Source organism: Bombina bombina, chromosome 6, assembly GCF_027579735.1.
Source record: "Bombina bombina isolate aBomBom1 chromosome 6, aBomBom1.pri, whole genome shotgun sequence".
NCBI lineage: Eukaryota > Metazoa > Chordata > Amphibia > Anura > Bombinatoridae > Bombina > Bombina bombina.
This window is the reverse complement of record NC_069504.1, coordinates 700357335-700429423: the sequence shown is the minus strand read 5'-3', so window position 1 is coordinate 700429423 and position 72089 is coordinate 700357335.

Sequence of the window (72089 nt, the reverse complement as noted above, 5' to 3'; positions counted from 1 at the left end):
AATTAACTCTTATTAAATAAATTATTCCTATTTAAAGCTAAATACTTACCTGTAAAATAAATCCTAATATAGCTACAACATAAATTATAATTATATTATAGCTATTTTAGGATTAATATTTATTTTACAGGTAACTTTGTATTTATTTTAACCAGGTACAATAGCTATTAAACAGTTAAGAACTATTTAATAGCTAAAATAGTTAAAATAATTACAAATTTACCTGTAAAATAAATCCTAACCTAAGTTACAATTAAACCTAACACTACACTATCAATAAATTAATTAAATAAAATACCTACAATTACCTACAATTAAACCTAACACTACACTATCAATAAATACATTAAATACAATACCTACAAATAACTACAATGAAATAAACTAACTAAAGTACAAAAAATAAAAAAGAACTAAGTTACAAAAAATAAAAAAATATTTACAAACATAAGAAAAATATTACAACAATTTTAAACTAATTACACCTACTCTAAACCCCCGAATAAAATAACAAAGCCCCCCAAAATAAAAAAATGCCCTACCCTATTCTAAATTACTAAAGTTCAAAGCTCTTTTACCTTACCAGCCCTGAACAGGGCCCTTTGCGGGGCATGCCCCAAGAAGTTCAGCTCTTTTGCCTGTAAAAAAAAAATACAATACCCCCCCCCCAACATTACAACCCACCACCCACATACCCCTAATCTAACCCAAACCCCCCTTAAATAAACCTAACACTAAGCCCCTGAAGATCATCCTACCTTGTCTTCACCATACCAGGTTCACCGATCCTTCCTGGCTCCAAAATCTTCATCCAACCCAAGCTGGGGCTGGCGATCCATCTTCCGGCGGCTGAAGAGGTCCAGAAGAGGCTCCAAAGTCTTCATCCTATCCGGGAAGAAGAGTAGATCCGGACCGGCAACCATCATCTTCCAAGCGGCATCTTCTATCTTCATCCGATGAGGACCGGCTCCATCCTGAAGACCTCCACCGCGGACCCATCTTCATCCGGCGACGTCCAACTGAAGAATGACGGTTCCTTTAAGGGACGTCATCCAAGATGGCGTCCCTCGAATTCCGATTGGCTGATAGGATTCTATCAGCCAATCGGAATTAAGGTAGGAATATTCTGATTGGCTGATGGAATCAGCCAATCAGAATCAAGATCAATCCGATTGGCTGATCTAATCAGCCAATCAGATTGAGCTTGCATTCTATTGGCTGATCGGAACAGCCAATAGAATGCGAGCTCAATCTGATTGGCTGATTGGATCAGCCAATCGGATTGAACTTGATTCTGATTGGCTGATTCCATCAGCCAATCAGAATATTCCTACCTTAATTCCGATTGGCTGATAGAATCCTATCAGCCAATCGGAATTCGAGGGACGCCATCTTGGATGACGTCCCTTAAAGGAACCGTCATTCTTCAGTTGGACGTCGCCGGATGAAGATGGGTCTGTGGTGGAGGTCTTCAGGATGGAGCCGGTCCTCATCGGATGAAGATAGAAGATGCCGCTTGGAAGATGATGGTTGTCGGTCCGGATCTACTCTTCTTCCCGGATAGGATGAAGACTTTGGACCCTCTTCTGGACTTCTTCAGTGGATGTCTAGCCCCCGCTTGGGTTGGATGAAGATATCGGAGCCAGGACGGATCGGTGTGATACCCGGTGAGGTGAAGACAAGGTAGGATGATCTTCAGGGGCTTAGTGTTAGGTTTATTTAAGGGGGGTTTGGGTTAGATTAGGGGTATGTGGGTGGTGGGTTGTAATGTTGGGGGGGGGTATTGTATGGTTTTTTTTACAGGCAAAAGAGCTGAACTTCTTGGGGCATGCCCCGCAAAGGGCCCTGTTCAGGGCTGGTAAGGTAAAAGAGCTTTGAACTTTAGTAATTTAGAATAGGGTAGGGCATTTTTTTATTTTGGGGGGCTTTGTTATTTTATTAGGGGGCTTAGAGTAGGTGTAATTAGTTTAAAATTGTTGTAAGATTTTCCTTATATTTGTAAATATTTTTTTATTTTTTGTAACTTAGTTCTTTTTTATTTTTTGTACTTTAGTTAGTTTATTTCATTGTAGTTATTTGTAGATATTGTATTTAATTAATGTATTGATAGTGTAGTGTTAAGTTTAATTGTAGGTAATTGTAGATATTTTATTTAATTAATTTAATGATAGTGTAGTGTTAGGTTTAATTGTAACTTAGGTTAGGATTTATTTTACAGGTAATTTTGTTATTATTTTAACTAGGTAACTATTAAATAGTTCTTAACTATTTAATAGCTATTGTACCTGGTTAAAATAATTACAAAGTTACCTGTAAAATAAATATTAATCCTAAAATAGCTATAATATAATTATAATTTATGGTGTAGCTATATTAGGATTTATTTTACAGGTAAGTATTTAGCTTTAAATAGGAATAATTTATTTAATAAGAGATAATTAATTTCGTTAGATGTAAATTATATTTAACTTAGGGGGGTGTTAGTGTTAGGGTTAGACTTAGCTTTAGGGGTTAATACATTTATTAGAATAGCGGTGAGCTCCAGTCGGCAGATTAGGGGTTAATAATTGAAGTTAGGTGTCGGCGATGTTAGGGAGGGCAGATTAGGGGTTAATACTATTTATTATAGGGTTAGTGAGGCGGATTAGGGGTTAATAACTTTATTATAGAAACGCTCAGGTCCGCTCGGCAGATTAGGGGTTAATAAGTGTAGGCAGGTGGAGGCGACGTTGTGGGGGGCAGATTAGGGGTTAATAAATATAATATAGGGGTCGGCGATGTTAGGGCAGCAGATTAGGGGTACATAGGGATAATGTAAGTAGCGGCGGTTTACGGAGCGGCAGATTAGGGGTTAATAATAATATGCAGGGGTCAGCAATAGCGGGGGCGGCAGATTAGGGGTTAATAAGTGTAAGGCTAGGGGTGTTTAGACTCGGGGTACATGTTAGAGTGTTAGGTGCAGACGTAGGAAGTGTTTCCGCATAGCAAACAATGGGGCTGCGTTAGGAGCTGAACGCGGCTTTTTTGCAGGTGTTAGGTTTTTTTTCAGCTCAAACAGCCCCATTGTTTCCTATGGGGGAATCGTGCACAAGCACGTTTTTGAGGCTGGCCGCGTCCGTAAGCAACTCTGGTATCGAGAGTTGAAGCTGCATTAAATATGCTCTACGCTCCTTTTTTGGAGCCTAACGCAGCCTTTATGTGGACTCTCAATACCAGAGTTATTTTTATGGTGCGGCCAGAAAAAAGCCAGCGTTAGCTTTTCGGGTCGTTACCGACAAAACTCTAAATCTAGCCGTAAGATTACAAAAAATAAACGAAATTATCAAAAATAAAAATAATTACACCTAATCTAATAGCCCTATAAAAATAAAAAGCCCCCCCCAAATAAAAACACCCCATAGCATACAATAAACTACCAATAGCCCTTAAAAGGGTCTTTTGTAGGGCATTGCCCTAAAGAAATCAGCTCTTTTACCTGTAAAAAATACAAAGTCCCCCCAACAGTAAAACCCACCACCCAACCAACCCCCTCTAAAAAAAACCTAAGCTACCCATTGCCCCTAATGGGGCATTTGCATGGGCATTGTCCTTAAAAGGGCATTTAGCTCTTTTGTATTGCCCTTAAAGGGCATTTAGCTCTTATTCAAAGCCCAAACCCTAATCTAAAAAAAAACCCACCCATCCCAGGGGCGTCTTCTATCTTCATCCCGGCGGCGTGGACCATCCTGGAAGCCGATCCCATCCTGCGCGGAGCGTCCTCTTCATACGGTTGCCGCCGTACACTGAAGTTGAATGCAAGGTAGCTGTTTCAAAATGGTGTACCTTGCATTCCTATTGGCTGATTTGATTCTTCAAATTCAAATCAGCCAACAGGATGAGAGCTTCTGAAATCCTATTGGCTGTTCAAAACAGCCAATAGGATGAGAGCTACTGAAATCCTATTGGCTGATTTGAACAGGCTACAAAATAGGTTTATTTAGTGGCGGAGATGTGGGAGACTGGAGGTTTAGGGGTTAATAACTTTATTATAGTGGCGGCGATGTTGGGGAGTAGCGGAATAGGGGTTAATTACTTTTTTTAGTGGTGGCGATGTCGGGAGCGGCAGATTAGGGGTTAATAACTTTATTTAGGTGTCGGCAATGTCGGGATAGGTGGTATAGGGGTTAATAACTTTATTTAGGTGTCGGCGATGTCGGGGGCGGCAGATTAGGGGTGTTTAGACTTGGGGTTTATGTTAGGGTGTTAGGTTTAAATATAACTTTTTTTCCCCATAGACATCAATGGGGTTGTGTTACGGAAAATTTTCATTCCGCGCTTCAGGTGTTTGTTTTTTCCAGGTTTTTTTCTGACACTCTTTCTACATTGATGTCTATGGGGGAAAGCGTGCACAAGCACGTCAAAGCAGCCCTTGGCTTTTGTGCGGTATGAAGCTTTACGCCACCATATCCCACGTACAAGGAGGCTTTTCAGAAACTCGTAATGGCATCGGTATGGAGAGAGAAATAACACAACTTTTGTTGTGTTCGTTTTGCACCCTGTTTAGCGCAAAACTCGTAATCTAGGTGATTGAAATGTACAGTTACACTCATACAAACACTGTCTGATAAAAAATTGTCATATAAATAGATATATTTTAAAAAAAAAGATATATGAGCTCATAGCTAAATGTTGACTGCAAAGGGCCATATTGTGTATATCCATACATATACATGTCTAAATATGTGTATGTGTGTATATAAATCTACATATGTGTGTGTGTACAAATGTATATACTGTATATGTTTTTACTGTGTATATACTTTACATATTTAATACAATGTTTTTCACATACAGGAAAATGTTTTTATTGAAAATACATATTTCTACTTATATATCTGTATATACCTATATAACATTTTTCTGTATGTGAAGAACATTGGAATGTGAACTATTAATAATGTAAATAATGTGTTGGGTTAACGTGCAAGAGATTTTTTTTCTTCTGCGCTCTCCATTGAAGTCTATGGGTAGAATAAGTTAACAAGGTCACGATATTCAAAGTCCTTTGGTTTGCGGGTATCGGGTTTCGCGTGCACACAAACTTTTTACTTTAAACTCGTAATACGCGCAGTACCCGACACGTACAAACAGCTTACTTCTAGTAAAGTTTACACTCGAGCGGATGTGCTAAATGCCGTTCCACTTGTAATCTAGCCCTAAATAAATTATAGGCAGAATGATGTTTTCAGAGCAAAGTTGAGCCTGAGCATAACATGCATTTCTTTAAAAAATTATATAAGATGTTTAAATATTAAAAAATAAGTTTTTATGACCATGAAGCAGCCATCTTTTAACCTAAGTTTCCTTCTCTGCTAAGGCTAATTGGGGACAACTGTAAATGGGTTAAGTAGAGCTGGCAACCAATGGCTACTTGGATTACAGCAGTGTTGACTCTGCATGTCTCTTTAAGGTTTTGATAAAGTATGCTGGAAAATATTTTTCACCATGGAATAACAGAAAGATCATATGGCTAGAATAATGCAGATTAAATAATGTTTTCTAAATAATTACATGCCTAGGAATAGTTTTCTTCCTCACCTCACCCTAGATTTTACTTATTTGCAGTATGTAGTGAAAGTACATGGGTGTTTATTGACTATTGAGCACATTTAAATGGTATTCTTATATCTTAAAGGGATATGAAACCCAAAACATTTATTTTCTGAACAAACACAAACTGCGCTTTTTACCGTGTGTATAAGTGACTATGCGGAAATATAATAAATAGATCAATTTCATGTAGCCAAGTATTTAAAAGTCATAAACACATAGCTCAATAAATCATATGTACATACTCAGTGAATCATGCGTGAATGTGGTATAAACACCAAATGTACCATATACATATATACTGATAGTATTAAATACAACCACTTGTGCTGTTTATCACCCCAAAGTGTTAAAGTGAGTATAATATATTATTAAATACTATACTTCCCAAGTGGTGTTGGGACCTGTGGGTGCTGCTCTCATGTAGCGATCAGGGCTGTGCTCCTGATTCTCAAAGATGCTGTGAAAAGGAAAAAGACAGAGAGCGCAACCCACTCTAAGAGTAATACAGCTTTAATAGACCAACATACAACGTTGAAGTGAATACACGTACAATGTTAAAAATATAATTAAGCACAATCACCACTCCTCCGTTTCAGTCACCGGCATCTGTTGTGTCAAGATGGTAGTCAGACTTCCACGCTCCTTCATCCGGCTTCCGGAAAGCCTCAGGACGTCGTGTAAGAGAGAAAGAGTCCACTGCAGTATGTCCGGGTGTCGTCGGGCTTGTGGTGTGCAAGGAACTGACAACCTCTACGCATTTCGTCAGGCTCTGGCCTGACTTTCTCAAGAGTTAGTATAATGTTCTTTTAGTGAAGCAGTCTTGTTTAAAAAACCCAGGGTTGGTGCGCCTCTGTAATCTCAGTCTCTGATTGGGTGGCACGCCCCCTGGTTCTCAGGTTATGATTGGCTTATTGGCCGTAGTGTTTCCCATTAAAGGAATAGACCTACGTAGTTTGTATTGCTGCAGCACACATTACTTGCTACCAAAAACGGGCAAAACAAAAATTTGCGCTGTATTTATGAGATCACGTGGGCTCATCAAAACTTCAGAAAATTGGATATCATTAGGTCTATTCCTTTAATGGGAAACACTACGGCCAATAAGCCAATCATAACCTGAGAACCAGGGGGCGTGACACCCAATCAGAGACTGAGATTACAGAGGCGCGCCAACCCTGGGTTTTTTAAACAAGACTGCTTCACTAAAAGAACATTATACTAACTCTTGAGAAAGTCAGGCCGGAGCCTGACGAAACGCGTAGAGGTTGTCAGTTCCTTGCACACCACAAGCCCGACGACACCCGGACATACTGCAGTGGACTCTTTCTCTCTTACACGACGTCCTGAGGCTTTCCGGAAGCCGGATGAAGGAGCATGGAAGTCTGACTACCATTTTGACACAACAGATGCCGGTGACTGAAACGGAGGAGTGGTGATTGTGCTTAATTATATTTTTAACATTGTACGTGTATTCACTTCAACATTGTATGTTGGTCTATTAAAGCTGTATTACTCTTAGAGTGGGTTGCGCTCTCTGTCTTTTTCCTTTTCACATTTATTTTCTGAATCAGACAGCGCATACAATTAAAAAAAAAAAAATCCAATTTACTTCTATTATCAAATTTGCTTCCCTCACATGATATTCTGTTTTGATAAATACCTAGGTAGGTCTCGGGAGCACTACATGGCAGGAAATAGTGCTGCCATATATTGTTCTTGCTAATGGATAACATTCTTTCAAAACTGCTGCCATATAGTGCTTCAGACACGTGCACTCTCCTTAGCTTACGTCCCTGCTTTTCAACAAAAGATACCATGAGAACGAAAAAAGTTTGGTAATAAAAGTAAATTAGAAAGTTGTTTAAAACTGCATGCTCTATCTGAATCAGGAAAGAAACATTTTGGGTTTATGCCCCTTTAAATAGACAATTGGAACATATATCCATATGTGGTGGGAGTGTCCTAAGGTACAACAAATATGGGTTAAAATATCTAAGTTGCTAAGTGAGGTGCTTTCAGAAAACATCTCCCTAACCGCGACACAAGCTTTATTAAACGAACACATAAAACCCTTCAATTCAGCCACTAACACATTTATACGCATTCTATGCACAGCTACTAGGATATGTGTGGCTCGTTATTGGAAGGTAGGGACACCCACATGGGGAGAGGTTATGGAGAAGATAAAGACAATATACAAACTATCTGAAACAGCCTCATTCATTCAAGCTAATCACGACCAATTCTTAAAGATTTGGAATTATTGGATTTTAAGCGGACACTAACCTGATATAAGAAAGGAAGATAGATACAGTACCAATTTAGAACTAAGGTAGGGTTTGCACTGTAGAGGGGTTTGGGAACTGACAACTGACTGCAGATAATTATGTTGAATCAAAGAAGGTGGGGCTCCCACCCCGGATCGTCAACAGGAGAAATGATGAAACAACCAGGTTGAGGTTTGGAAATACATTGAGTGAGGGGGGGGGGGGGTGTTGTTTTTGGTTTATTGTTTTTTGTTTATTGCTTACTGTTATTGTAGTTTAATAAATGGGAGGATTGAGTGGAAAAGTTTTAAGAAAATACAATAAAGCGGCATGGAGGGAAAGGGGACGCCACGGAAACTTTCATGTCTTCTGGTAGCGATCTGCTGCACCCCTTAATCCATGGTGCTATTAACAAACGTATGAATAATCACACAGACAGTTGGAATTCATTGATCCATATGTACAGTCATCGTCTGCCCTACTAGCAGTCCTTGCTACTTCTGACTGCGGAAACACAATATCTGTTATAGACTCTTAATTGATGGACGTATAGCAGAAAGAGGGGGGGGGGGGGGAAAGATGATGATATTTGTAAGACAAATGTATGATGTGTGACATACTCTGTATATGCTTTGTAATAAAAAATTATTTCAACTAAATAGACAATTGGTTCATTATGATGCTATGTTGAATATATAAACTGTTCTTTTATCAGCCAGAAATAATGCAAAAAGATAATGATGGATTATACAGGGCAGTTGCAATTTGCACTAAAAATCCTACTACCCAGCATCATTGTAGTGTTATATCCTTGATTTTAATGCTAGAGCCCCTGTGACAGCACCTTTAATTTAAAGGGACACTCAAGTCAAAATTAAACTTTCATGATTCAGATAGACCAGCAATTTAAACAACTTTCCAATTTACTTCCATTAACAAAATGTGCACAGTCTTTTTGTATTTACACTTTTTGAGTCACCAGCTCCTACTGAGCATGTGCAAGAGTTCACAGAATATTGGTATATGCAATTGTGATTGGCTGATGTCTGTCACATGATACAGTGGGAGTGGAAATAGACATAACTGAAATTTGTCAGAAAAAAATCTAATACTCATTTGAAGTTCAGACTAAGTGCTATCGCATTGTCTATTTATCATGCATTTGTTGATTATGCAAATCTACTGTATTGACTGGTCCTTTAATTGTAAATTTAAAGGGACAGTAAAGTCATAATTAGGCATTCATGATTCAGACTGAGCATACAATTTTAAACAACTTTCCAATTTACTTCTATTATTTAATTTGCTTCCTTCTTTTGTTATGCTTTGTTAAAGGTTTCATGCTCCTTTATGTTTTAGTGAAGCACTTTATTGAAATAATCTCTTGCATAGCTTGACACAGAGTATAATGACCAGAGGTAGTGCACAAATAGCTCTCTGCTCTTACATGTATCTACTGGCAGAGGAAGGAAATAAACCTGCTAGAATTCTAAAGGTATCAAAGATAATTTTATCCTGGAGGCCCTGCCCATATAATTATATTACCCCCGGTAACACCCTTAATGTTCATTCTGGTTTGGGAGTCAAGAATGCTGGGATGCTTAAATGTAAATTATAATGTCAAGAGAAGAGTGTTACCCAACTTATTTTGGTTTCACTAAAAAACAAAGGGATTTCAGCACTCTTTTAATTAATCAGATTTAAATTCTGTTTATTGTCGTGACTTCACACACCATCCCCAAACAGATTAAAATAGAAAAAGGAAACATCCCACTAAGCTTAGGGACAGTATACACTCATTTTCATATAAATGCATGTAATAGACACTACTATAAAGAATAAGATGCACAGATACTAATATAAAAATCCAGTATAAAACTGTTTAAAAACTTACTTAGAAGCTGTCAGTTTAGCTCTGTTGAAAAGGCAGTTGAAAAGCCCACTGCAAGTGGGAAATAAGAAACTCCCCCCCTCCCCCTTCTTTTGCATATGAAAAGACCCTTTACACAAACAGGAGCAAGCTGGAGAAGGTATCTGACGGTATTCTCATAAAACTTTGGGGCTTGGTTAGGAGTCTGAAAATCAGAGCAATGTTATTTAAAAATAAGCAAAACTATACATTTTTTTTTAAAAAAAAATTATGGGCTATATAAATAGATCTACAAAACATTTATGCAAAGAAAAAAATGAGTGTATAATATCCCTTTAAATAGCTAATATCTCTAATCTGTTTGTTATCAGAGAATGTTTAAAAGTTCATGCATGAAAGTCCACACTGCAGTGTTAGTCCAGCAGCTAAGCAAGCATTATTAGTAGGAGCTGATCATTAGGCAAAAGGCAGTCTTTTCAGACAAACGCAGTTAAGCCATGACATACTTCAAATGGAAAACAAATGCCACATGTTTCCAATCTGTATATAGAAAGTAGCTTTGTACAATTATAATCCCTTTTCTTTCCCATAGGTTGTAGCAGGGTTTCACAAGTATTTTCAATAGAAGCGATAAAAGCAGGTATAACACATACAGGTTTTTTCTGTTACCTTTACCTTTCCTCTGCTTATCTGACGCTTTCTTTCTGCAGCTTCAGATTACCTTATGTCCTCTTTGCTATCATTTAGACGCATCACAGGGAGGGATGAATGACGGTTTTACCCGCCCTCAAGGTCCGGTTTGTATTTGCCACTTAAGTCTATCCATTTGTCATGTTTCTTGTTGCTGTTTTGTCCGGTACCGGTCACTTTCTCAAAAGAGTAGTAGGCTGCCTACGCGCGTTTCACCTATAATGACTTGCGTTATTGGGCTTCGTCAGGGCTGCCTTTAATTGGAGCTTCCATCCTTTTAAACTCCATGCTCCTCCTCTTATTAAAAATGTTTTCACTTAAGGTGGTTTCTTCTTTTATGTACCTTCAGATTACTTTAAATGTGGAATACATCTTACTATATACAACCAAATCTATTAATCCATTATGAGCATTGTATCTGTATATATGGCGTTTTCCCCACCCTTGATTCTATTTTAGAACCATTATCATTTTTTATATACATTTGTAAAAAGATTCCTATGTTATTAGTCTTTTTAATCTTAAATCCATATATAAAACACCAAAATGTTTCCTTTACTGAAATTCATTTTGTAATTTCTTTTCAAATTACATTTTTTAATTTTGTTACATTTATTAAATTTTTACATTTTCTGCACAGAGGAATTCTTTAAATTAGCCCTCATTCTTTACTTTTTATAGGGACACCACTCACATATATACAGGTATATATATATATATGTGTATATATATATATATATATATATATATATATATATATATATATATATATACACACGCGCACATGCACACACACACATATATATATATATACAGTATCTCACAAAAGTGAGTATCACACAAAATATCAACACTTTGGACCCAATTTGGACATTTCCACTTAGGGGTGTACTCACTTTTGTTGCCAACAGTTTAGACATTAATGGCTGTGTATTGAGTTATTTTGAGGGGAAAGCAAATTTACATTGTTATACAGGCTGTACACTCACTACTTTACATTGTAGCAAAGTGTCATTTCTTCAGTGTTGTCACATGAAAAGATATAAAAAAATATTTACACAAATGTGAGGGGTGTACTCACTTTTGTGAGATACTGTACATACACATGTACCTACACATACATATACACGTCTATACACACACATACACATATATATGTGTACCACCTATGTTCATATATTTATTTACAAGAAACTTGCAAATTCCAGCTTTTCATTTAGACCTCTTGGGAATAATGTTTTTAAAATATACATCCATCTTGTTTTTTTTTGTAACAGACATTTATCTTGATGTCCACCTCTTCCTGATGTGATTCCTTTATCTATTCCTATAATTTTAAGGGAATCTGGCATAGCTCCATGATAATTAAATACTAAAGTGTCTAGCTACACTAGTATCTCTTTCATTAGTTATATTGTCCCTATGCTCTCTACTCCTATCTTTTTTTTTTTTTTTTAACTTTTCTTTATTATGGTCTGCAAAGAAATACAATGAACAGATATGTTACATATTTCAAAGAACAGACTTTTTAAACAATTACAGTGAAATCAAAACATATAACAAATTGCAAAAGACAGTTTTTTGTATCACAAATACAAGGACACATCTAAATATATTGCGTAATTTAGGAAATACAAAGAAGGAATTGTCATTGTATCATTCATTCATGTAGTAAATTATAGTAAACAGGTAGGTGTAAATTTAAGGATGGTCTAAGTATGGTGAGCATGTCATGGGGTAACAATAAATTGATAGGGTCGAGACTATGAGTTCACATATTCCTCCCATAAGAAGCATATGGAGTGATAATCATCCACTCGTTTAGTGTTTACAAAATGATATTTTTCCCTCTGAAGTGTATGAGAGACGGAATTTCTCCAGACAGAAACAGGAGGACGTTTAGATTTCTTCCAGTTGAGGGGTATTATTTTTTTTGCAGAATTAATCATTATTGTTAGTAACGCCAGCCTCAGTTTGCATTTAACTTTAGGGAAAAAATAGGAGGTCCAAATGTTAAAAGGTAGGGGGATATTTAAGATTTTCTCAATTTCAACTTTGATAATTTCCCAGTATGCTTTGGCAGATGGGCAAGATCACCAAATGTGGGTAGGAGTTCCAGAGTCAGAGCATCCGCTCCAACACTAAGTTGGCGTGTTTGGGAATAATTGATGAAGACGTGATGGGGTATAGTAGCATCTACTCATCAGTTTCATGTTCATTTCCAGAAGAGGAAGATTTGCACATGAGCTGAAAAATGTTTAGCCAATCTTTTTTAGGAAGGGAGCAGTTAGTCTCAGATTCCCATTTGGTAACGTAAGAGGGGAGTGTTGTGGTGTAGCATGTTAAAAGTTGTTTATATGTGAGCGATAGTATGCCTCTATTGGGTAGAGGTTGGAAACACAGACCCTCAAAACAAGTGAGAGGACGATTCATGGATGATTTGAAAGGGTGCGTGGAGAGGTAATGTGTGAGTTGTAAGTAGGTGTACCAACTCTGAAACTTGGTTCCCAAATAGGCAGTGAGTTCAGTATGGGCCTTTAGCTTGCCGTCCCGGTATAGAACATACACTGGGATAGCGGACAGATAGCTCAGCATGCTAAGGCACTGTGGCTGAGCTCTGTAGCAGCCCAAGGGTTGCAGGATCGATCCCCGGCGAGGTTCACTCAGCCTTTCATCCTTCTGAGGTCGATAAAATGAGCAGCGCCTTGAGACCCTTACGGGTGATTACCCGCGCTTTACAAGTACCCAATACATACATAAATACACTAAAAATATGTGGGTGTTTTTTGATGTGACGGTCCCAGTTTCGGAACGTTTCGGTTGTGGTGGTGGAGGTGTTGGGAGGAAGATGCCTGTGGGTGGGTGAGAGCCAGCAACTACCTCCAAGACAAGTCGTATGGGCTAAATTGTGTTCTAGCGAAACCCATTATTTGCTAGTGGAGTGTTTACACCAATCCACTATTCTTGAGAAAAAACTTGCTAACCGATAGAATTGCAAATTAGGTGCTCCAGCGCCTCCTTCTCTCTTAGGATGATATAGTGTAGTGGTAGCTATGCAAGGTCTATTGTTGGACCAGATAAATGTATTAAAAGCCCTCTGAAGCTGAAATATTGTTTGGTCCAGAAGGGGTATGGGTAATGTCTGAAAAAAGTATAATACCCTGGGGAGTAAGATAATTTTAATTGCATTAATCCTACCGTACCATGAGAGCTACTTAGCCGCCCAAGATTGTAATGTCAAGTCAATGTCTTTCTTTAAAGCAGTATAATTTAAAGAAATAATGTTTTGAATGTTCGGTGAGATATAGACTCCTAAATATTTAATGGCTTTAGTTTGAGTGCGAAAATGGCTTTGCCGTCGGATATTTTCTAGGGTAGTGGTAGGTAATGCAATACTAAGGAGTTCAGATTTGGATATGTTAATGTTGAAATTAGAGTAGAGTCCATATGTGCGCAATGTGGAAATTAAGTGGGGGACAGAGGAATCAGGGTTGGTTAGGGTCATCTGCGTAAAGGGTTATTTTGTATTCTGCTTGCCCTATGCAGAAGCCTGAGATATATGCATGGTTTCTAATGACTGATACTAAGATTTCCATAGCTAGGACGAACAACAACGGTAAGAGGGGGCAGCCTTGCCTCGTGCAGTTTGAAACCTGGAAAGGATGTGACTTTTGCTTGGGGTTTATTATAGAGGGCAAAGATTTTCCCTATGAATGGTTGGCCAAATCCAAATTTGATCATGGTTTGTTTTAAAAAAAACAGTCTAGCCTATCAAAAGCTTTTTCCGCGTCCATTGAAATAAACGCGGAAGGGATATTGAGTTTGTTTGCATACTCCATAAGAGTGATTATTTTAGTGATGTTGTCTCTAGTTTCCCTATGGGGTGTGAAACCAGCTTGGTTAAGGTGGATTAAGGAGGGGAGAATAGAATTAATTCGGGTTGCCAGGGTAGCGGCATAGAGTTTAATGTCCACGTTAAGCAGGGAGATTGGCCGGAAATTTGCTGGGGTAATTGGTTGCTTGTTCTGTTTGGGGATCACTGTTACGTGTGTTTCTAACATTGATGGGGGAAAGGGGTTGTTAGTAGCAGCTTCATTAAAGCTAAGTGTAAGATGGGGGGCCAGTAGGGAAGAGAATTATTTATAATATTTAGAAGAAAAGCCATCTGGGCCTGGGCTCTTCCTATTTTTTGGGGAACTAATTGCTAATAATATCTCTTGAACAGATATTGGTTTATTTAAATCCTGCATCTGGTCTGCTGTAATGGAGCGTATTTGACAATTAGCAATATAGGAGGTGAGGTCAGCAAGGTGGGTGGGTGATGGGGGGTGATGTCGAATATTGTGAAGGTCTGTGTAATAGTTTTGGAAGGCTTGAAGGATTTCCTTAGTGGTTCTTACAGTTTTGCTCTGTGGGGTTTGGATCTCATATATGAAGGACTTAAATCTTTTTTTCTTTAGGGCGCAGGCCAGCAGTTTACCAGCTCTATTATTTTCATAGTAGAACATACTGTTGGTTTTGTTGCGCAGACTATGGTATTCGATGTCCAAAAATGTATCGAGGTCTGTTGTTATAGTAGGATTAGTAGGGTCTTTTTTATGTGCTAGGTCTAGTCGAGAGTAGAGTTCCATCAGGTCTTTATATTAAACAAAAAAGAGAGTCCTTAGAGCCATCTTTCAAATGAAAAATAAAACATCAAACTTTATTAGATAGTGATTAAAAAGCCCACAGGAGACGAAAAATAAAATAACAAAAGGTCATACAAACACGTCTGACCGGTTTCGGTGTAACAACACCGTACTCATAGACATAAATTTGCTACAGCTGTTATGACCTTATATGTCATACACAGTGGTGTCACTAGGGGGGTGCGGGGGGTGCGGGCCGCACCTGGGTGACACCCTCCAGGGGGTGACACCAAAAAAAAAGTATATATATATATATATTTTTTTTTTTTTTTTATTTTATTGAAATTCAAAGAAACACAATGTTGAGATGCATAGATTATTTTATTAGAGGCTGGCATTTGTGAACATTAGTGGGACTGGGGAAGTTGTAGACACACAATTTTTTTGCCCCTTGAGCCAGTGCTGCAATTTCAACAAATAGTTTTCCCGGCTGCTTTTGCATGTTTGTACTTTGCTCCTCCCCTGCCCAATTTCACTATGAATGTTGTGGGTGTGCCGTGGGGCTTGCAAAGTTGCGCTGCTAGCCTAAACCTGCCTGCCTATCTGTGCTCACTGCTCAGTGACATGCGGCCCAGGGCTGTGCACTGACAGACTTGGAACAGAGTCAGAGAGCAGAATTTTCATAGTTTGCGCGCCTAAACCTTTTCTTCAGTGATTTATTTTAGAGTGCTCTGTTTATCTTTCATTTGATGTTCTGTTGAGCCAGGGAGCAGCTCTTGGCATGAGCTTTATAATTAATGCAGTGCAGTTTACATATTTTGTATGTGTGTGTCTGAGTTTTTGTGTGTCTCAGTGTTTTTGTGTGTGTTTTTGTGTGTGTGTCTGAGTGTGTTTCCGAGTGTTTGTGTGTGCATCTGAGTATGTTTTTAAGTGTGTCTGAGTGTTTGTATGTGTGTTTGCCTATGTTTTTGTGTGTGTCTGCTTTCTGGGGGGGGTGACACCATGACTTACCGCACCGGGTGACACCAACCCTAGTGACGCCACTGGTCATACAGCCCTATCTATTTGGTTAAAACTTAAAAAAAAAATTGACCTAAAGTTAACCCTTTGTTTACTTTCAGAAAATGTATAATACAATAAATGAAGAGGAACTTATAAAAACTCAGCAGTGATTATCCTGGCTATTATAGAGTATTATGAACTTTCAACTACAACCAAAAGTAGATATAATCAGCCTAAAACTTAAATGCTTAAAATTATTCCTAACATTTAGTAGTACTCTTATTAGGATTAATCAGTATTTAAACGCTAATATAAGTTAATGTATAAAGGTGACCATAAATATATTCATAACTCCACCTAATATCTCAACTATGGTAAGTAGCTAAAACTCAATGGTGATTAATTTTTATTTATTTCTTCTTATGTTATTATCATTATTATTATTTATGATGTTATGGATACATGGATCAACATCCATAAATAAAAAGTTCTCAAATTGGAACCCAGTGAATCCTGAAGTACAGGCATAACCATACAAAAAAGGTATAACCATACAAAAAAATATAACAATAATAATAACCATAGCCACCCAAATAAATGGCAACATATTCACGCTTCATTATTGCCTCAATTTTTGAGAGTGAATACCAGTAAATGTAATAATATAATAGTAGCTTCATCTCTGCCAAAAGTTAATGATGTCATGTTCAGAATTAAAGCCCCCCGGAACCAGGCTATTAAGCCTAAAGATCCAGCAAGCCTCTTGTCAACATAATATAGGAAACTTGTTGCCACCTCTAGGTGGTCTCTGTATTTGCTCAATAGCTCTCTACTTGAAAGTGTTCACGTTCTGATGATGGAAGTCAAGAAAATGTCTGGAAAGAGCTGAGCAAGGTTTCTCACCTGAGATGTACGACAAGTGTTCTCGTATTCGTGTACCCACCTCTCTGGTGGTTCTACCCACGTATACCTTCTTGCTTATTGTAAAGGTCTGTGTAATAGTTTTGGAAGGCTTGAAGGATTTCCTTAGTGGTTCTTACAGTTTTGCTCTGTGGGGTTTGGATCTCATATATGAAGGACTTAAATAAATCTTTTTTTCTTTAGGGCGCGGGCCAGCAGTTTACCAGTTCTATTATTTTCATAGTAGAACATACTGTTGGTTTTGTTGCTCAGACTATGGTATTCAATGTCCAAAAATGTATCAAGGTCAGTACGGGCTGCTTGGAGGTCTTTTGTTATAGTAGGATTAGTAGGGTCTTTTTTATGTGCTAGGTCTAGTAGAGAGTAGAGTTCCGTCAGGTCTTTATATTGTTTTCGGTGGGTTCGCTGCATGTGGGCTTTGATTTTAATTAGTTCTCCCCGCAGTACACACTTGTGAGCTTCCCAGATTTTGAAGTTGTTATTCATAGAGTTGTTATTGAGAGAAAAGTATTCAGATTTAATCTGAGACACTTTGGTTAAGGTATCTGGGTTGTTTAGCAGGGAATCATCTATTTTCCATTGATATGGTTCTGTGGGCACTTCTGGCCAGGAGAATTTGACTTGGTCGGCTGAGTGGTCAGACCATGATGTGGGTGAAATGTCACATTGGTGGATATGTGAGAGGCCTGATTGGTTCGTGAGAATGTAGTTGAGTCTACTATAGGATTTGTTGGGATGTGAGAAAAAACTATAATCACGTTTATCATGGTGTATAAACCTCCAGACATCATAGAGAATCAAATCCTTCATACCTTTCCACAAAGTTGCGGTGACTGTCTTGGAAATCTGTATTTTTAGATTTGAGCTGTCTTTTGTGGGTTGTAGCAATGTATTAAAATCTCCTGTGAGAAATATGGGGCCTTAAGCTAGGTCTAGGGTTCTTGTGAACACACTTTTGAAAAAGGGGGTCTGACCAGTGTTTGGGGCATAAACATTGATCAATGTTATAGGCCGACCATATAGTAGGCCTACCAAGCCTAAAAAGCGCCCCTCTCTGTCTTTAGTGAGTTGCAATAGGGTAAAGGGGAGGGATTTATGAATTAAAATACTCACTCCGTTTTTCTTTACTAGTCCAGAGCTATGATAGTGGGAGGTATAGATTTTCCCTAGATATTTGGGTTCTTTTCAGTGCCTAAAATGTATCTCCTGTAGGAATATAATATCTACTTGTTGCTTTGCTAAATTAGAGTGCTTTAGATCGCTTATGAGGAGAAATAGCCATATTTAAACAATGAAAAAGAATGTGAAGTAACAAATAGTCAGGTAGACCCCACTAACTAACATCAGTGCAGTCTAATGGATGGGCGATAAAAAGGGGGAGGGGGGAATAGGGCTACTCATAATGAAGAGTATGTCCCGTAGGGCAAGTCAATCGGTATGAATGTCTCTAACCTTTAGATGGTCATGATGAAGAAGCTGGAGTAGATGGGTTGGATGCTCTACTTCTTGGAGGGGGTGGGGTTGCAGACTTGCTTTTCTGGTAGGACACTGTGTGCCATGAAGATGTTGCCTCTCTCCTTTTTTCGGTAAAAGTGGGTGAGGGGTCATTCAGGATGCCGGAGTCTGGAGGGGGGTCAATGTCCAGTGAGGTGCAAAAGGATGGGATATTTTCTGGTGCTTTAAAGATTAGTCTGGTGTTGTTTCGGAGGATCCAAACTTGGGTCTGGAAACCTCATCTATACAGGATCTTTTTATTTCGGAGAAGGGAGGTAAGAGGGGCAAACTCTTTTCGCCTTTGTAGGGTTTGGTATGACAAGTCCTGGAAGAATTGTAGCACGTTGCCCCTGAAGCGGACTGGCTGCTGTCTGCGCGACTGGTTCAGCAACATTTCTTTTTCCAGGAAATTCTTCAGTCTTATGATAATGTCCTGGGGCGGGGCAGAATCCGGGGGTTTAGGGCGAAGCAATCTGTGCGCCCTTACCCATTGAATATCTGTTGTATGCGAGGACTCTTTAATGTGCTGAAACAGCGCCTGCAGATAAACCGGGAAATCTCGAGGCAAGACCGATTCTGGAACTCCACGGATCCTCAAGTTTTCCGCCTGCCACGGTTTTCTAGGTCCTCCAGCTTTTCCTGGAGGGCAGAAATGGCGTCTTGCTGGGAGGTTACTTGTTCAGCCAATGTAGTGACCTCCTCCTTCAGGAGATCATGATTACCCTCTAAGGATTCTACCTGGAACCCTATGGTATGTATGTCTTGCCGCATAGTTGCTAATTCTTCTCTGATGCAGGCGCAGACTATATCCACTATATCCTGCTTAGATGGTAAATCCTGAAGGAAGGAGGCAGGTAGCTGCGAGCTGGACAAGCAAGCATTGCCAGCTTGTGAGTCAGGGGGAGATGTTTTGTCTCTCTGGCTAGAATTTGAGGGAGATGCCTCTGAAGAGTCTGAGGGGTGTAGGAAGGATGTCATTACTTGGTTTTTTATCCCTTGGGGTTTAGGAAGCTTATCCTGCTTTATTGTGCATCTTGTCGCCATTATAAGCAGGTGAGGTAGGTAGGTAGGTAGGTAGAAGGTCGTAGGGGTTCCAGGATTGATAGGTTGTCTGAGTATGGTTTATTTAGCAAGGATCACTAGGTTTGCTGTGGGAGAGGTTCTCATTTGGAACAATACTTTGCTAATATCACCTCAACTGGTATGGGAGGGAAAGGAGCTGAAGGGTCTCACAGAACTCCGTGCAATTGTTTTACTGTGATAGGCTTTGGAAACCTAAGGCCCCTTTGCTAGTGCGTGGAGAGCGTTGTGTATGTGGCATCTGACTGGTTTTGAGACTGTAGCTCTTATATTTAGGTCGATTGTAGTGTAGGGCTGTGAAAGTCAGTTGAAACAGGCCGTTGCTTCTCTATTGTAAGATTATAGTGTTCCTTGCACTGCCCCTCTGTGAGTGGTGTAGCGTGTGCAACTGTCAGTAGGCCCTATAAAGAAAGAGGTCTTACCGGAATCACGCTTCCCAATCCACCTCAGTGTTCAGTCTGGTTGCAGTGTGGAGCTGCCTTAGCTGTTCTGTGCAAGGTCCGTAGCTCCAGAGTGGTAACTGCAGTGTTCGTTTGTGCTGGCTTGTGTTTCTCCATACAGGGATCAAGGTGGCCCAGCTTCCAGTCAAAGATATGGCGCTCCTGAAATCAAAGTGAAGCGCTGATGGCAAGAAAACCGATTGCAGTGGCGGGACAAAGCTCCGGGTAGAGGTAGGGACAGCTGAGGGTATCTTCCCCCTTGTTTTAAAGGGTATTTGTTAAAGATTTGACCAGGCTAGGTATGTGGTCTAAGGGTCTGCTTCACGGAGCTCCGGAGTTACAATGCTCTCATGGCAGAAGCCAGCTCCGCCCCTCCTCTACTCCTATCTTTTATTTGTCTTTTAGCTTTTCCTCCGTAAAATTTTGGACATGAACAATATAAAAGATATATTACTCCAAAGGTATCACAACTTATAGCGTTTTTTTATGATAAAACACTTATCCCCTGTACCAAAGGTTTTTGATTTTTGCATGAATGGACAATATACACATTTCCCACATGCAGTGCATGCTTTAAATTAAGTGCTTTTCTCACTGTCATTGAAAATCCCCTACAACTTTCCTTATTTCCTCATCTATTGTCAAAAAATGCCAATTTTTTTTCAAACAATTCCCTGATTCGTTCCCATTGATAATTGAATTTTGTTATATACCTTATGGGACCATTAATTCTTGTTATCTTTTTTTTCTGTATACAATAATGCATGTCTATCTGTTTTTCTTGCCCTCTTCAATACTTTTTTAGAGTAGCCTCTACTTACAAACCTTTCTTCCATTAAGTCTACATGCTGTTCAAATTTGTTTCTTGATGAACAATTTCAATGGGAATGATTCCAAGAGGTATAAGGCTGAATAAGTCCCCTACATTTATCACAGAAGATGCAGAATTTATTAAGATTTGGAATAATACCTTATCTGATTGTTCTTTGAAATTAATGTGTTTGTTGGTAGAATATAAAAATAAGGCTCTTAAAACTATCTCTGAACAAATACAATTGGTACAAACAGAAATGAATATACGCAGTAAAGAATCAAAGTATGGGAGTGTAAGGTAGCATGGTCTCCTGCAACGTAATTAAAGGCCTGAGCAATCTATGGGTAGTGAAAATCCCTGGTCATGTGTGTAAAGGGCAACATTGTTGCAAAGTGAGTGGAGGGCTCTGACTTACCAGTTATAAGGCCAGGTCTAGAGGGATCTGGCCTTTTCTTCCTTGGATTTTCAGCAACGAAAGTTTCACTTTAAGGTTTTCAAGCTCACCATACTTCTCAGCAGTGATGGAATGAGCAAAGGGGACTCCAGCGTTACAGGGATGAGGCTGCAGCACCTCAATGCAGTTCTTCACTTAAGGGGCAACAGGATGAAGAGAATGAGAAAATCGTGCCTCCAACACCTACCAAGGACAGGCCTGTATCTTCCGTTCTCATCCCAATGCCCAATCCACCCTTTAACCCACCTCCCGCTTCATCTGTGGCCCTACAGTCGAGTATCCCAATAGTAGTGCGGCTGTGGGACAAAGGGTAAAGGACCCCTGAGCTTAGAGAGGGAAGGAGTTGGGGCCTTAAGGTCCTCTAGGGCTTTCCCAGGAGGCAGCAGCTGCAGTCATGGGCCTATTTCGGGCCCTGTCAGCAGCTGTGATTTCCCAGGCCAGAGGGCCCTGGATCTCGAGTGGGCTATACATAGGCCCGGCTTTGGGGCAAGGTCCGGAGGCATCAGGGGACCCTACAGCATTGTCGCTGTCCATTGTGGGCCAAAGCCAGTTACCCACTGAAGGCCTCAATCGCGGCCTAGCACCGGACGCTCCCACTTCTGGTCACGCGGTCTCGAGGCCCAATGCGCATGACGTCACTTCTGGAAGTGACACGCATGGATCGGGAGCGTCGGGACCGGCAGTGAGAGAGACGGCGGTGAGAAAGAGGAGCAGCGGTGCTCTGTCCACAGGTGAGTGGGGGGTATCCGGGAACGGCGGCTCCGCTGCACAATACTCTGCCAAAGCCATCAGAGGTGCTAGAGCTACATTGATAAAAAAAGGGGCGTGGCGGTAGTACAGGTCCAGAGGGGATGAAAGGGCCTAGTCGGGGGAACTGGTGTGCTCATGTCTGGAGACCCTAAACCTGGTTCAAATAACAGGGGAGTGAGAGTGGAGCAATCCGGTGTGTGTGCTAGAGGTCGTGGGGCGGCAAATATCCCTGTGGGGGATATGGAGCTCATAAAAGGGCATTAGCTATAACAAAATAATAACAAAAGGCGCTAGGTCAAAAAGGCAGCAATGCATGAATGTGGGAAGTTGATTATGATGCGGATGCATTTGAGATGAGTGAGATGACAGGGGTTAAAGAACCAAGGATGTCTACCCCCACATGCGGATACAGCAGGGGTTAATTTTTAGCCAGCCTGGATACTCCCCTCTTCTTTTTCTCTCCCTCACAGAAAGCAATGAGTGCCTCAGATGGTGCAGGGACTTCCGGACAATTGCCCAGTACTATGCTAGCCTGCAGCAATACGAGAGACAGTGCTTCAATAGGAGGATGGAAGCTAAACTTACCGCCCAACCTCACACGCGGTCGATAAAGGTGTCAGAGGACATGTGCAAAGATTTTATAAGGGGGAGCAATTTCTTAAAAATGTAAACGGGACGCTGCTCTGGCGTTCCCCGCGAGCATCTAGCCAGGCTATCCACCTCTTCAGGGATGCAACCGGTGCTTTCGGCTACAGAGCATACCTGAAGGGGAAATGGAGTGCTGAACCATGGCTCAGGACGTGGATCCAATCGGGATTGACTAAGAACCTGACGCTGTTAGAGCTCTTCCCAATCGTAGTAACAGTGGAGTTATGGGGTCTGACCCTGAGGAACCGCTTCATAGTTTTTTTGACGTTAGCGTTGTCTTTTTAATTAACAGACTGTCAGCTTCCTCCCCAGTAGTGGTTAGATACATATGTCATCTAGTTTTGAGATGTTTGCAACATAACATCCAATTCACAGCGAAACACGTCCCAGGTGTGAATAACACCTTGGCGGACGCGATATCAAGATTTCAATGGGAACAGTTCCGTAGGCTAGCTCCCAACGCAATGGCAAATGGTTTTCCCTGTCCCCCTTCTATTTGGCAGGTGGCGGGGCATGGAACTCCATCCAGCACCTAGTCCGGGCATCGCTGGCCCCGGCCACTTGGCAAGCCTATTCCCAACATTGGCTGGAATGAGAGGGCTACTGCATATCACAAGTGGTCTTCACAGCAGATGATTCGCAGGTATTGTTTCTTGAGTGGTTAACTAGTTTAAACGAGCAGAAGGTCAAAAAGGGAGCTGTATCAGGTAAGTTAGCGGCAATATCCTTCTTTAGCAACCTGTTGGAATACCCCAACGTCACAAAAGGTTTCATGGTGAGGCAAATAATCAAAGGATGGGGCAGGTTAAAACACAGGAACGCTGATGCATGTGAACCTGTCCCTTTACAGCGGCTAGGCAAATTGCTGGGGGCACTGGAAACAGTGTGCACAGATGCATACGAAAAAGCCCTGTTTCGTTGCGCATTTTTGCTAGCTTTCTTTGGCGCGCTGCAACCAGGGGAACTAATCGCGGCCTCTAAACTTGCAGTAGGAACAGGAATTCAAACATCACATGTCAGATGGGCTGGGGATAACATGCTGCTGTTCATCCCATGTTCCAAGACCGACCAGGAAGGAAAAGGGTCGTGGTTGACCCTTAGCCCCTCGTCGCCAGATACTTGCACGATAGGACTGTCACGTGCATTCATTATGCTGCGCCCACCCACACAATCTCAGTTCCTAGTGCATGCTGACGGGGTAAACCTGTCTAGGTATCAGTTTGCCACAGTCCCGTGGAAAGCTGTAGAATTGGCCGGTCTAGGGGATTGCAAGATCAGTCCCCATTCATTCCACATAGGGGCTGCCACCAGTACCGCAGCATTAGGTTGGCAAACAGACTCTATTAAAAAGTTAGGGAGGTGGAGGTCCCAGCGATACAAACTATATGTTCTCGCCCCATCAGAAGAATAGGAGTGAGGGAATGGGGGAATTATATTTGTCAGAGGTTGCTTGATAAGTGTTTTTTTAGTTCTTGTTTATAACTGTTCTAATCTGTTTTAGGTATTATAAGGGCCCCTACACAAATATGGATTGTAGGGCACTCATATGTGCACTGGGTAGGATTGTGGGCAATCTCCCTCCCTGACGGGCAACAGCTGAGGTTTCCGGTGACAAGGGCCTCAGTGAGATGGTTGGGTCATAGAGGCGTACAGTGGAATGGTTTGCCACCCCTCCTCTAAGATGCAAAACACAGATGGGACCAGCCCCACATTATCAATTTTCATATGGGGGGCAATGACCTAGGGTCTGCATTGGCGTTAGACCGCATTAACATAATGAGGTCTGATGTGAGCTGGATCTGTGCCACTTTTCTGGGGGTAAGGTTGGATTGGTCCAACATTATTCCCCGGTTACAGTGGAGATACTTCCCTAAGCCCAAAACAGCTTATAGGATTAGGAAAAAAGTGAATAGAGAGCTGTGTAGAGCAATCATGGTGCAGGCGGTTTTGTGGTGCACCATGAAAGGATCTCAGCAGAAAGGAAACAGCTTTATCATCCCGATGGGGTACACCTGTCGGAAGAAGGGCTGTTAATCTTCCTGGCAGACCTTAAAAGGACTTTAGTTATCCATATTTAGTTTTGTGGTGGCAAGAGCTCATCTTTCCATAGTAAAGTCTGTCTCTTGTTGGCAGGAGGTCGTGGCCATAAAAATCTGAGGGCAGAGTCTGTAGGGGTGACAGTCAGGCTAATGGGCGGGGGGATGTCCCCAAGTCATGACCTAGGGGTACTCTGCCCCACGGAACTGCTGGCTGAAGATTCTTTAGGACAGTTGCGCCTCCTAGATGGAATGGGGCGGAGCCTCATTTGGGGCTCCCCCTTCACCCTTGTAATTCCAATAACACCTGACCTCGATCTCTAGTCATATGGAGTTAACATTTTTGCTAGGCCTCGAATGCCGCCACCAGTTAATGTTTACTGTTGATTATGACTTCCGTTGAAGTCGGGTTTATTTGAAAGGTTAAATAAACGTGACTATGATATGGTCTTTTACCCAGCTCTCTGTGTCTGTGTTTTTATTCTAAGTTAAGATTCTGAGGTTATTTTATTTAGGTTAAGGGGTGTAACTACCAAGTAGGGCATCAGTCCTTATGGGAGTGTAAGGTAGCAAAGTCTCCTGCAACGTAATTAAGGGCTTGTGCAATCTATGGGTAGTGAAAATCCTTGGTCATGTGTGTGAGGGCAACATTGTTGCAAAGTGAGGGGAGGGCTATGACTTACCAGTTATAAGGCCAGGTCTAGAGGGATCCAGCCTCTTCTTCCTGGGATTTTCAGAAAAGAAAGTTTCCCCATCCCTTTCTCCCTATTAAAATGTGTTGTTTTAAAAGTTTAGTGGCGTCATTCAGGCAGATGGTTTCCCTAGTGGTTGCTGGTCCTTTAGGCTAAAGGCAGGGATAGGGTTAGTGGGCCTAATCGTAAGACCTTAGCGTTAATTTTTTACGCTTCCTGGAAAAAATTGCTGCAGGGCTTTTACTTTCCGGTGCCTTATAGGTCGAAGTGATCATATATATCTATATCTCCTAAAGGCAGGAGGTTGTGGCCATAAAAATCTGAGATCAGAGTCTGTAGGGGTGACAGTTAGGCTAATGGGCAGGGGAATGTCCCCAGGTCATGACCTGGGGGTACCCCGCCCTGCAGGACTGCTGGCTGAAGATTCTTTAGGACATTGGTGCCTCCTAGACGGAATGGGACAGAGCCTCATTTGGGGCTCCCCTTCACCCTTGTAATTCCAATAATACCTGGCCTCGATCTCTAGTCATATGGAGTTAACATTTTTGCTAGGCCCCAAATGCAGCCACCAGTTAATGTTTACTGTTGATTATGACTTCAGTTCAAGTCAGGTTTATTTAAAGGTTAAATAAATGTGACCATGATATGGTCTTATACCAAGCTCTCTGTGTCTGTGTTTTTATTCTAAGGTTAAGATTCTGAGGTTATGTTGTTTAGGTAAAGAAGTGTAACTACCAATTAGGGCATCACTCAGTCCTTATGGGAGTGTAAGGTAGCAAAGTCTCCTGCAACGTAATTAAGGGCCTGTGCAATCTATGGGTAGTGAAAATCCCTGGTCATGTGTGTGAGGGCAATATTGTTGCAAAGTGAGGGGAGGGCTATGACTTATCAGTTATAAGGCCAGGTCTAGAGGGATCCGGCCTCTTGTTCCTGGGATTTTCAGAAAAGAAAGTTTCTTACATGATGCAGTAGCAGAGGCAAAGGCCCTCCTATTAGAAATAAAACAAAACAAATATTTGAGAGATCAGGGAGACAATGATATTGGAAAAGTCTATATCTGGAATAGGAAACAAAGATTCCAATTTCAGAATACTCAGGATATGAGAGATATAAATAGGAGGAATAGATCAGTTAGAAGAGGCAGGGGTAGGAGGAATGACAGGAAAGCAACTTTTTCAGAAAGTGAAGCAGAATCCTTAGATGAAAGCTCTGTTTTAGGTGGAGACGAAGGAATAGAAATACTGTAAAGTCAGATGCAAATACAGAGATCAGAGTAGTAGAGAATGAACCAGCAGTAGTAAGACCAAAAACGAATATGTCAATTTTGTGAAACCAATCAGAAAGCTTTGAGAGGGGTTCGAGATATAGGCCTAGATGAATATTGCAGCAGAATCCCCAAAATACTATACCTGAAGGAGACAGAAAGGATATAGAACAGTTTTTTTCCCGTCTCCCAAAAAAACAGAAGGGGGGGAGGAGTAAGAAGACAAGAAAGATACCCCAGGAGGGGGAAAACACAGTCCAAGTACAAATAAACATGGTGATAAATCTGTCAGATTATGTTTTATCTAAAGAAGAGGAAAGGGTATTAGGTTTGGGTTTAAGTTTTGTTCCATCTAGAAATTTTAACCTTTTTCTGACTTTATTGGATGTGAATAGGCTAATTAGAAATTTGACTCTTAAAAACTGTTTTCAGATTCACAAATAATGAAGGGATGAAATAAATTAAGGTTAATACACATAGACACCTTCCAACAACATCTTTTGTGAATGAAAATTGGTCCTTTCAGGTTTGCTAACATTGGAGGATATGTTGGAGGAAGGTGAGGTGGAGTATCAAGGAATAGCACAGTCAGCCACACCATTGCCAGCATTTAAGAAACCATCCAGTTTTTATCCTATCCAGAGCAGAGGTTCTATTTTGGAAAAGTTTTAAAATGTGTTGAGAGGGATTTTACTAATGTATCCCAAAATATGAGAAACAAACACAGGAACTTCAGTAAGCAGGAACAAAAGGCTCTGTATGGGCTATGTAAGAATAAAAGCTTGGTGATTTGTAGTGCTGACAAGGGAGGGTCTGTAGTTGTGATGAATAAAGAGGATTTTAATATTGAAGCACATAGACAACTCCATGACACACAGCAATACAATAGGCTACAGTTTGATCCAACAATATGTTACAAGAAGGCATTGGGACATTTGATTGACGATGGGAAAGCTTTGGGATTTTTTGATGAAACAAATATTAACTATTTATATGTTTATTACCCAGTTATCCACATTTTCAATCATCTGCTCAAGGTACACAAGTCCATTCAGATTGTAACAGGGCGACCTATAGTAAGTGGAATAGGTTCCCTGATACACCTGTTAGACAGTATACTTAGACCTATGGTAGAAAATTTGAATAGTTATCTAATGGATACTGAACAGATTTTAAATTTGATGCAGGATTTGGAATGGGTAAATGGCTATGGTTGGTTAACAGTTGATATAGGGGGTGAGGGTGATATAAAGATTCTACACTCAGACTCTTAGCTAATCCCGAAAGGTGATGTAACCTCAAAAACACTATCACCCAAATTAATTTAGAAGAAAAGAAAAAGTGGTTGGGATAGCGCTAAACAGCTACGAGTCTTATAAAGAAAAATAAGTGTATGTGATCTCGGATAGATTTATATCTGAATGTGAGGGTGTCCCTATTTTGGGTTCTCAGATTTTGAGATAACTATTTTGATATATGAGGATCCCCGGTTTATTTTGATCATATAACCGGGATGGTAGAATAATTCCTATATTTTTAGGATAGTCTTATGTCCTATGATTTTTTATATATCTCATAGATATTTATGTAAAATATGACGTAGAATATGACGTAAAAAACGTAAAAAAGAGGAGCATATGTTTGAAGATATATGTATTTTATTCCTATACAGATAAGATTTCTATCATGAATTAGTTAACAATAAAAGCTAACACATAGATGCCGGCATCTAGATTTAAAACATCATTAAAACAATTTTTTGTTTAAAATTTATACTTGTTATATTCTATCAGTATTACTGCTGGTTTCAAACTGTAATCGTGGTTTTATGCAAGTGGCTCTAGTTTGGAACATTTAATACAAAACAAAAAGTTTCTTTTCCTTAGCATACATGTATCGTATATTATGTTTTGTTACAATTACAATTTTCGGTACAGATCTAATTTTTCAGTGTACTAGCTAGATACGTGTGAATACCACGTATTTTTACTCAGACATTGATATTCCAGGTCTACGGTGGTTTGTCACAATTATAAATGGTAGTTTGCAGATTTATCTGTCATATATGCATGTATAGGCAGATTGTCTCTTATTATAAAAACCTTGGTATATTGTCCATATTCTGGATTTCTTCGGTTAAAGTTGTGACCGGCCGGTCTTTTGGTGAAGTAATTCAGTTTGTTCTCCCTTGCTTTCTTTCTTTGGTTTGAATCCGGGTCCTTCAGGTATTTTTGGATCTGATTGTGGATTTCTCCTCGTGTCTGTATAACCCTTAAGCTAGGTGATTGAGGCTGGAAACTTATTCTTTGCTGCTGTTAAGAAGGTGGCAGGAGTTTCAACACCTTTAACCGAAGAAATCCAGAATATGGACAATATACCAAGGTTTTTATAATAAGAGACAATCTGCCTATACATGCATATATGACAGATAAATCTGCAAACTACCATTTATAGTTGTGACAAACCACCGTAGACCTGGAATATCAATGTCTGAGTAAAAATACGTGGTATTCACACGTATCTAGCTAGTACACTGAAAAATTAGATCTGTACCGAAAATTGTAATTGTAACAAAACATAATATACGATACATTTATGCTAAGGAAAAGAAACTTTTTGTTTTGTATTAAATGTTCCAAACTAGAGCCGCTTGCATAAAACCACGATTACAGTTTGAAACCAGCAGTAATACTGATAGAATATAACAAGTATAAATTTTAAACAAAAAATTGTTTTAATGATGTTTTAAATCTAGATGCCGGCATCTATGTGTTAGCTTTTATTGTTAACTAATTCATGATAGAAATCTTATCTGTATAGGAATAAAATACATATATCTTCAAACATATGCTCCTCTTTTTTACGTTTTTTACGTCATATTCTACGTCATATTTTACATAAATATCTATGAGATATATAAAAAATCATAGGACATAAGACTATCCTAAAAATATAGGAATTATTCTACCATCCCGGTTATATGATCAAAATAAACCGGGGATCCTCATATATCAAAATAGTTATCTCAAAATCTGAGAACCCAAAATAGGGACACCCTCACATTCAGATATAAATCTATCCGAGATCACATACACTTATTTTTCTTTATAAGACTCGCAGCTGTTTAGCGCTATCCCAACCACTTTTTCTTTTTTTCCTGGTTAACAGTTGATGTCAAGGCCCTATATTCATCGATTCCACACGAAATGGGCTTAAGATCAATTTATTTTTTTATGATTAGGAGACCTGAATATACGGAAGAGTTCATTTGGTTTGTGATAAGAGTTACCAAGTTCCTCCTAACCCATAATTACTTTATGTTTGAGGGGGAGTTTTACCTCCAGAGACGTGGGACAGCAATGGGGGCAAAGTTTGCTCCTTCCTATGCCAACCTGTTTATGGGTTGGTGGGAGCTGTCCCACATCTATGAATGTGGAAACCCCCTCAGACAAAAGGTGGTTTTCTATAAGAGGTTTATAGATGACCTGATGTTCATCTGGGATGGAGATATAGGAGAAGGTGATCAATTTAAATCTTTTGAATGATAATGATATAGGGTTGGAGTTCGCACATACTTTTTGGTAAATAATCTATAGATTATCTGGATATAACTTTAAAAGGAAACAGACCGTACTATAACCACAGATGTATATAGGAAACCCATCACTGGGAATAGCCTACATGCTACATGCTAGGAGCAACCACCCAGAAAGAGTGTTCTATTCAGTTGCAAAGGGTCAATTTGCAAGTTTAAAAAGAAACTGTACACAAAAAGAAAGTTTCGAAAAAGGCTGATCAGTTAACTACGAGATTGAGAGAGAGGGGTTATCATCATATAATAATAAACAAGGCAAGGAAAGCAGTAGAGAAGACTGATCAAGAGGATCTATTAAAGAAGAGAACACAGACAGACAAGAAAGGGTTAGAAGGTGTAACTTTTGTTTTTAGTAACCAGTATCAGGATTTATGTAATATTATAAGGAAACATTTTACACTTCTTTCTGCAGATGATGGATTGACGGATACAGTTCAGAAAGGATGTAGATATTCATATAGGAAAGGGGTTACAATATCTAATTTAATAGCACCGACTGAGTTAAAGAATACACACAATGTACGAACTAGAGGAAACTCTTGGCTCACACATAAAGGTAAATATAGATGTGGATATACCAACTGTAAAGCTTGCGAGTTTGTCAGGGTAGGTAATGGGTTCTGGAATATGGTCCAACCAATCAATAGATGAGGGAGGGTTTTTAAATCAGCTCAAGGAGCATTTTATTTATGGCTAAGAGTATGGCAGGAGTTGAAACGCGTCATACGTTTGTCTGCTTGTCTAGAGATATGTACTGTTATGCATTTTTAATGGTTTGCTTTTGCAAAGAATAAAATTGAATTAAGCCGTGTTCAAACTGGTACTCCGAAAATTCCTTTTTTCCCCTTCTCAACATGGCCGATTAGTGAGCACAGGAACACAGGCTATTCATACTGGGGATTGGTCAATAGCATTGCTGGGCCGTATCCTGCACCAATCACCATGATAGTGACGTGGAGCCGATGAGCAATTGCCATCTTGGAAGAGGAATTGGAACCTCCGGGAGGAGTACACAGCACAGAATCAGCGGTGACTGAAAAATGCCTCCGGGAACCGGGTGAGAAAAAGTGTACTTACTTTACATTTTGAAAGGACTGTTAGGTTCTATAATGCTTCTCAGGCTAAACTCTGATCACGGATGCTTGAATATGCATTAAACACATGTGATTACTGGGGAATACTCACCTGAGCCTAAACACAGGGCGTGGATATGTTAAACAGTGCCCGTTAACCAGGTGAAGGTCAATAGCAAGGCACACATATGCTGTATATTTGTTAACATGTGAAGTCTGTTAACTACAGTATGTAGGATTAACAACAAGAGATGTTAGGTCGCTTATATGTGAACACTTGTTAAATATTACTAGTAGTACACTCACAACCCCATTTTAGGGAGTTTCACAATAAGAGTATGGATAGTTTAAAGTGGACCAAAATTGAATGAGTAGACATCAAAAGAAGAGGAGGAGATAGAGACTTCTTGTTAGCAAAAAGAGAGGTATTCTGGATCCACAGATTGCAGACCCGGGTACCAAAAGGTCTGAACTCAGAATTTGACTTGATCAACTTTTGGCATTAATTAATAGTGAAATAAATTATGTGTTTTAAGTTGTTAATTTCTATTTAATAAAATAATTTTTTATGTCAATTTTAGGTATTAGTTTTGGCATCATGAAAATTATTTTTGGTCATAGTTAACAGTTTTTTTGGCATTAATGATATTAAATACCTATTAGTCTTTAGGCACAAAATCTAGTGGTAGTTAAAATAAAAATTTAAATAATGTGGATAGTTTATGAGTAAGCTGTCTCTCCTCTTACGGAAGGGTGCAACATGAAATATAAAACATGAAATAAGATATATGATATATGAAAGGTCTTAAAGTTATGTGTATATATATACAGAGCTTGTAAGTGAGTGCTGGGTTTTCTCTGTGTGTTGTATTAATTTGTTTTGTAATTTTCCCTATGGTTCTTGCACCCAGACCTGTCTGGGGTTAACTGCTTGTGGCTCTGGGGACAGCACAGCTTCCTGTGAGTGCCAGTGGCACCCAGGGCTGAGCATGTTGCAGGGTCATGGGATGTGTACCCGGTCCGGTATGAGAGTGCAGTTCCCTTCCGTGTTTTGTATATGTCTAGGGTGGTTACATATTCCTGTGCACCCTTCCCTTGTTTTCAGTTTGTTTGGATTTGAAAGCTTGCATTGTGTGGCTGTTTTAGGGTCTCAGGTATTGGAGAGGACCTTGACGTGGTACCTGAGCTTGTCCCATTTGGCCAGATGCGGTGACTAACCTTTCCATTTTTGCTTTTAAATCTTAGCTGAGAGCTTGTAAGTGAGTGCTGGGTTTTCTCTGTGTGTTGTATTAATTTGTTTTGTAATTTTCCCTATGGTTCTTGCACCCAGACCTGTCTGGGGTTAACTGCTTGTGGCTCTGGGGACAGCACAGCTTCCTGTGAGTGCCAGTGGCACCCAGGGCTGAGCATGTTGCAGGGTCATGGGATGTGTACCCGGTCCGGTATGAGAGTGCAGTTCCCTTCCGTGTTTTGTATATGTCTAGGGTGGTTACATATTCCTGTGCACCCTTCCCTTGTTTTCAGTTTGTTTGGATTTGAAAGCTTGCATTGTGTGGCTGTTTTAGGGTCTCAGGTATTGGAGAGGACCTTGACGTGGTACCTGAGCTTGTCCCATTTGGCCAGATGCGGTGACTAACCTTTCCATTTTTGCTTTTAAATCTTAGCAGAGAGCTTGTAAGTGAGTGCTGGGTTTTCTCTGTGTGTTGTATTAATTTGTTTTGTAATTTTCCCTATGGTTCTTGCACCCAGACCTGTCTGGGGTTAACTGCTTGTGGCTCTGGGGACAGCACAGCTTCCTGTGAGTGCCAGTGGCACCCAGGGCTGAGCATGTTGCAGGGTCATAGGATGTGTACCCGGTCCGGTATGAGAGTGCAGTTCCCTTCCGTGTTTTGTATATGTCTAGGGTGGTTACATATTCCTGTGCACCCTTCCCTTGTTTTCAGTTTGTTTGGATTTGAAAGCTTGCATGGTGTGGCTGTTTTAGGGTCTCAGGTATTGGAGAGGACCTTGACGTGGTACCTGAGCTTGTCCCATTTGGCCAGATGCGGTGACTAACCTTTCCATTTTTGCTTTTAAATCTTAGCTGAGAGCTTGTAAGTGAGTGCTGGGTTTTCTCTGTGTGTTGTATTAATTTGTTTTGTAATTTTCCCTATGGTTCTTGCACCCAGACCTGTCTGGGGTTAACTGCTTGTGGCTCTGGGGACAGAACAGCTTCCTGTGAGTGCCAGTGGCACCCAGGGCTGAGCATGTTGCAGGGTCATGGGATGTGTACCCGGTCCGGTATGAGAGTGCAGTTCCCTTCCGTGTTTTGTATATATATATATATATATATATATATATATATATATATATATATATATATATATATATATACACACACAGTATATACATGTATATTTTTATATTTATATATGTTAACATTTGAAACCTGTGTAGATTTGGTACTATATAAATATGGCAAGGAGGATAATGGGCTATTTATAAAAATGACGCATCGGAATGGAGTAAGAATATACCCACAATGGGTCTGAGTGACCAAGAGTATAATACAATAAATAAAAATAAAATGAATGTGGATATACAGTATATATATATATACTGTATATATATATATATATATATATATATATATATATATATATATATATATATATATATATATATATATATATGTGTGTGTGTGTGTGTGGTTGACCATGTTTGTCACAATGAGATGTGGACCTGAGATGCTCTCATACTATCCTTGACGATGAATGACAATGGTTTTCTGTGTAGGTAGAGCTTGTTGAAAGTAGATGACAGTAAGATATGAGAACTAATGAATATATATTTAAAGGAAAAGGGTGTGTTCAGCATGATGTATATATCATACAGCTATGACTATGGCGTGAGCTGAAATGCGTCACGTAAGAAAATAAAAGTGAAGTTTTATTTTAAGTGTGCTCCTCGACTCATCGTTTTATATTTGGTATATATAGCCAAGAGTTGAGCACTTTATTCAACTTTGCAGGAATTTGGGGCATAACAGAGGGAGACAGGAGATTGGGCGATACCATCACTGATGCTCGGAGGATCCAGCTTCACACACCTTTGAGTGACGTCATCGGAGGGTGTCTGGGTGCTGCGGACAACAGCAGAGCTGTGAGCCGACGCAAAGTGACAGTCTTAGGAGATCCGATAGAGGGGAGATATGAGGTGCATGCTGCAAGTATCATCAGAGGCACAGGCTGCATAACTGATGACAGTGGAAAAGAGGGTAAGGTACAGAACCACTCTCCGAGGCAAACCTACACTCCCCGAGGACCGGACCCTTTGTGACCTGGTGTGGGGAGATCTAATACCTTTTTGGATACTTTGTGTTTAATAGTGTTACATCCTAAGGATCCACGTTCACTGTTTATATACTTTGTGAAAATGTATTTCCCTCCGTACAGATAAAGCAATATAGAACAAAAGTAGCAGACGCACCACAAAGTCCTTATGCAGAGGTTCTCTTTATTGTCACAAACTGGGAGCCAGGAAAGCAGAACAACGTTTCGGGCTACAAACCCTTATTCATGTTCAAAACTTGTACATCACACATAATCACCTTAAATACCTACAACCAGGTAAAACCACACCTTTTTAATTTAACCATTTACAAGGCAAAAAGAAGGCCTGTCATAGTGACCTCTAGTGGTTTATACCTGAAAATACATGTTTTTCACCACATTCATTTAAAAACATTTCTTTTAAAAAAATACAAAGTTAAAATGCATTTAACAGATGTCATAGCAAGATATTATACACAGAATTCAAAGAGCCAGAGAAACAAGGATTATCACATAACTCTTAGTATTATTACATCTCTTAAAGGAACACACTCAAATCCAATTCTCTATTCATACCATTGGGAGTCAATGTGTTTAACTTATTAATCCAGAAAGCCTCACGTTTTTGTAACAATAATTCTCTATTGCCACCACGCCTAGGGCTTTGAACAAAATCTATCATTTGAAAGCGCAGTTGTGCAATTGTGTGGTTGCAGCTCAAAAAATGATAAGCTACAGGTGCATTTAAATTATTGGTCCTTATGTTGGATTTATGCTGTATAATTCTATCTCTGACCCGCTGGGTCGTTTCACCTATATAAATTAACCCACACGGACACTTGATTAGGTATATTACAAAGTTTGCATTACAATTAAAGTAGCCCCTAATCCTGAATTTCTGACCCGTTTGGGGATGTATAAAAAGGTCACCTTTTATCATATTGTTGCAATTTGAACAATTCAGGCAAGGGAAGCAACCATTATTTTCTGATGTAATAAAACCTTGTTTAGATTTCTTATTTGACCCAACATCAGCTTTGATTAATTTATCCCTAAGACTGGGTAATCTAGTGTAGGCTGGCATAGGAGGCTGTTGGAATGCTGCAACCTCTGGATTACATTCTTTTAAAACATTCCAATGTTTACGAACAATTTTTTGTATTGCTGCACTGTTAGCACTGTATTCTGAAACAAAAACCAATCTATTAGGGTCCTTTTTCTTATGGACATCTGTCATATTGACCCTATTCTTTGGTGTCTGTAAAACTTTTCTCAAAATTGTCTGTATCATATCATAAGGATACCCACGCTCAATAAATCTTACACCCATTTCTTCTAACCTTTGCAGGGCCAATTTTTCATCTTTAACAATACGTTTAACCCTTAGCATTTGACTATATAGTAGTGACTGGATTAAAGAAGGGGCATGGGCACTAGAAAAGTGTAGAAGGCTATTCCTGTCTGTTTTTTCCTATATAAATCTGTCTTTAGACATGAACCATCCTTATAGACTTTAGTGTCCAAAAAATTAATTGATTCTTCACTCCAAGATAGGGTAAACTTAATACATCTAGAAGCCATATTGAGATCTGTAACAAACTGCTGAAGGGAGCCAACGTCACCCCACCAAATGCCAAATATGTCATCTATGTAGCGCCACCAGGTGGCGCCACACAGATGAAATAGATTGTTCTCATAGACAAACTTTTCCTCGAATACTCTCATAAAAATGTTGATAAACCTGGTGGCGCTACATAGATGACATATTTGGCATTTGGTGGGGTGACGTTGGCTCCCTTCAGCAGTTTGTTACAGATCTCAATATGGCTTCTAGATGTATTAAGTTTACCCTATCTTGGAGTGAAGAATCAATTAATTTTTTGGACACTAAAGTCTATAAGGATGGTTCATGTCTAAAGACAGATTTATATAGGAAAAAAACAGACAGGAATAGCCTTCTACCCTTTTCTAGTGCCCATGCCCCTTCTTTAATCCAGTCACTACCATATAGTCAAATGCTAAGGGTTAAACGTATTGTTAAAGATGAAAAATTGGCCCTGCAAAGGTTAGAAGAAATGGGTGTAAGATTTATTGAGCGTGGGTATCCTTATGATATGATACAGACAATTTTGAGAAAAGTTTTACAGACACCAAAGAATAGGGTCAATATGACAGATGTCCATAAGAAAAAGGACCCTAATAGATTGTTTTTTGTTTCAGAATACAGTGCTAACAGTGCAGCAATACAAAAAATTGTTCGTAAACATTGGAATGTTTTAAAAGAATGTAATCCAGAGGTTGCAGCATTCCAACAGCCTCCTATGCCAGCTACACTAGATTACCCAGTCTTAGGGATAAATTAATCAAAGCTGATGTTGGGTCAAATAAGAAATCTAAACAAGGTTTTATTACATCAGAAAATAATGGTTGCTTCCCTTGCCTGAATTGTTCAAATTGCAACAATATGATAAAAGGTGACCTTTTTATACATCCCCAAACGGGTCAGAAATTCAGGATTAGGGGCTACTTTAATTGTAATGCAAACTTTGTAATATACCTAATCAAGTGTCCGTGTGGGTTAATTTATATAGGTGAAACGACCCAGCGGGTCAGAGATAGAATTATACAGCATAAATCCAACATAAGGACCAATAATTTAAATGCACCTGTAGCTTATCATTTTTTGAGCTGCAACCACACAATTGCACAACTGCGCTTTCAAATGATAGATTTTGTACAAAGCCCTAGGCGTGGTGGCAATAGAGAATTATTGTTACAAAAACGTGAGGCTTTCTGGATTAATAAGTTAAACACATTGACTCCCAATGGTATGAATAGAGAATTGGATTTGAGTGTGTTCCTTTAAGAGATGTAATAATACTAAGAGTTATGTGATAATTCTTGTTTCTCTGGCTCTTTGAATTCTGTGTATAATATCTTGCTATGACATCTGTTAAATGCATTTTAACTTTGTATTTTTTTTAAAGAAATGTTTTTAAATAAATGTGGTGAAAAACATGTATTTTCAGGTATAAACCACTAGAGGTCACTATGACAGGCCTTCTTTTTGCCTTGTAAATGGTTAAATTAAAAAGGTGTGGTTTTACCTGGTTGTAGGTATTTAAGGTGATTATGTGTGATGTACAAGTTATGAACATGAATAAGGGTTTGTAGCCCGAAACGTTGTTCCTGGCTCCCAGTTTGTGACAATAAAGAGAACCTCTGCATAAGGACTTTGTGGTGCGTCTGCTACTTTTGTTCTATATTACTTTGAGGATTTTTGCAGTAATCCTACTGCAGTATGCACCCTATTAAGGATTGAAGTGCTGGATTTCTGAATTGCGGGCGTACAGATAAAGCAATAGCGAGTTCTTTCCTGTTTTGGTTTTTGTGTCTCGGTAGAGACAGCTTTGGGAAGGAAGGTTTTCAGGTGATGGTTTATGGTAATCAAGTGCCTGCCTTTTCTTGTTTGACACCCGTTTTCATTTGTGAAATCCTTAGCTTGGATATTGGTTCTCATGAGTAAGGATTTTGTGGACTCTTACTACCTAGAAAGAAAGCATGATTTATATATATTTATATATATTTTATTTTTTTTGGTTGGCTTTCTTACTTCCTTTTTACCTTGGCTATGCGTATTATGGGAGAGAGAGGGAAGTAGGAGGGATACTTAAAGCTTTGTTGTGGGGTGTCTTTGCCTCCTCCTGGTGGCCAGGAAGTGAATTCCCATGAGTAAGAATTTTGAGGACTTTTACCACCAAGAAAAAAGAAATTTATCAGGTAAGCATAAAGTATATTTTTTAGCTATGAGGTATTTCGAACTATTTAACATTATTTGAAAAAGATTCCTTGCTGAGGTGGAGGCTATTTTCGGCCTTTTGTTAATATCCAGATAAGGGGGTCTAAATGGAAACACATGTTCATTACTGATTATTTTTCAGTTATAATAGCTAACCAAAATCGGAATATCTGGCACCACAACCACATGTGGCCCCTGCCACTATTAACATGACCAAATCTCAAACATCTATTGTTTACTTTTGGCAATAGATGGTTTAAACGTTAAGGAGTATAATGCCATCTGTGAAGTACTTTAAAGAAACAAAATTGTAGAAATTAGTAACTAGCGCCTGGAATCATGTACCTGCTACACTATAAATAGACCCCCTAATTAGGTCCTAGAGAGAAATACAATACAAAGGTGTATATAGGAGCGCCAAAGGCTAAAGGTATACAACAGGTTAATACTTGGACAACACCACTGGATAATTTAGGTGTGTGATGATATCTAGATGTAATCAATTACTTGGTAAAGGTTCAGATTAATGGTTATTTAATTCACTTATACAAAGCATTAAAAACATTAAACAATGTAAAAACAGTTAAAAACCAAAAAGGTTGAACCTATCAGGATGAGATAGGGATCGATAATCAAAATTGGATAAGATCTGATCTATTTATAAGAGGATCAATAAGAGGTACAGATAGTTATTCCATCATCTCAAAGATGTTTTGCAACAACAATGTGAATCATACAGTCGTGGTCTATAGCAAAGGGTATGTTAAAGTGTGTACAAATGATGTCCCAATAGTGGGAAAACCATGAAACTGAAAATTACAAATAAAAATTAGATCAATGAATAAAAAAATGTGGTCGATGAATAGAAAAACATTTTTTTGTGACTCCAAAATAGTGAAAAGATGTGAATAAAAATGTGAATAAAAATGTGAATGAAAAATATGAATAAAAAATATGAATAAAAAATACAAATTTGGGTCAAAGATGTGCTTAATCAATAGATCAAATACCGGTATGATCAAAAAGAGAATAAATTTTGTCTGATTTGAGATTACAAAAAACAGTGTGTCACAATCCTAGTGATACAGTGCAACAATTAGTGACAAAAAAATGTCTAACCCAAAGATTAAGGTATAATATGATTCCTTTTAGACAGAGATAAATGTGCTAATAAAAACTTGCTCATAGAAACTAAGCAAAGATATCTATAGAATCGATCTTGACAAACAATAATAAAATCGATCTTAACACACAATATAATAAATTCCCTTCTAATGGGTATGTGGGTGATAAATTCAATCAATCAATTGATAAGCGTAAAGTTCCCCCAAAAAAAATATAAAATATAAGTCCTAAAGTAATCCGATAATGATCCGATGAAGGACTTGGATCGTTAGAGATGAGTAGAATTAATCTTGGATTTCCATCCTAACAAAAAAAATCCTGTAGGAAAAAACACAAAAAAAGTGCACTAAACACAAGGGCCTATGGGATATGGTCTATTGGTACATAGACTTACCCCAAAGTGCCGTGGTCCTAAGAGTATACTCAACCAAGCAACAGTATGCCCTTTAACAAAATGGAGCAGGAGTAACCGGAAAATTATTTATCTTCTAGTAAAACTAAATTCATAACTATCTGGATAAATAAACCTTTTTATTTCCCAATGGTTATATCAATCCGATAGATCAGTCACCATTTTTATATAGAATATATATATATCTCTTAAGAGTCACTATCCAACCATACCTAGAATAAATGGATAAATTGGCCCCTACCACTTGCCCAGACTAGCAACAGTATGCCCTTTAACAAAATGGAGCCGGAGTAACCGGAAGTAACGGACCGGAAACACTGGACCGGAAACATTGTGTAAACCAACTTCCGGTGAGAGAAACGGATGTCCGGCAAATGATGGCGGCTGATTCAACCGCCTCAAACTCAGATTGGTGCCTTTCTTCGCTAACAACCCCTACTACACTAGCTATTTAAGGTTAATCAGATATGAGCCTCATTATGTCTTGAAAAAGGCCCTATTAAGGGCTGAAACGCGTAGACGATTCGGAACAGATTTGTGAGGCTCATATACTCTTAGGACCACGGCACTTTGGGGTAAGTCTATGTACCAATGTACCAATATGTTTATGCACTTTTTTGTGTTTTTTCCTACAGGATTTTGTTTGTTAGGATGGAAATCCAGGATTAATTCTACTCATCTCTAAGGATCCAAGTCATTCATCGGATCATTATCGGATTACTTTAGGACTTATATTTTATATTATTTTTTGGGGGGAACTTTACGCTTATCAATTGATTGATTGAATTTATCACCCACATACCCATTAGAAGGGAATTTATTATATTGTGTGTTAAGATCGATTTTATTATTGTTTGTCAAGATCGATTCTATAGATATCTTTGCTTAGTTTCTATGAGCAAGTTTTTATGAGCACATTTATCTCTGTCTAAAAGGAATCATATTATACCTTAATCTTTGGGTTAGACAATTTTTTGTCACTAATTGTTGCACTGTATCATTACTATTGTGACACACTGTTTTTTGTAATCTCAAATCGGACAAAATGTATTCTCTTTTTGATCATACCGGTATTCATCTATTATTGGGTTATGCACAACTTTGACCCAAATTTGTATTTTTTATTCATATTTTTTATTCATATTTTTTATTCATATTTTTTATTCATATGTTTCATATTTTTCATTCACATTTTTATTCACATCTTTTCACTATTTTGGAGTCACACAATTTTTTTTTCTATTCATCGATCACATTTTTTTATTCATCAATCTAATTTTTATTTGTAATTTTCAGTTTCACGGTTTTCCCACTATTGCAGTGCTTACCAAACTGTGTGTCGGGACACACTAGTGTGTCGGCAGCAGTGTGTAGGTGTGTCCCTGCTTCAGCAAAAAAAAATGTTATACATTTTTTTTTGGTTTCTGACTTCCGTCTGCCTGCTACGCATATCACATGGTTGACACGTGATTGATTCCTAGGGGGACACAGAGCATCTTAACCTATTGGCGCAGCTCAGTGGGAACTGAAACTATTCCCATTGGCAGCACATTGGCTCCTGACTGCACGTGTAGTCTCCTTAATTGGCTCGTGACTGCATGTATAGTCAGTGAGTGGGACAGCAGTGTGTATGCAGCGCGGGCAGTAGTCAATCGGACTCACCGAGCTCTGAAGGCGGCAGCTTAAATGCTGAGCTGAAGTCAGTGGGGGTTTTTTTGCAACTAGCTCCCAGTAGTGCACTGCTGCTCCTGCTCTTGATTTATAGATAGGAAGTGAAGGCTTAAAAATGCTTGATGATGAAATGTGAGTGTCTTTATCTAATATTCCACCAAATATTCAGAAATTGTGTTCATCCCATCAACCTCATACATCCCATTAAAATAGTAAGTAGCTATTGGTGTTATTAAACTTTTTTTTAATTCTTGCACATACTTACTGTTACTTGTAAATACATTTCATTATTATATCATTTATGTATGCGTCTGTATCTCTTAAAACAAGTTAGCCTCCTTTTTGCTAGTACAACTAAATTACTGTGTCGCGAAATGATGTAGGTCTAAAAAGTGTGTCACCAACATGAAAAGTTTGGAAAGCTCTGCGCTATTGGGACATCATTTGTGCACACTTTAACATACCCTTTGCTATAGACCACGACTATGTGATTCACATTGTGGTTGCAAAACATCTTTGAGATGATGGAATAACTATCTGTACCTCTTATTGATCCTCTTATAAATAGATCAGATCTTATCCAATTTTGATTATCGATCCCTATCTCATCCTGATAGGTTCAACCTTTTTGGTTTTTAACTGTTTTTACATTGTTTAATGTTTTTAATGCTTTGTATAAGTGAATTAAATAACCATTAATCTGAACCTTTGTCAAGTAATTGATTACATCTAGATATCATCACACACCTAAATTATCCAGTGGTGTTGTCCAAGAATTAACCTGTTGTATACCTTTAGCCTTTGGCGCTCCTATATACACCTTTGTATTGTACTTTAAAGAAACAGTCTACTTGAAAAATGTTATTGTTTAAAAAGATATAGGCGTATAGTTTTTACAATGTTTTTTACACTTCCCAGGTTTAGGGATTACTGAGATTCTAGCTAGTAATAAATCTTGCGGTATCTAATTACCCTCCATAATAGAAGTAAATATCCTAGCTAGCTGAGGAGCAAGTACGTCACCCACAACTTTATAGAATGTTCCAGAATACCCTTATTTATTTTAAGGGTCTTAATGGCAGCTAAGACCTCCTGAGTAGAAATTGGTACATTTAGTGCCTCCACTTCATCATGAGTAAGTGTGAGTAGAGGACAATTCTTCCATACTGTACTTCCATACTGTATATATATATATATATACTGTGTTATACTGTATAGATATACTTATGTTTATTTGTTTGTACATATGTATTTATATGTGTGTATATAAATATATATATATATACTTACATTTATATGTGTGTACATATGTATTTATATGTGTGTGTGTATATATATATATATATATATATATATATATATACAGTATATATATATATATATATATATATATATATATATATATATATATATATATATATGTATTTACAGACATATATACACATATAAACACATGAAACATATGTATACATATGCAGACCTATATATAAGTTCATTGGAGCACTTTGCATTCAAGTAACAGATGACATGAAAAATCATATTTCTGTATGAAACATCTTGTAGCTCATTTTCTACCCAGACTCCTCTGCGCTAGTGGAAAACATGCTTTGTTCAGGCTTCTGTGGGAGAATGTAAAGAGGGGTTACGTAAAGATCTATTGTGTGTCTCTATGCCCATAGTAAAGGAGATTTCTAGTCATCTTTTTTCCTCATTATAGACTTGTGGAAGCATGCCCCTCACTACAAAAAGATAGAGGATTGTTTTATTAACCTGTGAACCATAATACAGCAATATTAGTTGTGCACAAATACTTCCTGTTGGTTTCAACTTCAATGCAGACAGTATTCACTTTGTATTTTTCTTTTGTGACCCAGATACATCATTAAATTAAAAAAAAAAAAAAAATCCAATTTACTTTTATTATCTATTTTCTTAGTTCTCTTGGTATCCTTTGTTGAAAAGCATACCTAGGTAGACCCAGGAGCTGAGAGCGAGTTGATGATTTGTGGCTGCACATAAATACCTATTTTTATTGGCTTACCGATGTGTTCAGCTAGCTCCCCTGTAGTGCATTGCTGCTCTTTCAATAAAGGATACCAAGCAAATTTAGCAATTGGAAAGTTATTTAAAAAGGAATCATCTGTGAAACATGAAAGAAAAAAAAATGTGCTTCATGCCTCTTTAATCTTTTTCATCAAAGAGAAATCACGTTAACTGCTGACCTTCATGTGCATGACAAATATTTTCTGAAACGTTGTCTTTATTGTAAGCAAATGGTGGTTTCCACTGAATAGGGTGTTTTGTGAATGATTCATGTTTTAGTGCTTAGTGGAAATCAGGGACCGGTCTGTAATTTAGTAATTCTTCATAATTCTCAAATTTCAGTGCCTGACTATCATTTCTTTTGTCTGAAAAAAATTCCCTCTTTTACTTTTGTTAAACGGCCATTGAACACTAAATTAATTTTATGCACCTCCTTCTAATTATGGTTGCTGCCATTTTGGAACCTATGTTTCACTGCAGTTATATAGAGTGTTACTGCACATCAGCCCTGGCATGTAGTGAAAAATATCAACATGGTGGCACCCATGACTAGAGGGCTATGGGAAATAACGCCAATACTATGTTTATAAATTGTATTTAGTGCTTAAAGGGAAAGTAAACCCCAACCTTTTCTTTTATGATTCAGATAGAACATACAATTTTAAACAACTTTTCAATTTAATTGTGTTATCAAATTTTCTTCATTCTCTTGTTATCCATTGCTGAAGGGACAGTATTGCACTACTGACAGGAAGCTGACAATATCTATTTAGCCAATCTCAAGAGACAAATGTGTGCAGGCACCAATTAGCAGCAGCTCCCATTAGTGTATGATATGGGCGTATTCATTTTTTAACAAGGGATACTAAGAGAACGAAGCACATTTGAAAATAGAAGTGAATTTAAAAGTGTCTTAAAATGACCTGCTCTATCTGAATCATGCAAGTTTAATTTTGACTTTCCTATCCCTTTAATGTCCCTTTAAATCATTGAATTGGAAATGAGCCTGATAAGGGCAGAAATATAGTTTACAATAAAAAAATACTAATGCCTGAGAATGATGTAGCTCAGAGTCAGTGGCAGCTACGGAATAAAAAATAATAATCATACTGTATCTTAATAAGCACAATGCATTCACTAAGCAAGCTCACTTTAGTAAGGTGCTAGACAAACCGTTGGTTGCATTGGTTACTAGAGCTACCACTGTAGTGTAGGTGACCTTGCTGACTCTAAACCTTTCTGCTGTGTTTAAAAATGTATTTAAAAATGATCGGCTAGATTACGAGTTTTGTCGGTAAAACTGTGCGGGGCTAACGAGCAGTTTATGCTCACCGCTCACTTGCAGACAACGCTGGTATTACTTTTTTTTAAACCCGGCGTTAGCCGCAGAAAAGTGAGCGGAGAGTAAAATTTAGCTCCACATCTCACCTCAATACCAGCGCTGCTTATGGTAGTGGTGAGCTGGCTGAATGTGCTCGTGCACGATTTCCCCATAGGAATCAATGGGGCAGAGCTGGCTGAAAAAAAGTAGCGTTCAGCTCCTAACGCAGCCCCATTGATTACTATGGGAAAATACTTTTTATGTCTACACCTAACACTCTAACATGAACCCCTGAGTCTAAACACCCCTAATGTTATACTTATTAACCCCTAATCTGCCGCCCCGACATCGCCGCCACCTGAATTATATTATTAACCCCTAATCTGCCGCTCCGGACACCGCCGCCACCTACATTATACTTATTAACCTCTAATCTGCTGCCCCCAACATCGCCGACACCTACATTATATTTATTAACCCCTAATCTGCCGCCCCCAATGTCACCGCAACCTAACTACAATTATTAACCCCTAATCTGCCGCCCCCAACGTCGCCGCCACTATATTAAAGTTATATTAAAGTTATTAACCCCTAAAACTAAGTCTAACCCTAACCCCCCTAATTTAAATATAATTTAAATAAATCTAAATACAATTACTACAATTAACTCAATTACCTATAAAATAAACCCTAAGATTGCTACAATGTAACTATTAGTTACATTGTAGCTATCTAGCTTAGGGTTTATTTTTACTTTACAGGCAACTTTGTATTTATTTTAACTAGGTAGAATAGTTACTAAATAGTTATTAACTATTTAATAGCTACCTAGTTAAAATAAATACAAATTTACCTGTAAAATAAATCCTAACCTAAGTTACACTAACACCTAACACTACACTATAATTAAATTAATTCCCTAAACTAACTACAATTAAATACAATTATCTAAAGTACGAAAAAAAACCCCCCACTAAATTACAGAAAATAATAAAATAATTACAAGTTTTTAAAACTAAATACACCTAATCTAATCCCCCTAATAAAATAAAAAAGCCCCCCAAAATAATAAAAATCCCTACCCTATACAAAATTACAAATAACCCTTAAAAGGGCCTTTTGCGGGGCATTGCCCCAAAGTAATCAGCTCTTTTACCTGTAAAAAAAGTACAATACCCCCCCAACATTAAAACCCACCACCCACACACTCAACCCTACTCTAAAACCCACCCAATACCCCCTTAATAAAACCTAACACTAACCCCTTGAAGATCACCCTACCTTGAGAAGTCTTCACCCAACCGTGCCAAAGTCCTCAACGAAGCCGGGCGAAGTGGTCCTCCAGACGGGCAGAAGTCTTCATCCAAGCCGGCCAGAAGAGGTCCTCCAGACGGGCAGAAGTCTTCATCCAGGCGGCATCTTTTATCTTCATCCATCCGGCGCGGAGCAGGTCCATCTTCAAGAAATCCGACGCGGAGCATCCTCTTCAAACGACGTCCAACTGAAGAATGAAGGTTCCTTTAAATGACATCATCCAAGATGGCGTCCCTTGAATTCCGATTGGCTGATAGAATTCTATCAGCCAATCGGAATTAAGGCAGAAAAAATCCTATTGGCTGATTCAATCAGCCAATAGGATTGAGCTTGCATTCTATTGGCTAATCCAATCAGCGAATAGAATGCCAGCTCAATCCTATTGGCTGATTGGATTAGCCAATAGGATTGAACTTCAATCCTATTGGCTGATTGCATCAGCCAATAGGATTTTTTCTACCTTAATTCTGATTGGCTGATAGAATTCTATCAGCCAATCGGAATTCAAGGGACGCCATCTTGGATGACGTAATTTAAAGCAACCTTCACTCTTCAGTTGGAATTCGTTTGAAGAGGATGCTCCGCGTCGGATGTCTTGAAGATGGACCCGCTCCGCGCCGGATGGATGAAGATAGAAGATGCCGCCTGGATGAAGATTTCTGCCCGTCTGGAGGACCTCTTCTGGCCTGGCTTGGATGAAGACTTCTGCCCGTCTGGAGGATCACTTCGCCCGGCTTCATTGAGGACTTCGGCCCAGTTGGGTGAAGACTTCTCAAGGTAGGGTGATCCTCAAGGGGTTAGTGTTAGGTTTTATTAAGGGGGTATTGGGTGGGTTTTAGAGTAGGGTTGGGTGTGTGGGTGGTGGGTTTTAATGTTGGGGGGTATTGTACTTTTTTTTTACAGGTAAAAGAGCTGATTACTTTGGGGCAATGCCCCACAAAAGGCTCTTTTAAGGGCTATTTGTAATTTAGTATAGTGTAGGGATTTTTATTATTTTGGGGGCTTTTTTATTTTATTAGGGGGATTAGATTAGGTGTAATTAGTTTAAAAAACTTGTAATTATTTTATTATTTTCTGTAATTTTGTTTTTTGTTTTTTTCCTACTTTAAATAATTGTATTTAATTGTATTTAATTGTAGTTAGTTTAGGGAATTAATTTAATTATAGTGTAGTGTTAGTGTAACTTAGGTTAGGATTTATTTTACAGGTAAATTTGTATTTATTTTAACTAGGTAGCTATTAAATAGTTAATAACTATTTAGTAACTATTCTACCTAGTTAAAATAAATGCAAAGTTGCCTGTGAAATAAAAATAAACCCTAAGATAGCTACAATGTATATTGTAGCTAGCTTAGGCTTTATTTTATAGGTAAGTATTTAGTTTTAAACAGGAATAATTTAGTTAATTGTAGTAATTTTATTTAGGTTTATTAAAATTATATTTCATTTAGGGGGGGTTAGGGTTAGGGTTAGAGTTAGATTTAGGGGTTAATACATTTAATATAGTTGCAGCGACGTTGGGGGCGGCAGATTAGGGGTTAATAAATGTAGGTAGGTGGCGGCGATGTTAGGGACGGCAGATTAGGGGTTAATAAAATGTAACTAGTGTTTGCGATGCAGGAGTACAGCGGTTTAGGGGTTAATATATTTATTATAGTGGCGGCGATGTCCGGTTCGGCAGATTAGGGGTTAAAAAATGTATTTTAGTGTTTGCGATGTGGGGGAGGCTCAGTTTAGGGGTTAATAGGTAGTTTATGGGTGTTAGTGTACTTTTTAGCACTTTAGTTAAGAGTTTTATGTTACGGCGTTAGCTCATAAAACTCTTAACTACTGACTTTCAAATGCGGTACGAGTCTTGCCAGAAGAGGGTTTACCGCTCACTTTTTCCAAGACTCATAATACCAGCGTTAGGAAAATCCCATTGAAAATATAGGATACGCAATTGAGGTAAGTGGATTTGCGGTATGTTCAAGTCGCGCCAAAAAAGTGAGCGGTACACCTGTACCTGGAAGACTCGTAATACCAGCGGACGTTAAAAATCAGCGTTGGGACCTCTCAATGCTGCTTTTTTTAAGCTAACGCAAAACTCGTAATCTAGCAGGATATCTTTAAAACTTGTACTTGCCTGGGCACATTGGACACATAAGTAAATAAATACATATTATCACAAAATGTATCTACAGAAATTCCTGTAATACATGTTTATGTAGAAACAACGCATCAGATATTTCTAAGAGTAAATGTGTTTTCTAAATAAACTTCCAACTAGTGCAGAAAAACCCCAAAACATAAATCTATAACTCTGGAATTTCCAGACTATATGTCAGGTTATAACGTGTTGAGTGACACATTGCAATGACGTCATATATGGACTGTGATTTAGAAATAAAATTTTACTATAGGTGAAACTAAAAGGGAGAGTTAACACTTGGAGAATGTGATATAAAATGCTAAATTATGCATAGTAAAACAATATACTGTACTTTTATTATTTACCTAGCCATATTTTCTGTAATTCAGCTTATTCAAGTTTGAAAACGATGTATTTTCCAAGCCTGAAAACGGAATGAGCACTCAGCTGGTTTCATAAGCCTAACCATGCCACATATTTCTCCCTAATTTGCAGTATGTTATCTTATCTTTTTTGCTGAAGCAAAAAATAGTGATTATTTTGTTAACTAAATGACTGGCAAGCCCAGTTATTTCCACATTCAACCCCAGATTGGCTCCTACAAATAAGGAAAGTGGTGGGTGGAGTTTGGCCAGCAAAAAACAATTGCAACAAACGAGGTGTTAAAGGGACAGAAAACACAATCAGCTAGATTACAAGTTTGTGCGTTCGTCTTTTAACACTGAAAATATGGTATTTTCAGCATTTAAACAGCACCGCAGCCATTACAAGTCTTGTCGGTATATGTGTACCGCAAGCCTTTTAGCCTGTACTGCAACGTCAGTACCGCACACGTAAAAATTACGTTTTTTCATGGGATTCCCAAAGCGCTGGAGTTTTGCGGTGAGGCTAAAAAGCGAGCGTTACACTCTAAAAAGACAAGATCCGTAACGCCATCTAAAGTCTGTAGTTATGAGTTTTACTCTACAAATCTGTAACATAAAACTCATAACCAAACTGCTACAAAGTACACTAAACACCTATAAACTACCTATTAACCCTTAAACCGAGGCCCTCCCGCATCGCAAATACTATAATAAATGTATTAACCCCTAATCTGCCACTCCCGACATCACCGCCACTAAGAAAATGTATTAACCCCTATTCCGCCGCTCCCCGACATCGTCACCACTATACTAACGTTATTAACCCCTAAACCACCTCCCTCCCGCATCGCAAACACTATTTAAATATTATTAACCCCTAATCTGCCGTCCGCCCACATGGCCCCCACTATACTAAAGTTATTAAGCCCCACACCGCTGCCACTATAATAAACCTATTAACCCCTAAACCGAAAGCCCCCACAACGAAATATAATAAATTAAACTATTAAACCCTAAACCCAAAGCCCCCACATTGCAATACACTAATTTAAACCAGTAACCCCTAAACCTAAAGCCCCCTAACATTATATTAAAATTACAATTTCCCTATCTTAAATTAAATTTAAACTTACCTGTCAAATTAAAAAAACTAAGTTTAAACTAACAATTAAACTAATATAATTATTAAACTAAAATTAAACTAACAACCAATTAAATAAAACTAAAATACACATTAAAAAAATCAGTTCAAATCAGCCAATAGGATTTAAGCAGCTCTCATTCGATTGGCTGATTCATAATCCATGATTTGAACAGCCAATAGGATTTTAGCAGCTCTAATTCCTATTGGCTAATTCAAAATTTTCAGCCAATAGGAATGCAAGGGACGCCATCTTGGATCGCGTACCTTGCATTGAAGATTCAGTGTAGGGCGGCGACCGTATGAAGAGGATGCTACGCGCCGGATGTCTTCAGGATGGACCAGCTCTGCGCCGCCGGGATCAAGATAGAAGATGCGCCTGGATGAAGATTGAAGAGGCCGCCTGGATGAAGACTTCTTGCCGCCTGGATGAGGACTTCTCCGCTGGGATGAAGATCATTCAAGCGGGACTTCAAAAACTGTAAGTGGATCGTCGGGGTTAGTTTTAGGTTTTTTAAAGTTTTTTTTGGGTGGGTTTTATTTTTAGGGCATGTAAAAGAGCTAAATGCCCTTTTGTGGGTTTGGGGGGGAGTTGTAATGTTAGTGGGTATTTGTATTTTTTTCAGAAAAAGAGCTGATATCTTTAGGGCAATGCCCTACAAAAGGCCCTTTTAAGGGCCATTGGTAGTTTATTCTAGATTAGGTTTTTTATTTTGGGGTGTTTTTTTTTTTAAATGGGTATTAAAATAGGAATAATTTTTACTATTTTTGATAATTTGTTTGTTATTTTGTGTAATGTATTTTTTAGGGGGTGTTTGATTTTTGTAGCAAAAGAGCTGTTTAACTTAGGACAATGCCTTACAAAAATCAAAAGGCCCTTTTATGGGCCCCCCAAAATGCCTTTCTAAAGGGACACTGAACCCAAATTTTTCTTTCGTGATTCAGATAGAGCATGCAATTTTAAGCAACTTTCTAATTTACTCCTATTATCAAATTTTCTTCATTCTCTTGGTATCTTTATTTGAAATACAAGAATGTAAGTTTAGATGCCGGCCCATTTTGGGTGAATAACCTGGGTTATTCTTGCTGATTGGTGGATAAATTCATCCACCAATAAAAAAATTGCTGTCCATAGTTCTGAACCAAAAAAGAAGCTTAGGTTCCTTCTTTTTCAAATAAAGATAGCAAGAGAATGAAGAAAATTTGATAATAGGAGTAAATTAGAAAGTTGCTTAAAATCGCATGCTCTATCTGAATCGCGAAAGAAAAAATTTGGGTTCAGTGTCCCTTTAAGGGCCCTTGGTAGTTTGAGGGGTGGGGGTTTGTATACTGTTAGGGGGTGCTTGTTTTTTGTAGCAGAAGAGTTGTTTAACTTTGGGCAATGCCCTATAAAAGGCCCTTTCAAGGGCCCCCAAAAGGCCCCTTTAAGGGCCCTTGGTAGTTTATTCTAGATTAGGCTTTTTTATTTTGGGGTGTTTTTTTTTTTAAAGAGTATTAGAATAGGATTCATTTTTATTTTTTTGAATAATTTCGTTTGTTTGTTTTTTGTAATGATAGGTTTTTTATTTTTTGTAATTTTAGTGTTTTTTATTTATTGTAATGTTAGTTTTTAGTGTAAGGGAGCTTAGGTTTTATTTCACAGGTAATTTTGTATTTATTTTAACTAGGTAGTTAGTAAATAGTTAGTAACTATTTACTAACCAGTCTACCTAGTTAAAATAAATACAAACTTACCTGTGAAATAAAAATAAAACCTAAGCTAGCTACAATATAACTAGTTATATTGTAGCTAGCTTAGGTTTTATTTCACAGGTAAGTATGTATTTAGTTTTAAATAGGTATTATTTAGTTAATCATTGTAAATTTAATTTAGATCTATTTTAATTATGTTAAAGTTAGGGTGTGTTAGGGTTAGGGTTACGTTAGGGTTAGGGTTAGGTTTAGGGTTAGGTGTAGGGGTTAATAGTTTAATTTAGGTTGTTGTGATGTGGGGGGCTGGCGGTTTAGGGGTTAATAGGTTTATTTAGTGGTAGTGATGTGGCTGGTCAGATGTTTAGGGGGCTAATAACTTTATTTAGTTGCGCCAATGTTGGGGTGCAGCGAAATAGGGGTTAATAACTTTAGTATAGTGGCAGCGATATCGGGAGCGGCAGATTAGGGGTTAATAACTTAATTTAGGTGGCGGCGATATCGGGAGCAGCAGATTAGGGGATAATAACTGTGGGCAGGCGTCGGCGATGTCGGGGGCAGCAGATTAGGGGTGTTTAGACGTGGTGTTTATGTTAGGGTGTTAGGTTTACACGTTAGTTTTCTTTCCCCCATAGACATCAATGTGGCTGCGTTACCAAGCTTTTCTTTCCACGATTGCAGGTGTTTTCTGACCCGCTCTCCCCATTGATGTCTATGCGGAAAGCGAGCATGAGCACGTAAAAAAACAGTGCTTGTTTTTGGTGCGGTAGGGAGCTTAAAAACCCCATATCGCCCACACAAGCCAGGTTTTTTAAAACTTGTAATGGCAGCGCTATAGGGGATTAAATAACGCCACTTTTGTTGTGTTCGTTAAATTTCCCTATAGCGCTTAAAACTCGTAATCTAGGCGTTTGAGAATAACATACCAGCCAATTCTTAAAAATGTTTCTGCAATTATTTTTCAATAGCCAAACTCCACCCACCATTTGCCTTATTTAGAGGAGCCAATCTGTGCTTTAGTCACAGACAGCAATACTATCCCATGTCATAAAATTAGTATACATTATTTTGTGGTTGTTATCTGGTAAAGGCAATACAGTGCAGATATGTAGCAGAGTTAGCCTTTATGAATCAGTAGGGGGCAGTTCTGGTTCTGTGAATTAAAAATTGCTCAATAACAGTGCTAAATTACATAAAATTGGGCAAAATAAATAACTATATTGCAAAGTTGTTTCATTATGCATAACTAAACATTTTATATAAAAATATCAAGGTGTTTACTGTCTCTTTAATTTGTTCTAATAACCTTCAGATTCTACTGACATGTTAATGTATTGGTAGACTGTAGAAAAACATTGTAATAACACGGTGCTTGCTATCCAAGTAAATGGACACTGTACTCGAAAATGTTCTGTTAGCACTGCGGAATCTGTTGGCGCTCTACAAATAACCGATAATAATAATATAATAATAATGTAATCTATATGAAAGAGAAGCATTTAACCATGTTGACTTTTGGCCTGAAAAAAACACGAGGTAAAATCTGTTTAAAATACCAGTACTTCCGACTTGTGCTCATTGGCTTACACATAGTTCCTACTATTGTTCAATAAGCATTGGGAGAAATTACTACAAATACTTGTTATTATGTATCAAGATTTGATTGGTGGAACTGGCCTTTAAATCATCATGTCTTATGTTTGAATTTTATCTATGAGTAAACGCCCTGTTGCGGCGTGAAACGCGTCAGATTTGCCCTTCCATGGTGCTTTTTTTTATTAATTTATTTTATTTTTATTTTTCTTGAGGACTCTTAATTACATATACAGAAAAAGATAAATATGAGACATTGTATATATCAGGTATTCATATCATATCTGTATGACAATAGAAAACATGCAGTATAGATATATGTTACTATTTTTCCCCCTTCCAGATTAATTTGGCCACTCTTGGGCCTTTAAACTGTATTGAGCACTTATTCAGTTTTTTTTTACTTTAAACAATATTGATAGAAGAAAATATAATGTTGTTTGGAGCTATTTGGTGAAATAATAAAATATAGAAATGATTAAAAGAAAAAGCCTCTAACTGTGCCATGTGTCATAAAACATTATAATTGCTATTATACAAGGTATATATATACAAGATACAAGATAATATACTCCTGCCCGTCCCCTAAGATCCAACAACGACCTGCTTCTTGCGTCCTCTACCATCACCTCCTCTCATTCTAGACTACAGGACTTCTCTCGTGCGGCACCAACCCTCTGGAACGCACTTCCTCGAGATGTCAGACTTGCCCCTAACCTCTCCTCCTTTAAACGTTCCCTAAAGACCTTTCTGTTCAGGGAAGCTTATCACCCAACTTATCAACAAACTAACTTCACTTAACTAACAGTTGCCCTCTATCTCCTCACTAATATTATTCTCACCTCTGCAGTCCCCACCTCCTGTTTCCAATCCTCCTACCCATCTAGATTGTAAGTTCCCACGGGAACAGGGCCCTCAATTCCCCCTGTATTTGTCTGTAAAATGTTGTCTTTTAATATATTGTTTCTCCACTGTACTGTTATCCTTGTACCCATGGGCAGCGCTGCGGAATCTGTTGGCGCTTTATAAATAAAGAATAATAATAATAAAGGGGATCAACTTTGATGTAAATATGAATATAGCAGATAACTCAGTTATACTGATCAACTAGTTTACATTGGTTTCAATGCGGCATAAGGATGATTTGCTACTGACTATGTGCAATAAGCAGAAGATAAATACTCCATGTTATTACAATGGTTATTGTAGGATGTCCCTGAGCGATAAGAGTGATGTTCTAAAATATGGGGCAAAACGGTTTTGGAAGGTGCATGGCAAGGATGTGAAGGTAGTAATGAATGTTGCAAGATAGTATTATCTATTGTGTTACATCAACTACCCAATGGTCATAATGGTGTAGTTACAGTAATTTTTTCCTATAGTTCAAGAGAAACCACTGGTACCTCTAGGATATCTTTACAACTGAACGGTATAGGCTGCAGTGTTAAGTTAGCATAAGCAGTAGTTCTAGTTCCAAATATGAGCTATTTGTGTTTTTATAAATTCTAAAGCGCTAAGAGCAACATCGTCATGCTGTGTATAAGAGTTTTAGTTTATCTTAAATTGACATATACTATATCTTTCTTGATATTAACTCCCTCGTGGGCCCGGCCGTTAGCCAATGAGGAGAGGTATACATTATATAGAGTTTGCTTTCAGCAGTGACGGAAGGTGAATAATGTTAGCATCTGATTTATAAACAATGTAAAAATTGTCCCACCAGAGGCCACCACAAACCCCTAGATTGAGCAACTATGCAAGGATGCTTACAGAGAACCTTATAGACAGTATAGAGGAGACATACACTCAATTTAGTTTACATTTACACAAGATGAGAGATTAATAGCGTTGATGTTTATCTGTATCAAAGATAAATATTAATATGTCCCATCCGGGGGCTCCACGTCCAACCCTCAGGATGGGCGCTAAGACAAAGATATTTACAGAGATCCTCATACGCAATATAGTAATAAAAAACACTCAAACGATATAGTGTAACTAGTGGAGAATGATAAGAGTAATGCTGCATTATAATATCTTAGAATGTGGTGTGCTGGGGAACTTTTATCACTTAATCAAACTGGCTAATAAAGCTATGAATGTTAGACATTTGTGAACTTATATCATTTGTCTAGATATACCAGTGACCTCATTTAATTTCAGCTATGTATTAGGGAGTTTATAATTTCTAAGGGTTTTAGGTCAGACTACCTCCTAGCATTATATTAATTTGGGAACATATGATTGAATACAAGGTTGTGCCTATAATTCAGCATATTAAATAACACTCTTAACTGTGAAAAAACATAAAAAATATAACATAACTACGAAGATGATTAAAGAACAATCCACTTTAGAACTTATATGAGAAGTCAGATCATAACAAGTTTATATACAACTGTAATAGGAAGGTGGATGTTATCTGCAGGCTACCCTTCTCCTTTTTCCCAAGTATATCCATCACTGTACGGGTAAAGGATAGTCCCATCTGAGGTAGTTAAAATAAGATTGCCGCAGAGTCTTGCTTGAGGGTTTGTATATACGGTGAGAGAACTGCTCGGTGAGTATCCCTAATATCTCTGATGGCTGTTGTGTAGGCAGATTTTCAATATTATGCAGAGACAGCTCTATCTTGTCTTGTCCTGGTCTCTTCCCTGCTGTATGCTGTGTCGCGCTCTCCTCTGAGGGTCAGGGCCCACTGATGAAGGCTTTGGGGCATATTTATCAAGCTCCGTACGGAGCTTGATGCCCCGTGTTTCCGGTGAGCCTTCAGGCTCACGGAAAACAGAAGTTATGAAGCAGTGGTCTAAAGACCGCTGCTCTATAACCTGTCCGCCTGCTCTGAGGCCGCGGACAGAAATCAACCCGATCGAATACGATCGGGTTGATTGACACCTACTGCTAGCGGCCGATTGGCCGCAAATCTGCGGGGGTCGCCATTGCACTAGCAGTTCACAAGAACTGCTGGTGCAATGATAAATGCTGAGAGCGTATGCTTTCGGCATTTATCGATTTGCAGCAGACATGATCCGCAATATCAGATCATGTCCGCTCGCACGTTAATAAATAGGCCCCTTTGTCTGCAAGACAAGCTATACGGCGGAGTCTTTGTATCGCTTAGTGGTGTCAGTAAGCTGGTTTGTTGGGGTGATGAAGGATCTTAGTGGCAGTTTGTTAGATTTCTTTATACGATGCGCCATTAGGGCTCACTGTGATAGCTGGGAGCCACGCTGTGGTTGTAGAATAATAAAGTGCATCAGAGATACCGTGCCCTCAGTGTACTCTCTCTCTGCATCTGAGGATTCAGTCAGGCTTTAATAGAGGAAAGGGCCCCAAGACAGGGTCAAAGAAAAAGAAACTATTCAGAAGGAGAGGAAAACGAGGGAGGGGTTTATATAAAACCAACAAACAAACGAAGAAGGTAACAAATAATAAAGAGAATGGAATCTATAATTTGAGCAGTTATACACTAAAAGAAGAAGAAAAATGTGTTCTATCAAAAGGGTTATCTTTTGCTCCCAGTACTAGATTGAATAAATGTAATGCCTATATAGATGCCAATAAATGTATAAGATCTCTAACACTTAAAATATAATTTAATAAATCAGCTATAGAAAGAGAAATACAACAACAGATTCCTAAAACAAATACAGATGCTAATTGTTTTGTTGTACTCCGCCTTTGTTAATAGCGCTGCGGAATCTGTTGGCGCTCTACAAATAACTAATAATAATAATAATAATAATAATAATAATAATAATAATAAAATGCAAATGGGTTTATTCATTCGGGTTTAAGAAATAAATCAGTTTTTTACCCAAAACATGAAAAAGGTCCCATGATTAAAGCATTAGAGAAATTAGTACTTAATTATATAAAAAATATTTCTGAAAAGAAAATTAGTAATATAAAATTTAATGTATCTAAGAAACAAGAAAATCTAATTAAACAATTGGAAAAAAACAAGATATAGTTTTCAAAAGTGCCCACAAGGGAGGAGGAATTGTAAGTCTAGATTGTCATAATCTGAAGATATACCAGTCTGGAAGCAGACCCTCAGTGCAGTGGTAAGATATGAACACACCTGGCCTCTGAGCTGTGGGTCAGGTTACAGGATGGTGAATGGAAAAGTTTCAGCTCTGATCAGTAGACTGGAAACAATGCAGGATGAATGTAACTTGCTTATGCAGCAGTGTGATGTGTTGTAGAGCTGATCAGTGATGTGCGGTGACTTCAGAGGCTGGTGAGGCAGTGGCTAAGAATCGGATACGCCTTCATTCTTTAGATATCCTTTGTTGAAGAAATAGCAATTGCACATGGGCGAGCCAATTGCATGAGGTATTTATATGCAGCCACCAATCAGTATCTACTGAGCATATTTAGATATGATTTTCAACAAAGGATATCTGATTTTCTTCATTCTTTTGATATCCTTTGTTGAAAAGCATATCTAGATATGCTCACTAGGTACTGAGCATATTTAGATATGATTTTCAACAAAGGATATCTGATTTTCTTTATTCTTTTGATATCCTTTGTTGAAAAGCATATCTAAATATGCTCATTAGCTACTGAGCATATTTAGATATGATTTTCAACAAAGGATATCAAAATAATAAAGAAAATCAGATATCCTTTGTTGAAAAGCATATCTAAATATGCTCAGTAGCTACTGAGCATATTTAGATATGATTTTCAACAAAGGATATCAAAAGAATAAAGAAAATCAGATATCCTTTGTTGAAAAGCATATCTAAATATGCTCAGTAGCTACTGAGCATATTTAGATATGCTTTTCAACAAAGGATATCAAAAGAATGAAGAAAATCAGATATTAGATGTAAATTGGAAAGTTATTTAAAATTGCCTGCTCTTTCTAAATCATAAAAGAAAACATATGGGTTTCATCTCCCTTTAAATGGTGTGTTGGAAAACTGGTCAACTTAGTAAACATCTGATTTTAGTCTAAAGGCTTTTAACAGAAACTCTTGCCAGATACCAAAATACTTGCTCTGATTATGAGATCTAGAAATCCAGGCCCATTAAAATATGTTTAAAAACATACTTTTTACTTTAATGCTGCAAATTATGCTTATAGATTCCTTCATTATTCAGTAAATATAAAACTGTATAAATAACGTGAGAATGACTATAGCAGAAATGTCAATGTCAATTCTGCTATTTAGACATTCTCAGGTTATTTAATCCTAAATGTGTTTTAATAAAGTGATTCCATTTTTGATCTTTATCTGCATATTCAAAGTTATGTTTTAATTTATTTCCCCCCCACTTTCATATAGTATTAATAAAGTCACCTTGTTCCCACACACATATTCAAGCCATATTAAGAATATGTGTGTGGGAACAAGGTGACCTTATTAACACTATATGAAAGGGGGAAAAAATTAAAACATTACTTTTAATATGCAGATATTATCTGCATATTATTAAAAATTATGTTTTAATTTATTTCCCCCCATTTCATAGTGTTAATAAGGTCACCTTGTTGTTCCCACACACACATTCAAGCAGGTATATTTTGCAATTTTGCAACGTCCTCATTTTTTACTTAATCCCATCATGAGTGATGAGTGGCAGTGCTGCTGTAACTGTTATGTTAGTAATGTGATGTGACGCAGCAAAAAGGAATCCATTTCCTAGTTCCCAGTGCCAGTGACTGCCGGGTGCCCAGTGGACTGACTGCTAAACTTGTCACTGAACCAGCCTGGTCCACGAAACTTGTCAGTGTCAAAAAATCAGTTCAGAACTTCAGATCAGACATGATCATCATCATTCATTTCTGCTGTTGTTCACTGAACTCACTGTGTCTGATGATGAGTAGAAAGGGAGGAAATGCAGCTGATTGGCTGATAGGATTCTATCAGCCAATCGGAATTAAGGTAGGAATATTCTGATTGGCTGATCGGAACAGCCAATAGAATGCGAGCTCAATCTGATTGGCTGATTGGATCAGCCAATCGGGTTGAACTTGATTTTGATTGGCTGATTCCATCAGCCAATCAGAATATTCCTACCTTAATTCCGATTGGCTGATAGAATCCTATCAGCCAATCGGAATTCGAGGGACGCCATCTTGGATGACGTCATTTAAAGGAACCGTCATTCGTCGTTCAGTCGTCGGCCAGGATGGATGTTCTGCGTCGGAGGTCTTCAGGATGCTGCCGCTCCGCTCCAGATGGATGTCGATAGAAGATGCCGCCTGGATGAAGACTTCAATCGGATGGAAGACCTCTTTTGCCCCGCTTGGATGAAGACTTCAATCGGATGGAAGACCTCTTCTGCCCTGCTTGGATGAAGACTTCTACCGGATCATGGACATCTTCAGCCCCCCGCTTGGGCTTGGATCAGGACATCGGAGGAGCTCTTCAGGACGGATCGGTGAACCTGGTATGGTGAAGATAAGGTAGGAAGATCTTCAGGGGCTTAGTGTTAGGTTTATTTAAGGGGGGTTTGGGTTAGATTAGGGGTATGTGGGTGGTGGGTTGTAATTTTGGGGGGGGGTATTGTATGTTTTTTTTACAGGCAAAAGAGCTGAACTTCTTGGGGCATGCCCCGCAAAGGGCCCTGTTCAGGGCTGGTAAGGTAAAAGAGCTTTTAACTTTAGTAATTTAGAATAGGGTAGGGCATTTTTTATTTTGGGGGGCTTTGTTATTTTATTAGGGGGCTTAGAGTAGGTGTAATTAGTTTAAAATTGTTGTAATATTTTTCTTATGTTTGTAAATATTTTTTTATTTTTTGTAACTTAGTTCTTTTTTATTTTTTGTACTTTAGTTAGTTTATTTCATTGTAGTTATTTGTAGGAATTGTATTTAATTAATTTATTGATAGTGTAGTGTTAGGTTTAATTGTAGGTAATTGAAGGTATTTTATTTAATTAATTTAATGATAGTGTAGTTTTAGGTTTAATTGTAACTTAGGTTAGGATTTATTTTACAGGTAATTTTGTTATTATTTTAACTAGGTAACTATTAAATAGTTCTTAACTATTTAATAGCTATTGTACCTGGTTAAAATAATTACAAAGTTGCCTGTAAAATAAATATTAATCCTAAAATAGCTACAATGTAATTATAATTTATATTGTAGCTATATTAGGGTTTATTTTACAGGTAAGTATTTAGCTTTAAATAGGAATAATTTATTTAATAAGAGTTAATTAATTTCGTTAGATTAAAATTATATTTAATTTAGGGGGGTGTTAGTGTTAGGGTTAGACTTAGTTTTAGGGGTTAATACATTTATTAGAATATCGGTGAGCTCCGGTCGGCAGATTAGGGGTTAATAATTGAAGTTAGGTGTCGGCGATGTTAGGAAGGGCAGATTAGGGGTTAATACTATTTATTATAGGGTTAGTGAGGCGGATTAGGGGTTAATAACTTTATTATAGTAGCGGTGCGGTCCGCTCGGCAGATTAGGGGTTAATAAGTGTAGGCAGGTGGAGGCGACGTTGTGGGGGGCAGATTAGGGGTTAATAAATATAATATAGGGGTCGGCGGTGTTAGGGGCAGCAGATTAGGGGTACATAGGGATAATGTAAGTAGCGACGGTTTACGGAGCGGCAGATTAGGGGTTAAAAATAAAATGCAGGGGTCAGCGATAGCGGGGGCGGCAGATTAGGGGTTAATAAGTGTAAGGTTAGGGGTGTTTAGACTCGGGGTACATGTTAGGGTGTTAGGTGCAGACTTAGGAGGTGTTTCCCCATAGCAAACAATGGGGATGCGTTAAGAGCTGAACGCGGCTTTTTTGCAGGTGTTAGGTTTTTTTTCAGCTCAAACAGCCCCATTGTTTCCTATGGGGGAATCGTGCACGAGCACGTTTTTGAGTCTGGCCGCGTCCGTAAGCAACTCTGGTATCGAGAGTTGAAGCTGCGTTAAAAATGCTCTACGCTCCTTTTTTGGAGCCTAACGCAGCGATTCTGTGGACTCTCAATACCAGAGTTATTTTTATGGTGCGGCCAGAAGAAAGCCGGCGTTAGCTACGCGGGTCCTTACCGACAAAACTCCAAATCTAGCCGTTAGTTAGCACTCGTGCAGTGGCGTATTTAGGTTTTGTGCTGCCCTAGGCAATCAAAATTCTGCTGCCCCCCCCCCCTAGGTTTTAGGCTTTTTTCGGCCACAATAATTTTTGGTCAGTGTATAATGTGACTTTTTTAAGATTAGGACACAAGGAACTAGGAAGGAACAATTATTTCAAATGTAGTTAAAGGTCACAACTTTTTCACATTACACACATATGTACGCACACACACACAAACATACATTCACACATTTACACACATACACATATACATATTTACACACACACACACAAAAACATACATTCACACTGTCACATTAACACACACATACACATATTTACACACACAAACATACATTTACACACAAACACATTTACACACAAACACACACACACATTCACAGATTTACACATAAACACACACAAAAACATACATTCACACATTTACACACACACACACACACAAACACACATTCACACAATTACACACACACAAACATACATTCACACTGTTAACACACATACACATATTTACACTCACACACACACAAACATACATTTACACACAAACACACATACACACATTTACACACACACACACAGAAACATACATTCACACATTTACACACACAAACATACATTCACACATTTACACACACAAACATATTTACACACACAAACATACATTCACACTGTCACATTAACACACACACGTTTACACACACATACACATATTTATACACACACAAACATACATACACATATTTACACACACACATACATTCACACATTTACACACACACAAACATACTTTCAGACATTTACACACACAAACATACATTCACACAATTACACACACACACAAACATACATTCACACAATTACACACATAAACATACATTCACACATTAACACACAAACATACATTCAAACATTAACACACAAACATACATTCACACATTAACACACAAACATACATTCACACATTAACACACAAACATACATTCACACATTTACACACAAACATACATTCACACAATTACACACAAACATACATTCACACAATTACACACACACACAAACATACATTCACACAATTACACAGACACACACACACACAAACATACATTCACACATTTACACACAAACATACATTCACACAATTACACACACACACACACACACACAAACATACATTCACACAATTACACACAAACATACATTCACACAATTACACACAAACATACATTCACACATTTACACACACACATACATTCACACAATTACACACACACACACAAACATACATTCACACAATTACACACAAACATACATTCACACATTTACACACACACATACATTCACACAATTACACACACACACACAAACATACATTCACACATTTACACACAAACATACATTCACACAATTACACACACACACACAAACATACATTCACACAATTACACAGACACACACACACACAAACATACATTCACACATTTACACACAAACATACATTCACACAATTACACACACACACACACACAAACATACATTCACACAATTACACACACACACACACACACAAACATACATTCACACAATTACACACACACACACACACAAACATACATTCACACAATTACACACAAACATACATTCACACAATTACACACAAACATACATTCACACATTTACACACACACATACATTCACACATTTACACACACACATACATTCACACATTTACACACACACAAAAACTTTATTACTGCTCTGATTTAGGTGGGCATAACAGGCAGGGATAAGGTTAAAAAACCTTAGTGTAGGAGCAAGCTAATGACTTCCAAGATAAGAATTTGATTTATTCCCTGGGGAAGGCTGAGAGGGAATGAGACATCAATCTGCAGAGACAGATCCTCACAACGGCTGTTTACTTGGAATTCTCCTGCTGACATATAACTTTTTTTAAAAACATGTTTTTTCTTACCAGCCTCGCTGTGTGCCTGCTGCTGCCTCTCTCCTAGCCCTCTTCCCGCGCATGCAGTTACATAGGAAGCTAGGAGGAAGTGATGAGGGAGCAGGAGGTCAGTGTCTTGTTCTCACTCAGTCACTTCCTACCAGCCAGCAGTGCACACAGATCTCGGAAAGACCCTGTTCAGGATCCATAGTAGGCAGCCAGCAGCACCTGTCTCTCCTGCATACAGTGACTGTAAGTGGATACTCAGTCTCACAGCCGCTGTATGCAAGAAAGTATGAGTATGTCTCCTGAGTCCTGCCCCCTGACTGTTAAACACAGCGGCATGACACACATAATAATACAAAATATATAGCACACATTTTATTTATTTTTTCTTCCAAGTTGCTTTATTAAGGTTGCCTGACTGTAGAGTGAGGAAAAAATGCCCCCCCCTCACCTGTCACCTGAACAGCCACCAAGCTAGCACTGAGCACGCCACGGCCACCACTCACTAAGTTCATTCACATGTTGATGTTTGAAAATTGAAATTGACGATGAAATTATTCAATTTCAATCTGACCCCGGACCCTCCTCACCACCCCTCCGTGTCCTTGACCATCTGTCACCACGCACCACTCAGCTCACCTACCTCTCTGTCTGGCTAAGCTCCGGCTCCTAGTAGTGCTCCTGACGTCTGACTCCCCCTGACACACTCACCGACACTTGACTGACTCCACACTCCAACAGTCTCACTCCTCACACAAGGCCTGGGCTGGGTCACGCTGAGAGGGAGAACTGCATGCAGCACAAGCACATCCGTCGTCTTCAGTTCAATTCTCTGCTCTGACGAGTGGACGCCGGTCGCACGTGACAGTCACTGCACAACAACTCCTGACCACCAATGCGGCTGCGCAACTATTTCCCGCCCGGCAACTCAGCCTAGAGACTCAGACATACTGATGTCTGATTGGCTGAGGGGCGGGTAGGCAGGGCTGAGGGCTCCCGAGGCTAGAACAGTAAAGCCTCCGGTGGGAGCAGTTATGGGCTGCAATAGAGACTGCTGCATTGGCTATTATTCCCCACTGGGTGGCAGTCTCTAAAGCAGCCCATAACATAACAGACTATTACATTCATATTGCGCAATGGAAGGAAAGCTGGCCTCTACCTTCTTGCGCAATATGAATGTAGTAACTCAATATAACGTTTTTTTTTAAAAAACAATAAATCGCAATAACATACATAATTTGGTGGAGGGGTAGGGGGGGTCACCTTTTCATATGGAAAAAAAAATGGGGAAAAAAAAGCATTTATTTTTTATTTTATTATTTTTTATATAAAAAAGCATGTAATTCCCACATTGGCCAGGGGAGGCACTGCCTCACCTGCCTCCAATGAATGCACGTCACTGGAGCTGATTAATATCCACTTGTATAGCTTGTGCACAAACACAGGAAGCAGTTGCAAAGAAGTTAGAACTGAAGCAGGTACATTCACAGGAATCAGGTACTTCATTGAAACAAGATGAAAACCAGATGGATGATCCAGGGCAGGTTACAAATAAAAATGCAATGGCTGTAGAAATCCAAATATCAGAGATTAGAATAAGGGAGATGCACAGACAGTGATAACCTATGCTAATGCAAGGAATAGGCCTCTGAACAAGCCTTATAAAGGACCCAGGTGAAACCAATTAGACAGACAGGAATCTCAGCAGTGAATGAAACTCCCACATAAAGGTGATTGACAGATGCAGAAATCTAATGTAACATGAACAAAGCTGTCTCTTACAGGCACAAAGCATCCAACATAAGGTTTTGCAAAAATGAGCTTCTTAAAGGGACAGCAACAGTACTGGTGAGCCAGGCAAGTCATGACAGTAACCCCTCCTCAAAGGCAACCTCCGGATGCCTAAGAAACCAATGACAGTAAAGGAGAAGGATATCAATTAGACAGACAGGAATCTCAGCGGTGAATGAAACTCCCACAGAAAGGTGATTGACAGATGCAGAAATCTAATGGAACATGAACAAAGCTGTCTCTTAAAGGCACAAAGCATCCAACATAAGTTTTTGCAAAAAGGAGCTTATAAAAGGGACAGCAACAGTACTGGTGAGCCAGGCAAGTCATGACATATATAAAACCCATTATATGAGAATTTGCAAAGATTTACTAGCAGATACAGATACATATAGAAAAAGTAAAATTAATCCTACAACCTTCTCTACCTGGGAACTAAATTATTATTAGTTAAAAATACAAATCTAGCTGTCATTAACAAACAGGAATTTGATTTTCTGTACAAGAAATTACCTAAAATACCGGCCTTCTATGTTTTACCTAAAATACATAAATCCTTGACAAACCCCCAGGAAGGCCGATAGTGTCTTGTATTGAATCAGTAACCGCCAACCTTTCTCAGTATATTGACCGGTACTTGCAGAAATATGTGATAACTCTGGACTTGTACTTAAAAGACTCCACAGAGGGTATATCAATGCTAATAAGATAGCTTGGACAGATGACATGTGACTCATAAGCTGTGATGTAACATCACTTTACACCATTATTGAACACTCACAGGGAATTGAGGCTGTAACTCATTTTTTTTAAAAGATTCAAGCATTAAAGCAGAACAGAAAGAGTTTATAATTGAAAGTATCAAGTTTATTCTGAGCCACAACTATTTTCTTTTTGATAATAATTTTTACACGCAAACATGTGGTACAGCAATGGGGGACTAGGTTTGCACCTAGCTATGCAAATCTCTTTATGGGATTATGGGAGAAGTTATTCTTCTCCCATGCAGAGCTGGGTGCAAACCTAAAACTAGTCCTCTATAAAAGATACATAGACGATGTATTAATTGTCTAAAAAAGGTACCCAAGAATCTTTTGATATAGTATTTGAACATATGAATAATTATAAACGGAATATAAAATTCACGAAAGAAATAAGTAAAACTAAACTAACTTTTTTAGATCTGGAAATTGCCTCACCTGCCTCCAATGAATGCACGTCACTGGAGCTGATTAATATCCACTTGTATAGCTTGTGCACAAACACAGGAAGCAGTTGCAAAGAAGTTAGAACTGAAGCAGGTACATTCACAGGAATCAGGTACTTCATCGAAACAAGATGAAAACCAGATGAATGATCCAGGGCAGGTTACAAATAAAAATGCAATGGCTGTAGAAATCCAAATATCAGAGATTAGAATAAGGGAGATGCACAGACAGTGATAACCTATGCTAATGCAAGGAATAGGCCTCTGAACAAGCCTTATAAAGGACCCAGGTGAAACCAATTAGACAGACAGGAATCTCAGCAGTGAATGAAACTCCCACATAAAGGTGATTGACAGATGCAGAAATCTAATGTAACATGAACAAAGCTGTCTCTTACAGGCACAAAGCATCCAACATAAGGTTTTGCAAAAATGAGCTTCTTAAAGGGACAGCAACAGTACTGGTGAGCCAGGCAAGTCATGACAGTAACCCCTCCTCAAAGGCAACCTCCGGATGCCTAAGAAACCAATGACAGTAAAGGAGAAGGATATCAATTAGACAGACAGGAATCTCAGCGGTGAATGAAACTCCCACAGAAAGGTGATTGACAGATGCAGAAATCTAATGGAACATGAACAAAGCTGTCTCTTAAAGGCACAAAGCATCCAACATAAGTTTTTGCAAAAAGGAGCTTATAAAAGGGACAGCAACAGTACTGGTGAGCCAGGCAAGTCATGACATATATAAAACCCATTATATGAGAATTTGCAAAGATTTACTAGCAGATACAGATACATATAGAAAAAGTAAAATTAATCCTACAACCTTCTCTACCTGGGAACTAAATTATTATTAGTTAAAAATAAAAATCTAGGTGTCATTAACAAACAGGAATTTGATTTTCTGTACAAGAAATTACCTAAAATACCGGCCTTCTATGTTTTACCTAAAATACATAAATCCTTGACAAACCCCCCAGGAAGGCTGATAGTGTCTTGTATTGAATCAGTAACCGCCAACCTTTCTCAGTATATTGACCGGTACTTGCAGAAATATGTGATAACTCTGGACTTGTACTTAAAAGACTCCACAGAGGGTATATCAATGCTAATAAGATAGCTTGGACAGATGACATGTGACTCATAAGCTGTGATGTAACATCACTTTACACCATTATTGAACACTCACAGGGAATTGAGGCTGAAAGGTTGAAAGTATCAAGTTTATTCTGAGCCACAACTATTTTCTTTTTGATAATAATTTTTACACGCAAACATGTGGTACAGCAATGGGGGACTAGGTTTGCACCTAGCTATGCAAATCTCTTTATGGGATTATGGGAGAAGTTATTCTTCTCCCATGCAGAGCTGGGTGCAAACCTAAAACTAGTCCTCTATAAAAGATACATAGACGATGTATTAATTGTCTAAAAAAGGTACCCAAGAATCTTTTGATATAGTATTTGAACATATGAATAATAATAAACGGAATATAAAATTCACGAAAGAAATAAGTAAAACTAAACTAACTTTTTTAGATCTGGAAATTTTCATTAAAAACAATAAAATTAACACTAAGACATTTTTTAAACCAGTGGATAGTAACAACTTCATCCACTCCACTAGTTGTCACCTGCAGGCATGGAAAGATAATATATCCAAAGGGAAGCTTTTAAGGTTAAGAAAAAACTGTAGTAATATTGACGATTATATAGACCAATCCAATATTTTAAAATCCAAATTTATAGGGAGAGGGTATCAAGAACAAACTATAGAAACGATAAGACAAAAGGTAGGAACCATTGAAAGAGATGAGCTATTGGTGAAACGTCAGAAACCACAAACAGAGAATGGTGCAGGAAGTACTGAACTAAAAATCAATTTTATCACAAATTATAATAACTTTAAACTAACAGAAAGAATATTTAAAAAACACTGGCATGTTCTAAAACAGGATACAATTCAAGGACCTATCATTACTTCAAGAACCACATTTGTGTTTAGGAAGGCTAGTAATAATTTAAAAAATATATTAGCTCCCACTGTCCCAAAGAAACAGAGGAAAGCGGATAGGGATTTAATCGGAAACGATATAAAAGGTTTTTTTCCTTGCTTAATCTGCAAAGCCTGTAGACACTCTAAGAAAAGCAAATCTGTTTGCTCTAATGAAAAAAGAGTTCAAAATTCATGCCTGTGTTAGGTGTACAGACAAAGATGTTGTTTATGTCATCCAATGTAAATGTGGGATGCAATTTGTTGGCGAATCGGAAAGACCACTCAGAGAGAGGATTCACAAACATATTTTATCCATTGAAAATATGGACCAAGAGAGAAACAAGGACTTGCCACCGCTTAAGGACCAAGGACGTACGCCGTACGTCCTCAAAAAAAAGACACTTAACGTCCGAGGACGTACGGCGTATGTCCTTGGTCTTGGAAAGCGGTGGAAGCGATCCTGATCCTGATCACTTCCAGCCGCTTTCTGGTTATTACAGTGATGCCTCGATATCGAGGCATCCTGTAATAACCCTCCTTGGCCATCCGATGCAGAGAGAGCCACTCTGTGGCCCTCTCTGCACCGGACATCGATGGCCGGTATCGTTGGTGGGTGGGAGCCAGTCTGGGAGGCGGGTGGGCGGCCATCGATGCATCTGCTGATGCAAGAGGTGGGTGAGATTGTGGGTAGGATCGCTGGGGGCGTGCACTGATGAGCACGCATGCATGGGGGCCGGGGGCTGGCGCGTGCACGGGGTGGAAGCGTGTGGGAACGGCTACACTACAGAAAAAATGTTGAAGAAACGTGGGATAGAGTGGGGGCTAAGGTGGGATCCTACACAGCAGCATATGTAAATATGCTAAAAAAATAAAATAAAAAATTAAAAGATACCTTTTATTTTTGTACTGGCAGACTTTCTGCCAGTAGTTAAGATGGCGGGGACAATTGTGGGGTGGGAGAGGGAAGAGCGCTGTTTGGGAGGGATCATCGGATCTGATGTGTCAGGTGGGAGGCTGATCTCTACACTAAAGCTAAAATTAACCCTGCAAGCTCCCTACAAGCTACCTAATTAACCCCTTCACTGCTAGACATAATACACATGTGATACGCAGCTGCATTTAGCGGCCTTCTAATTACCAAAAAGCAACGCCAAAGCCATATATGTCTGCTATTTCTGAACAAAGGGGATCCCAGAGAAGCTTTTACAACCATTTGTGCCATAATTGCACAAGCTGTTTGTAAATAATTTCAGTGAGAAACCTAAAATTGTGAAAAAGTGAACGATTTTTTTTTATTTGATCGCATTTGGTGGCGAAATGGTGGCATGAAATATACCAAGATGGGACTAGATCAATACTTGGGGTTGTCTACTACACTACACTAAAGCTAAAATTAACTCTAGAAGCTCCCTACATGCTCCCTAATTAACCCCTCCACTGCTGGGCATAATACACGTGTGGTGCGCAGTGGCATTTAGCGGCCTTCTAATTACCAAAAAGCAATGCCAAACCCATATATGTCTGCTATTTCTGAACAAAGGGTATCCCAGAGAAGCTTTTACAACCATTTGTGCCATAATTGCACAAGTTGTTTGCAAATAATTTCAGTGAGAAACCTAAAGTTTGTGAAAAAAATTGTGAAAAAGTGAACAAATTTTTTATTTAATCTCATTTGGTGGTGAAATGGTGGCATGAAATATACCAAAATGGGCCTAGATCAATACTTTGGGATGTCTTCTAAAAAATATATATATATACATGTCAAGGGATATTCAGGGATTCCTGAAAGATATCAGTGTCCCAAAGTAACTAGCGCTAATTTTGAAAAAAAGTGGTTTGGAAATAGCAAAGTGCTACTTGTATTTATAGCCCTATAACTTGAAAAAAAAGCAAAGAACATGTAAACATTGGGTATTTCTAAACTCAGGACAAAATTTAGAAACTATAATTGTATCTTTAGAAAGTCCATTTAATGGCGAGAAAAACGGTATATAATATGTGTGGGTACAGTAAATGAGTAAGAGGAAAATTACAGCTAAACACAAACACAGCAAAAATGTAAAAATAGCCTTGGTCCCAAACGGACAGAAAATGGAAAAGTGTTGTGGTCATTAAGGGGTTAAACAAAGTAATGGGGGAAATTTAAAACATTTTAACTACACAGGGATTGCCAAACTGCAGAAACAAATAAAAAGAGGGGATAAACATAAATCTTTGCTACAACTAGAAAGTAAATGGATATTTAATTTGGACACTTTGGGGCCCATTTATCAAAGGGCTTGCGGACCTGATCCGACACTGCGGATCAGGTCCGCAAGACCTCGCTAAATGCGGAGAGCAATACGCTCTCCACATTTAACATTGCACCAGCAGCTCACAAGCGCTGCTGGTGCAACGCCGCCCCCTGCTGACTCGCGGCCAATCGGCCGCCAGCAGGGAGCTGTCAATCAACCCGATCGTATTCGATCGGGTTGATTTCCGGCGGTTCCTGTCCGCCTGCTCAGAGCAGGCGGACAGGGTTATGAAGCAGCGGTCTTTAGACCGCTGCTTCATAACTTGTGTTTCTGGCGAGTCTGAAGACTCGCCAGAAACACGGCCCTTCAAGCTCCATACGGAGCTTGATAAATGGGCCTGCTAGACTTCATACTGTCTTAATTTGGAAATAGAGTTAGGTTGTTTTTTAAAATAAGAAGTTTTGTGAAATAATGTATTTTTTAGTAAAAGTATTGTATATAATTTAGCCATTGTAAATATTGTATCTATTAGTACGAGTATGAATATTTCAATATAGCCATCATTTTAAACTTAGTAATTCAACTAGTTTTACGATTGGTTGATATGGACAAACCTTCTGAATGACTTATAGATATGCTATTAAACATATGTTTTTAAAGTTTGATTATTGAATTAGATACCTCATGTAATATATATGTATTTTAGAAACCTCTTGTGAAAAAACTGGAAAATGTTTGTTCCGATAAATGTTGGTTGTCAGATAAAGTGGATTCTTACAAGCGCAGCTGATTATACTGACACGCCCCTTTGGAGGATTTAAATAGATATCTCTTAGAAGCTCTGATAGAGGCTTAACAAAGGCTCTTTGGAACTGAAGAGTTGCCGTCATGGACCACTGTTTGCAAGAAAGGTAACGTCATCCCACATCAGTGGGCGTGCTGACAAGGAGCACGGTTTGATTGCAGGATGCACCAACTTTGTTTTTTCTGAGGATACCTAATATTACTTTACATGGCTTTCGTTGGACACGAAGAATAAGTCCGGTAAGAGTCACCGCATAGGTGAGCACATTTGTTTGCAGGACACACCAAGTTTTTTCATTTCGAAGGACACCCGACAACTTATACAGCTCTTTGGACACAAAGGATAAGCCCGGTAAGAGTCACTGTATAGGTGATCTGTATAATAGTCACGGATACATAGTGGGAAACTATTACAAAATCCGGAAACACACAACACTGATGTGTATACATCAAATATAATCAGCACTTTAAAGAAACTGTGTATTGCCCTCAAATCAGACTCACTGTACGGGGCTAGGCTATAGAAAACAGACTTTTCCTACCACATTTTGCTATATGATCTGAGGATATATTTATTTTTATATATATATATATATATATATATATATATATATATATATATATATATATATATATATATATATATATATATATATGTATATATATGTCATTTTATCTTGAATTTTAATTTTGGTACCAATATTCTTTTATGTTTTTCACAAGGAATTCCTTAGTTTATATATTTTTTTATATCATGCATGATATACCTATATAGATACTCTTGTTCTAATTTATATGCTATTTATCCTTTTTTGATTCAATTTATT